The sequence below is a fragment of the Humulus lupulus genome, chromosome 8, assembly GCF_963169125.1.
Source record: "Humulus lupulus chromosome 8, drHumLupu1.1, whole genome shotgun sequence".
Lineage (NCBI taxonomy): Eukaryota > Viridiplantae > Streptophyta > Magnoliopsida > Rosales > Cannabaceae > Humulus > Humulus lupulus.
In genome coordinates, this window is record NC_084800.1 from 57172308 (window position 1) to 57244396 (window position 72089).

At 40.8% G+C, this 72089-nt stretch overlaps 4 protein-coding genes across 4 annotated transcripts; 1 reads left to right on the forward strand and 3 right to left on the reverse strand.

Annotated features, from left to right (window-relative positions):
- Window positions 1-18917: 18917 nt before the first annotated feature.
- On the reverse strand, window positions 18918-22844 carry LOC133795435 (uncharacterized). The gene is made up of 4 exons (XM_062232886.1): window positions 22579-22844; window positions 21133-22362; window positions 19512-20902; window positions 18918-19435 (listed from the first exon to the last, which is right to left on the reverse strand). Exons 1-4 carry the CDS (start codon window positions 22842-22844, stop codon window positions 18918-18920), a joined length of 3405 nt encoding a protein of 1134 aa, XP_062088870.1.
- Window positions 22845-22969: 125 nt separating this feature from the next.
- On the reverse strand, window positions 22970-24211 carry LOC133795436 (uncharacterized protein At4g02000-like). Its single transcript, XM_062232888.1, has one exon. The coding sequence runs from the start codon at window positions 24209-24211 to the stop codon at window positions 22970-22972; it is 1242 nt and encodes a 413-aa protein (XP_062088872.1).
- Window positions 24212-25488: 1277 nt separating this feature from the next.
- On the reverse strand, window positions 25489-29880 carry LOC133793810 (GDSL esterase/lipase 5-like). Its single transcript, XM_062231082.1, has 5 exons — window positions 29584-29880; window positions 29320-29438; window positions 28940-29170; window positions 28570-28828; window positions 25489-26110 (listed from the first exon to the last, which is right to left on the reverse strand). The coding sequence occupies exons 1-5, from the start codon at window positions 29840-29842 to the stop codon at window positions 25812-25814; spliced, it is 1167 nt and encodes a 388-aa protein (XP_062087066.1). The 5' UTR covers window positions 29843-29880; the 3' UTR covers window positions 25489-25811.
- A 2850-nt stretch (window positions 29881-32730) lies between these two features.
- LOC133793811 (uncharacterized) lies at window positions 32731-33330 on the forward strand. The gene is made up of 2 exons (XM_062231083.1): window positions 32731-32831; window positions 32910-33330. The coding sequence occupies exons 1-2, from the start codon at window positions 32772-32774 to the stop codon at window positions 33249-33251; spliced, it is 402 nt and encodes a 133-aa protein (XP_062087067.1). The 5' UTR covers window positions 32731-32771; the 3' UTR covers window positions 33252-33330.
- Window positions 33331-72089: the final 38759 nt, after the last annotated feature.

Here is a 72089-nt window from a genome sequence, read left to right on the forward strand (position 1 = left end):
AGTTTTCGAAGATCGGGGAACTCACGGACTGAGTCTTGAAAAACTAAAAGACGGTCTCCAGAAGAAAATGGAAGCTCTGGTTTTAGGGTTTCTTGAAAGAGTAATAGCTTGCGTAAAAAGAAAAAGAAGACTTCGGAAAGACTATATATATTTTTTTCCGTGGCATTAAAAGGGAGTAATCATCAGTTCATCTTTTTCGAAGCATCGGGAAGAGTGATAGCCGTCGAAAGGTTACTTGGGAGCTGAAAAGCCGTGATTTGACAATAGTAGGTTACTTTTCCAAGATTGCACGTATTGTTCTAACAGGTATGGTGGGGTAACCGAAGGGTCGTTTCCTTAAAAGTTTATTTATTGCTCGTAATAAATAAACTTGGGGGGCAAATGTTATCCAAAAAACAGGCACAGATGACGTGGCAAATGATTTCTAACATGTGGCTGACACCTGGCAGAACCCTGATCGGCTATCGACCAGTGAGATGCTGCATGTGTAACAATTGAGTTTTCCTACGACCAATCTGGTCGTACACTCCACACATTTAAAGAGAATTTTATAAAGATCTTAGTCAATCCCGAGATTGTCTCTCATGATTTCCTGAGTATCCGATTATTTAGGAAATAATATCTGTAACAAATTATTGTAATCTTCCCTGAGCCTATAAATAGAGAAAAATAGCTCAAGGGAGGGACTTTTGGACTTTTGGCTTGCTAATTATCTGAGATTAGAGCTTTATAAGAGTATTAGAGTTATCAAATTAGAGAGATTGTATTTTCTTCTTCAGAGGTGAGTGAAACTCATTGAACCCTAGTTCTTTGACCACTCATTTGAATCATATATCAATAACAATTCAAGTGGTCGTAGGTCATTACTAGACTTTGGGGCCGTACCACTATATTCTCATGTTCTTTATTGCTTTCGTCATCACATTACTTTCAACATACTTGTCCACATCAAGTATATTTGACTCCGTGTCAGTTGGCCAAAATCAGGGTCAACATGGTGCATGATTATGAATGAATGACAAAGGTCGGGAACGACGAAGGTCGAGAACGGCAAAGGCTGGGAACGACGAAGGCCAAAAACGGTAAAGGCCGGGAACGGCGAAGGCCGGGGACGACAAAGGCCGAGGACGGCGAAGGCCGGGGACGGCAAAGGCTGAGATCGAAATTAAGCACGCTGAGTGTAGTCCACTAGGGCGAGACCCTCTAAGGTTGTCGTATTCACCCGCTCAGCAAAGACCGTGAACCCAGTGCCTAGTAAAGCACCTGGCTCGGCATAGGTCACTATATGTTTAATTTCCTGTCTATTTAAACGATATATCATTGGATAGAATTGTCATATGTTATGTGTTGAGTTTTCTTGTCGGGCCTCGGCTCACGGGTGTTGTATGGTGTAGGTAGGGGCAAGGGAAAAGTCTATCAATCATGAGTTGGTAAGCATGGAGAGGTGTGTACATGTTCGACCTACCTGATTGCCACGGCGGGGGTTGTGTTTGTAGGATATGCTGTAATAGTTGGTTTTGTCGCTTAGGTCGACTGTATCTAAACTTTTGAGTTGTAATACCTTTTTTGAAACAGTATTTTGGGATCCCAATGTATAAATTTTGCAAATTTAAATGAATGTCCATATCTTTTTAACTAATGTTCGTCAAATGAGTCTCTGTTTCAAATTTAATAACACTTTTCAACATAAAACCTCGATTAGCGAGCTAGTGGCAGATTTATAAATCATACGGTAACGACCCTAAGGTAGTATGTCGTTACATCACTAGAGAGAGAGTGAGGGAGAACGTGAGCTAGGAGAGAGAGAGTTTTTAAATTATGAGTTAATAAACTTAGCTACATTAACTTAAGCCAATGGTCCAAATGACCAAAATACCCCCACTCACCTAAATCCCTCTCAAAGCCCCTCAAGGGAAAAACGTCACTTCGACTCCCAGAATATTACTATTCTTCTCAAAGCACGATTCATACTCCAATGAGTTTCAGTGACTCACCAAAATACCCCTTGGCTCACCCCGAGCCAGGTATTAAGCCCCGTTGTGACTAAACTGCTATCTTGCTCAAAAGGACTGACTCTGTGTGTTTAAAATAGTGCAAGACTTGCTAATTAAGTCATTTAAACAAAGTGTGAATTCAATGTCATCAACAGATTAGGAATAAAAGATTTTGGTCACAAACAGGTTATTTTCATTAAAAATGACAGTTTAATACATGGAAACTCAAAACAGGGTTTAGACGTCTTAGTTACAACAAATTCCAAGAGTTACAAATAATTCAAGCCACTCTAATGGCAAAATATACATTTTAGGTTTCCGTCCCTGTACAATTCCTCGACCGTGGCGGCCGAGCAGCTGACAATGTACACCTCGCCCCCTGAGCTCTCCAACTCATGGTTGATTCAGCCTACCCTTGCCTTTACCTGCACCACGTAGCACCCGTGAGCCGAGGGCTAGCAAGAAAGCATGATAACATAGCAAGGTCAACATCATTTATCAAATATCTCACAGTGCACAACCAGGAATTCAGCATTTCATAACATTTATCCAATCAGTGATAAGACACAATAGATTAACAGTATGTCATCCAAGCAGCCAACAAATCATGTTCATAACACAATATTCTCGATCATAATCAACAGTTTATCACATCATCAAATGATATTCAGGGTCAGCGCCCTTAGTCGCACCCTCTATTTAACACACTGTCTTCGGCTCTCTTGGGCCGCCCCCAGTGTAATACTCACTGACTTCGGCCAGCTTAACCGAGCTCAGTGACAAATAAGCTGCCTCAGCTACTAATGGCCGAGCCGTGCCCTGTGCACAAATATTGATTCTGACACTCTTAGGCCGGTTATCGCATGTCCCATGGCATAATAATACCATCTCATGACATGATATTCAAATGTAGGGAGCTCTTAGTCCCATCGTGTCCACATTGTTAATCACATTCACATAACAATACATATAAACATAGGGAACACTTAGTCCCAACCTAGCCACATAATCAGGTGCAGCTTTCTTACCTTTCGATTCGCTAGCTTTGATCACTTGACTCCTTGAGCACGATCCCTCTCGAGCCCTAGCGCTCATGTAATGCCCCAAACCCCAGGGACCGTTACGGTGTGCCTTGTAAACAGTGCTAAACTCGCTAACCGAGTCATTTGGCCAAAATCGTGAACTAAGTATGATTAGCAGTTTAGGGATTAAAAACTTTGGTTAGGGGGTAACTTCTCACTAGAACGTTTAATATATACATTGGGATCCCGAAAATATAATTTCAGAGTTTATTACAGAAAATATTTACAACAGGCCGTTCTAAGCGGCAAAACAGGGTTCAACCCTAGTTCCACTTTAAACCCGGCCGTGGCGGACGAGCAGCTGCATATGTACACGTCATCACTTAAGCTCTCCAACTCAGGGATGGCCCAGCTTCCTCTTGCCTTTACCTACACCACGTAGCACCCGTGAGCCGAAGCCCAGCAAGAAAACACAATACAACATGATATGATATCAACTATAACCATAGTAACCATTTGGAACCAACGGTCCATCCAGATAGGTGACAATAGCCAAAAGTCACAATAATGAGCATCGCTCCTTCTAGCCATGTGACGATAGGGTCACCAGGGCTTAACTGACAAGTGATCCTTTCATAAGTTTGATTAGGACAGGTGCATGGTGAATGGTCACCAACATAACCTTCCTCCCGACCCTAGAGTCGTGCAATGGACAGCGTCCCTTGGCCATGTGACAAACAGTCACCGGGGTCATATACCTTGGCCATAAACATCTGGTCATAGACCAGGCAAGCGCTTATAGTTCTCATTGACCTTCCGGTTGGTCCAGCACTAATACCCCATATGAGTCATTCAATGCCGACCTCGATTAGATCTAATCTTTATTTGGCCCGGCGTTCACAACGCACTGCCACCTCTGACCCTTAGGTCGGTAAAACACGACCAGTGCTCAGCCCGTGGTGAACTTAACTGATAAGTCACAGCTTCACAGACGGATCTGACACCATTGTCGATTCTGACTAATAAGTCAGCGCCATACACAGGTAAGCCATGCCACCAAACATATATCACATGTCCAATATCCATAAACAAGGTATTCAGCATGCTTACTTAACAGATATTAGTACAATTAGGATTATGCATTAACACAGAGGCTCAAGCTCTGAACGATATCACACCCAGTATACAAGCATGTCCTAATCACATGTTTCTTATGCATCATATGCAATATATTCAACAATCCAACATGCACCATTAACAGCCATGCATGTCACGTTTAATAGTCAGCCTACATGCATCAAGAATAGCCATGCATGTCATACATAATAATCAACAGACATGCATCAATAATAACCACGCATGTCATACCCAGTAATCAACCAACATGCATCATAATAGCCATGCATGCCACATATACACAGGGTGCAGTTTTCTTACCTCAGATCCGAGCTAGAATCAATATAAGAACGACCCTTGAGAACGATCAACCTTTAAGCCCTTAGCGGTCACCTAATCATAACCAAATATAGAACACCATCAATAACATGATAACCAATGGTTTCCAAACCAATATCTAGCCTCCAAGAGATCAATCCAAACTAATCCAAGTAGTAGGGACACTCCCGAGGCCCGTAGCTAAGTTCCTGGGGTCAAAACGAGCAAACGGGGTGAAAACAGGGCAAGGGCTGCGGCCCTAGCACCTTGGGCCGCGGCCCCCAGAATTCCAGAGGCAAGCGCCGCGACGCCCCACACAAGGGCCGCGGCGCCCAGCGAAACAGAAAGGCCACCTGCTCACTCGAGCTAGGGCCGCGGCGCCCAACCCAGAACCATTCTCCAACGTGTTTCCAACACTTCAAAGTCCCCAAAAACACACCTAAACATTCCCCAATCATCAAAGCAAAGTTCCCAAGCTTCCCAATACCTCAAAACCCTCAAAACCCAAGGTTCAAACAAACCGAAAACTCAACGATTCACAAAATCAATTCAAAGCTTAGAAACTCGAAATAACTCAAAACTTAAACTTCAATTACCTTTTATTGGGTTGTTTTCCATCAAATCCTTCGGCTAAGAAGCTTCTATTCATTCCTAGGATCGCTATGCCTCGACCCTCGCTTGATTCCGACTCCTAGAACTCAAGATATCTTCGAAAACGCTCAAACGGTAAAACGGACCGTCTTTGAGAGAGAACGAGAGGTTTCTAACGTACGTTCTTATCTGACAAGCTACTTCAAGCTTAAGTAACCTTAAATAAAACCTAGTGCTCGGGGTCCCGAAAACACCCCCGGGGATACTATAGTCAAAACTTCCAGAATTCCATCCTGATCTCAAATACTCCCAATCCATTACCAAATAACCATTTCTATTACCCCGAAATTGACCCCGTTATGACAAAACCGCTAATCCATTATATATGACCGTCTCATGTCGAATAGCTCGAATATATCTCCATAATAATAAAATCTCACTCACAAATTACATTATGCACCCAATTTACAAATATGCCCTCAACAGGCCAAATTACCAAAATACCCTCACAATAATAAATTCTCCCATATGCATGAATTTACCATCATATAATAATATAATTCATGTAAATATGCATATAATCATTAAATACTATAATAAATCAATTATGGCCCTCCCGGCCTCCTAATCAAGGTCCTAAACCTTATTAGGAAATTTGGGGCATTACAGCTCACCTAAACACAATCATAGGCCAAAGTCATCGCCAAACCTCAAGTCCAAAACCTAGCCTCGGGACCAATCCCGAGCCCCTGGGAAGTTCTAGTTCCACCAAACAAGGTGGTGGAACCAAACCCCAAACCCTTGGTCAAAAACCCTTGCAAATAACCCTAAAATCCCTTTTTGAAAACAGGGCAGCGCTAGAGCGCTCTTGGGGGGGTGCTACAGTGCTACAAACAGAAGCAAAATCCCCTCAGCATACATGGCCTAGCGCTACAGTGCCCAAAGGCTAGCGCTGTAGCTAGTCACAGACAGGCCAACTCCAAATTTCTCTTCCTGCGATTTCCTCGAACCAAACCCAACCAAAACTTCTCCAAACCTTTGCCAACCTAAAAAAAAACCTTATAAACATACTCCACTCATCCCAAGCACCCCAAAAACTCAAAACCCAATCACATGCATCTCTAATCCCAAAATTCACCATAGCTGTCCCTAAGCTCAGAAACTCAGCAAAACCAGTCAAAACATCAAAGTTAGAGGCTTAGAACCTATACCTCTGATGGAAATTCGACCTCAAGTTGCCTCTAGACTTCCTTAGCCTGCTCCTCCTCAACTCTTGGCTCCAACCTCCCTAGAATTCCCCATCAACTCAGCTTAGATACCTTAGTTAAAACCAAAACCAAAACCAGAACTGAAGAAACTTCAAAGTCTTACCTCAAGTAGATGGCCTATCTTTGCTAAACCCTTGCCAAATCTTCAAGCTTAGCTCAGAAACCTTATGGCTTAGTTGACCTAGCTCTCCTCTGAATTTTTCTCCAAGAAGAATGAAGAGAAATGGTGAGAAAAACCACAAACCGACTCTAGGAAAACTACTTTATTTTCCCTTCCTTTCTTTTCCTTTCTTTTTTTCCTTCGCTTCAGACTTCTGTTACATTCTACCACCTCCACTAACATAAAGCCTCAATAGTATCTATCTTTAAAAAATCCAATTGACCAAAATGCCCTCCCTATTAATTCTAAACCCTTTGGTCCACTTAGGGGCATTTTAGTCATTTCACCCCAATTCCCGCTAACTCCTCGAGTGTCTCTAATATTTACCGCTTACCACGCAATACCTATTTAATCACCAATAATATTCCTCGATATCAGAATAGACTCCAGTATACTCACTAAATTCCCATTTATACCCCCAGGCTCACCCCGAGCCGGGTATAAATCCCCGCCATGACTTTTTGCTAATCTGCTCACTAGGTCGTCTCGAGTCACAAATCACATATATATATATATCCACATAATAATGTGATCTCAACATTAGCTTACCAATATATACACAAGTACGCAATTACGCTCTCAATGAGCCAAATTACCAAAATATCCTCACAGCAGTGTATATAGCCCCATGCATGCCCTTATCATCATATAATAATATGACCCACCTAATCATGCATATAATCATATAACAGCACAGTAAATCAATTATGGCCCTCCCGGCCTCCTAATCAAGGTCCTAAACCTTATTAGGAAAATTTGGGTCGTTACATACCCAATGCAAAATTCAGGGTGTATTCGTTAGTACCCACTCTAATGAGACTGTTAAGTTTTGACTGGGTGTATATGTGTTGCATTTTCATTGGTCCAAGTCATAATTTAAAAACAAAATCATTTCAATTAATTTTAAAATTAAAAAAAAATTTGTAATTTAAAATAAAAAATCATTTAAAGTGATTAAAAAATCTTTTTAATAATAAATTGTATTAATTTTAAATATATTTATAATAATACATTTCAAATAAAAAAAACTTAAAAAATAAAATTACAAAACTATCTCTCTTCTGTAACGTCTCAAATTATTAGGCTTAGGGCCTTGATTAGGGTGCCAGGATGACAATTTATGAGAATTACGTGTATGCGTGATATATATGTGTATGTGTTATCCCTATTTCCTGCCTTGGGCCTAGGACGGTGGTCCAGGCCCACTAGCTGGGCAATTGGATTTGGGTCCAGCCCAGGCCCGCTTGGCAGGGAATGACCGACATCGACGGCCTGAGTGTGGGTCCAGACCCAGACGATGTCCAGGAAGGATGATCCAGGACAATCATCCGGGAGACGTACAGCTGTTCGGGGCTACGATCGAAATGTATGCACACGGTCCCGGAGCCTGGTAAACGATCCGGGCCCTATGGAGACGATCCGAGACTACGGTAAATGAAGAGGGACAGAGGTAAACAAACCCGGGTCAAGTCCTCAGGGTTGGCAGGGTAAAGCATCCGTGACCCTGAATCCGCCCCATGACGCGTGGGGGTTGTCCCCACTTTTCACCTGCGGACAAGGCCACATCGGGATTGCGCGCTGCTAGTTCAGACCTGTGCTGCCACTACACTGACTGATTTTGCCCCCTGAATCTGCCTCATAACTCGGAATGCCCAGACCAAAAGCCCCATTTTTCCGGGTGAAATATAGGCTTTGGGCTGCCCCAGTGGGCTTTGATCATTTCTTTGTCTTTTATATTTTTATCCTTTGTATTGGGCTTCTGATAGGGAAGCAAGCGGTAGTTATATCCTTGTTGGGCCCGGGTCAGCCCGGCCCAAGCCCAGTGCTCCTGCGAGCCTATAAATACAGGTGATAGAGCACTAGGAAAAAGACCTCTTTTTGGCTTGTATACAGTTACTCTTCTAAAACACATAGAGAAACTCCATTGTTATAGACTTTCCAAGCTCTAATACAACTGTCTCGTGGACTAAGGCTCATTAACGCCCCAACCACGTAAAAACCTTGTTTATATCTTCCAAATCCCTCATCATTAATCTTGCTTAATTTTTATTAATATCATTTTTTAAAATCTCGATAAACAGTATGATTATATGATTACGTGGGTTATATTATAATATGACTATATATGCATGTTTAGGTGTATTAAATATGCATGGGGTTCGTTTCTTATTAGAAGGGAAATTTTCGTAATTTGACCCGTTATGGGTATATTTGGAATATATGTGCATATATGTCATATGTGTGTGAGACCACATTATTATGTGGATATATTTGGGTTACTCGACATGAGGCGATCCTAGGGAGAAAGTTAGCGGGAAAGTCACAACGGGACCTAATACCCGACTTGGGGTGAGTCAAGGGGTATTTAGCACAATACTAGGATATCAGGTAATGGGAGTAAAGGCTTGAGGATATATTTGGAGTTAAGGAGAGCAGGAGGGAATTCCGGGAGTTTTAACCATTTTGCTCTTGGGGACGTTTTTTGGACCCCGGGCCTCGGGATTTGCTTAAGGTTACTTAAAGTCTAAGTAAACCTCACAAACATAAAAGAACTCTCAGCAAGCATTTACCCTCACGTTACAATCTCTCTCTCTCTCTCTCTCTCTCTCTCTCTCTCTCTTGTGGCTTGAGGAAATTCTTTGGGATTTGAGGAATAAATGTTGAATCAAGGGGAATCGAGACAAGTTTACGCTTAGGTTTGCTTGGGAAGGAACTTAGCATCGCTTAGGGCAGCTAAGGTAATGAATTCTAGCTTTAATTCCCTGAATTTTCTCTGGTTTTAGTTAAGTTTTAGAGTTTAGAAACTTAGTTTTGAATTTTGAGATTTGAGGAGGTTTTTGGCCAAGTTTTGCATGGGTTTTGATGATAATGGATTACTGAATCGTTTGGGAACTTTGTTTTTGAGATAGGTTTATGGAAGGATTTGGATTTAGAAAAACAGAGGAAAAACAGAGTTTGCAGGTCGAGTCGCGACCCTATTATTGGGGAGCCACGACTCTCTTGAACGAAGGAGAAGCAAAAGGCATTTAGGGCTTTTAAGCCGCGGCGCTTGCTAGGGCGCACCGCGACGTTGGTGTAGGCAAGGAAGAGGCTCGGGTCTCTGACTTGAGCGAGTCGCGGTTCAAATGGTTGGGGGTCGCGACACTTAAGGGATTTTGGGCCTTGGGGAGGTTTTGAGTGCAGGAACTCAAACCTAAGGGCTCGGGATCGATCTTACTACCCGATTTAGTAGGATTCGATGTCTCAGAGGCTAGGACTCGGTCTGGAAGCCTTTATTTACTCATGTTTTACAGGATTCTATAATTGGTTGTGACTAGGTTATCACTAGGGGCTTGAAACAAGGATCATACTCAAGGGTTGTTCTTAATATACACTATACTCGGACCTGAGGTAAGAAACTTGCACCTGGTTTGTGTTTAGGGCTCAACTCGACTATAGTACAAAATTACTGTTATGCTGGGAATGTTTCATTTAACATATTGAATGTGTTGTGTTTTCCTATGTTATGCAATAACTGTTGAGTTGTATATCTGATTGGGAAAGCTTAGCTTATAAGTTGAAGGTCTATCTATGTTATCTGATGAAGTTCTTGGCTTAATAGTCAAGGGTACAATCTATTTTAAAGGGGATAAACTAATCAGTCGGATGTTGGAACTCGACTTATCAATCGAATATTAAGACTCGACTTATCAATCAAAGGGTAAGACTCGGCTTATCAGTCGACGGTTAAAGGCACGACTTATCAGTCAGAGATTGAAAGACTCAACTTATTAGTTAAAGGTTAAAGGACTCGGCTTATGAGTCGAGAGTTTAAAGATTCAGCTTAGAAGTCAAGGGCGGTAATAGCGTGTTGAACGCTAGCCGATAGGGTTATGCCGACTCGGAAGCAAGATACACGCTTTAGAGGAGGAACTCTATCTCATCTTTGAGATGATTACACTCATTCGTGTCATGACCATAGTCTCCATGGAAGCGACATAATTTGTTCATATCTCTTTTACTCATCTCCTTCTTGATTGGTGGGGGTTTCCGGTAAGGGACCTCCTGATGACTGGCTAAATAGATCTCCGCCCGGGTCGCCGAAAGAGTGGTGTAGTTGGTGAATCGAGGTTCATACTTCGTTGGCTTGTCATTTGATCCCGACTTAGCCTTTTTCTCATTGCGGCGGTCAGACCCGTTATTCCCACGTTTCTTACCACCACCTTGATCATTTCCGCCATCCTTGGGGGTATCACCTGATCCACTCGGTTTGTTCAACCCATTCTCTCCCTTCTCAATAGCATCATCCAACTTCATGTACTTATCTGCCCGGTCTAAAAACTGCTGTAAAGTTGAAATTGGATGGCGATGGATGCTGTCCCACAAAGGACTTCGATAGATAATGCCGAAAGAGATTTCCACCATCTTCCCCTCATCTCCAACCGCAGTAGCTCGGTTAGCTTCTTTCGTGAACCTTTGAATGTAGTTCTTGAGGGACTCATCTTTACCCTGCCTAATATCCACCAAGTGGTTGGCATAAACAGGAGGGGTTCGGGCAGTAATAAACTGCCTACAAAACTCCTTCCTAAAACTCTCCCAAGAGGTGATGGAGTCTGGTTTGAATTTCCAGTACCACTCCTGGGCAGTGTCTGACAATGTGGTGGGGAAGACTCTGCAACGGTAGTCATCACTCACCCCGAGCAGCTCCATCTGATCTTCAAACTTCTTAACGTGTCTTACTGGGTCTGCCTTTTCTGTATAAACTGGCAGTACCGGTGCTTTATATTTCTTTGGTGGTTGAGCTGCTCTAATTCGAGCACAAAAAGGGCTGCCACTTTTGTGGTCTACCAGATCAATCACAGCTGGTTGTTTTGACAAACTCTGGACTGCTGCTGTCAAAGCATCAAGTTGGGCTTGGATGCCTGGGGCCACTGCTGGGGACTCACTCTTGGGACCGCCTGGTCGGGCACTCCTATCCGGCAAACCATCATCGAGTATTTCTACTCGACTGGTAGGACGGATTGGCTCTTGGCCTTCGACCGGGACGGTCCTCCTTCTATCATCAATGACGTCCCTCAGGTCCTTCTGAGCAGTGTTCTTTCCCAACCGGTCGAACACCGTACTCCGAGTCTTCTCGGAAGGTCTGCTGGGTGGAGCGTGCTCCTTGCCATTGCGCTGGTTGGGATGCCGTGGTGGCTTTCCTGTTTGAGCTAGTCGATCCTCTCATCCTCGTTGATTATTATTCTTCTCCTTCGACTGGTTGGTGTGATGACTGTCAGCCTCATCACGTCCATGCCCATCTTTGAAGTGGGAAGTCTCATTGCCACGAGGAGCTCTATTGTGCTCCTGCTCGGAAGGTGTTTTCTTACTGCCTAACTTATGACTCCCTGACCTGGAAGTCTCTGACCGGTGACTCTTTGAGGGGGTTTTGGAGTTCCCCCTTTGAGTTGAGGCAGTGCGTGATCGGACTCCATCCTTGTAATGCCCCGAATTCCCCGATGAGTTTAACGGCATGAATAGTAGGCCGGGAGGGCCATACTTGCTTAATTATGTTATTAATCGATTAAATGCATGTATATGTTGATTATATTATGATATGATGTGAAATGCATGCATATGAGTCCATATTTACAATTACAGGGGTATGATGATAATTTGGCCCGTTGAGGGTAATTTGTGTATTTGGGTGCATAACTTGATTTGTGAATGAGATTCTATTATTATGGAGATATATTCGAGCTAAGCAACATGAGACGGTTATTTTTAGTGGATTAGTGGTTTTACCATAATGGGGTCAATTTTGGGGTAATAAAAATGTTCATTTGATGATAAATTGGGAATATTTGAGATCAGGGTGAAATTTCGGAGGTTTTGACAATAATGTCCCCGGGGGTGTTTTCGGGACCCCGAGCATTAGGTTTTATTTTAGGTTACTTAAGGTTGAAGTAGCTTATCAGATAGAACATACGATAGAAAACCTTCTGTTCTCCCTTTTCAAAGTTCGTTTTACCGTTTAAGCCTTTTTGACGAAATCTTGAGTTCTAGGAGTCGGAATCGAGTGAGGATCGAGGCATAGCGATCCTAGGGAAGATTAGAAGCTTCTTAACCGAAGGATTCGACGGAAAACAACCCAATTGAAGGTAATCGAAGTTTAAGTTTTGAGTTTTTTTCGAGTTTCTAAGCTTTGAATTGATTTTGTGAATTGTTGAGTTTTCGGTTCATTCGAGCCTTGGGTTTTGAGGGTTTTGATGCATGGGGAAGCTTGGGAACTTTGTCTTGATGATTGGGGAATGTTTAGGGATGATTTTGGAGGCTTTGGAGTGTTAGAAACGCGGTTGGGAATGGCCCAGGGTGGAGTTCCGCGGCCCTGTTCTTGAGGCGCCGCGGCCCTTCTTTGAAGAAGTAGGTGGAGGCCTTGTGCCTGCTGGGCGCCGCGGCCCTAGCCTCTGGGAACCCTGGGGGCCGCGGCCCAAGGTGCCAGGGCCGCAGCCCTTGCCCTGTTTTCGCCCCGTTTGCTCGTTTTGACCCCGGAAACCTAGTTTTAGGCCTCGGGAGTGTCCTTGCTACTTGGATTAGTTGGGATTGATATCTTGGAGGTTAGATGATGGTTTGAGACCCTTGATTATCTTGATTATTAATGGTATCCCAAATGTGTTGTGATTAGGTAACCGCTAAAGGACTAAAAGCTAAACCGTTCTCAAAGGTTGTTCTTTTGCTCATTCTAGCTCGAATCAAAGGTAAGAAAACTGCACTCAAAGTGTGACATGCATGGATATTTGTGAGGCATGTTGATTATATAAATATGGACATGGATTGAATACAGAATCGACAAAAGTGTTAGTATCAGCTGTGAGGCTGTGACTTATTTGTCAGGCTCGGCAGTGTTACTGGACACAGGTCAGGAAGCGCTGACTTACTTGTCAAAACGGCCTTAGCGTGGTTCACGCAAGCCAACAGAGATTAGATCTAATCAATTACTAGCATTGAATGACTCAAGGAGCATTAATGCCTGACCGACCCTGAGGGTCAATGAATAAACAGAGCTTGAAGGCTAGTGGCTTACCTATCAGCCACTCTCTTGCTAGAAAACAGAGCTTGAAGGCTAGTGGCTTACCCATCAGCCACTCTTCCGCTACAAAACAGAGCTTGGAGGCTGGTGGCTTACTTAGCAGCCACTCTCAAAAGAGAGCTTGGAGGCTAGTGGCTTATGTAACAGCCACTCTCCCGCTTAAATCATGTGATGTTCATTTGCTTGTTGAAAGCTTTATGTTCAGTATGATTATAATGATAATCATTTGATAATGTTATGAAAAGTATTATGTTTTCTTGCTGGGCTTTGGCTCATGGGTGCTATGTGGTGCAGGTAAAGGGAAAGAAAAGCTCACCTAGCCTTGAGTGGGGAGCTGATGTGGTGTTGTGTACATATGCGGCCGCTTGACCACCACGGCCAAGGCGTTCTCAGAGGAACTAGGGGGTTTACCCTATTTTTGCCGCTTAGGTCGGCGGGATTATAAATTTCAAACACTAGTGACCATTTTGTACTGAGAACTGGCTTGTAAATGTTTTGTTTAGCACTGCAGAGCGGTTTGTAATAAAATCTCCATTTCCTTTTTATTGGTTTTGTACCTTAACCTGTTAATTACACTTAGAGCACGTTTTTGACCAAAGGACTCAGGTAACGAGTCAAATTTCCGGTCCACCGTTCACCGTAACTGTTCTGGGGTAGCCAGGGCGTTACAATCCTCCTCATGACCAGGTGGGTTATCACCACCCCTGCCTGGTCTATCAGTTTTCTTACGACCAGCTTCTGTGGTCCTTGCCTCTGGAATGGCTGCCACTCCAGGTGCCGTCTGGGCATTGGCTCGGGTTAGTTGCGTAGCTGCCTCCAGAGCGAGTGCAGCTTCGCGATGTCGCCTGTCGACCTCCTCCTGCTGTCGACGGATCTCCTCACTCTTAGTGTCCATCTCCCATTTCTGCTGCTCGAATGCGACATTCTGCCTAGCCATTTCCTCAGCAAACGCCTCCTGCTTGGTGTTGAACTGAGCCATCTCCTCCTGGAATGCGCTCATGGCCTCCTGGAGCTCTTCAACTTCTCGAGCTACATCCTCGAGCACGACTCTAGGCTCAGTTTCACGATCTTGAACGCTGGGACCTTCTGATCTAGCATGCTCCTTAAAGGAACTCGTCTTCTTGGAGGCTGCAGTGGTGTTCTTAGGCGCCATATTTCTTCAGGGACTGTCTGTTTGTAATGCCCCGGATTCCCCATTATGGTTAACGGCTGGATTAGTAGGCCGGGAGGGCCATAATTGTTTAAGTATGCCATTTAATGTGTTTATGCATGTTTATGAGAATTATATTATAATATAATGTTAATTGTATGCATGTCGGTGATATATGTTGAGACCACATTATGATGTGGGTTTGTTCGAGCTATTCGACATGAGACGATCATGAGATGTAAGTGTTCGGTTTAGTCATAACGGGTTTAAGTTCGGGGCTCGGGGTGAGTCTCGGGGTCATTATGAGGACTAGAGCATTACCGGGAATTAAAGGGTAATGGGATAAGGATTATCGGTGTTTGAGGTTATTGAGAATAGCGGGAATTGGAGGGTGTTAATTGTGATTAATGAAATAGGTGCGAAAGGACGGTTTCGCCCTTGGTGGCTATTAAGGTTTTATTTTAGACCTAAGGGTATTTAGGTATTTTTACCTTAAGAGATATATATCAGCCATTGGGGCTGTAGAAGAGTAACAAAAAACTGAGTTTTTCCTCCTTCTCTCCCGATAGATTTTCTTCCTCTTTTCTCTTTGGATTTTCGAGCTCAGTTTGAGGAATCGAGCCAAGGAACCAAGCTTAGCCAAGCTAGGGTTACGCTCCACCATTGAAGAGGGTGTGTTGCCAAGATTAAGGTGAGTTTCTAGCCACTAGAACTCTTGGTTTTGCTCTGTTTTCTTAGTTAAGTTTCAGCTGGTTTTTGGGTTGGAAACTTGGGAATTGGTTGGAGTTTTGGCTAGGGTTCTTGGGGTTGTGGTCCCTAGGACATGTGGGGATGGTTTTTGGGTTCATTTGGCACCAAAAATGGGATTTGGAAGCATTGGAATCGAGTTAGAATTGAGGAAGTCGAAGAAGGAAGTTTCAGGGGTGGTGCTGTCTGGGGGTAGCGCTACAGCGCCCATCAGAGGGCGCTATAGCGCTACACAGGGCTCAGTTGGGCGGTTTGTGATTCTGTTTTGAGCGCTGGGGCGCTAGAAGGGCAGCGCTGTAGCGCTACCCTGTTCCTTCAAAACCCTGTTTTGGGTGTTTTTAAGGGTTTTTGACTTGGGGTTTCAATCTTTAAGGCCCGGGATCGAATCTACTCACTGTGTGGGCGTGTTTTGAGGTCTCGAGAGTGGGGTTTAGGTTAAGACCCTATCTTTGGTAATTTTCATTAATTGGAGGTTGTTTTGGTTATGACTAGGTGACCGTTAAAGGATTAAGGATCGATTGTTCTCAAGGGTCGTTCTTGTTCTAATTCTCACTCGAACCGGAGGTAAGAAAACTGCACCCTGTGTATATGAGACATGCATGGTTACTATTGATGCATGTCGGTTGATTATTATGTAAGACATGCATGGTTACTATGGTACATGTCGGTTGATTATTATGTATGACATGCATGGCGATTATGATGCATGTTGGTTGATTAATGAATATGAGACATGTGTGGCTACTCTTGATGCACGTTGGTTGACTATTAAACGTGACATGCATGGCTGTTACTGGTGCATGTTGGATTGTTGGATATGTTGCATATGATGCATGAGAAACATGTGATTAGGACATGCTTTGTATACTGGGTATGATACTGTTCAGAGCTTGAGTCTCTGTGGTTGTGCATGGTCCTAATTGTACTGGTATCTGTTTAGCAAGCATGCTAAATACCTTGTTTATGGATATTGGACATGTGATATATGTTTGGTGGCATGGCTTACCTGTGTATGGCGCTGACTTATTAGTCAGAATCGACAATGGTGTCAGATCCGTCTGTGAAGCTGTGACTTATTAGTTAAGTTCACCACGGCCTGAGCACTGGTCGTGTTTTACCGACCCAAGGGTCAGAGGTGGCAGTGCGTTGTGAACGCCAGGCCAAATAAAGATTGGATCCAATCAAGGTCGGCATTGAATGACTCATATGGGGTATTAATGCTGGACCGACCGGAAGGTCAATGAGAACTATAAGCGCTTGCTTGGTCTACGACCAAATGTTTATGGCCAAGGTATATGACCCCGGTGACTGTTTGTCACATGGCCAAGGGACGCTGTCCGTTGCACGACTCTAGGGTCGGGAGGAAGGTTATGTTGGTGACCATTCACCATGCACCTGTCCTAGTCAAACTTATGAAAGGATCACTTGTCAGTTGAGCCCTGGTGACCCTATCGTCACATGGCTAGAAGGAGCGATGCTCATTATTGTGACTTTTGGCTATTGTCACCTATTTGCTTGGACTGATAGTCCTGAATGGTTATTATGATCGTTGTTGAGACTATGCCACGCTTTATTGTGTTTTCTTGCTGGGCTTTGGCTCACGGGTGCTACGTGGTGCAGGTAAAGGCAAGAGGAAGCTGGACCATCCTTGAGTTGGAGGGTTTAGGTGATGATGTGTACATATGCAGCTGCTCGTCCGCCACGGCCGAGGTTTAAAGTGGAACTAGGGTTGAACCCTGTTTTGCCGCTTAGAACGGCCTGTTGTAAATATCTTCTATAATAAACTCTGAAACTTTATTTTCGGGATCCCAATGTATAAATTAAACGTTCTAGTGAAACGTTACATCTTAACCAAAGTTTTTAATCCCTAAACCGCTAATCATACTTAGTTCACGATTTTGGCCAAATGACTCGGTTAGCGAGTTTAACATTGTTTACAAGGCACACCGTAACGGTCCCTGGGGTTTGGGGCGTTACACTGTTCTTCTCTTCAGGCTCTCAATGAAAGCACCAAAATGTTGGCTGTGTTTTTAGCCAACGACGTGAGAATGTCAAAAACGATGAACCTTCAAGAGAAGTTAAACGACACAGACAGTTTAATCAAGAAAAGTAAATAACACAAGAGATTTTATAGTGGTTCAGCCCCGATCAGTCGGTAATAGCCTAATCCACTTAGAGATTTTATTAATTTATCCACACTCAAGATCAGATGAACCAGTGTCAACTGAGTTTCTTCAGTGTAAATAGGAATACAAAAAGGGTTTCTCTCTCAAGAAAAACGCACTTTCTCTCTCTAGAACTCATACCAAATCTTAAATTGCCAAAAAGTTCTTTTCTGATCTCATTAACCCTCTATTTATAGGCTTGGGATCCTAAACTGATATCCCTCTAGAATCGGGATATTCTTTTATTTATATTATATTTAAATTACACAAAATATTCAAAATACAACAGATTCCTCAATTTGAGTGAGGAATGAGAGATTCCCGCGGTGCCCAGACCGATTCTTGCTGAAGCCGTTTCTGGGAATTTGACGTAGTCTGGTCCATTTGTTTGGTGAATATCGTCTTCTGGTCGGACATATGCATGCTGGACACCTGCATACGGACCATACCCCTTACTCTCCTTGGACCAAGATCCGACCACACCCTCCTTGGTTCTCCTCGGACTAAGGTCCGAACACATGTATTGGGGCTCCTCGGACTAGGGTCCGAGCCACTCCTTCCTTTGCCCTCCTCAGACTAAGGTCTGAGCCACACTTCTTGTGGCCTCTCCTCGGACTAAGGTCTGAGCCAACCACCTGGCTTCTCCTCGGACTAGGGTTCGAGCCAACCACTTGGCCTCTCCTCGGACTAGGGTCCGAGCCACATCTTAAGGGTACTCCTCGGACCAAGGTCCGAGCCACACTTGCATGGGGCTTCTCCTTGGATCATGGTCCGACCCAATGACTTGTGGCCTCTCCTCGGACTAGAGTCCGAGCCAATGACTTGGGGCATCTTCTCGAACTAGGGTCCGAGCCAATGACATGTGGCATCTCCTCGGACTAGGGTCCGAGCCAATGACTTGGACTCCTCAGGTGCATTTGGCTTGGTTATGACATCTCTCAATCAGTCCAAACTTTTCACTGATGCATTGGTTTACTGCTAAGCCAGATCACCCAACTAATCCATGCCACATGTCAATTTTATTGCCACATCATCATTTTCAAATTTTTGGATAACATTGATGATATTTTATTTTAATTTTTTTAAATGAATTCTAAATAATTTGAAAATTTAATATGATTTTTAATTTAATTTTTTAATATCAAAACAAATTATTTGAAGAAAAATTATTAATTTAGACCAATCATATACTACCATATATGTATTTACATGACACTTAACATAAAAGTTAACATAAGGTACCTAGGTTGCAACAAAATATTGACGTAATATAATTTAACTGCAAAAAAATATATTTAAGTACCACAGAATATTTTTTTTTGACACAAAGAGAAAGCTTTATTCATAGCAAATATCCTGTAACAACAAAGCTGAAAGGTCAGACGGAGCTTCTAAAGCCCTCATCTTACGTTCAGAGGGGTAACAAGTAGATCTAGCAAGAGAGTGAGCTACATTGTTAGCTGAACGCTTAATGAACTTAACATTAACAACTCTTGGTTTAATAGAAGCAAGCAGACTTTTACAAACATCAATGATACGACCAAAGTATGAACTACGATGAGAAGGACTACGCAATGCTTGCACAACCAGTAGACAATCGGACTCAAGAGTCACCTTCTGCCATCCCGAGTCCTTGATCCAGCTGAGCGCCTCCTTGATGGCAATAGCTTCGGCCAACTCAGGAGTGACATTGCCCCTTCTGCACTGGAAAATGGCTTCAACCCACTGACCATGATGATTACGAGCCACACAGGAAAAACTATAACACCCTTTAGATACAAAGAGTCCAGCATCTGTGTTAACTTTAAGGCATCCTTCTTCTGGGGGAATCCAATCTGCATTACCGTCATCTTGGTCTACCCAGGCAAGAGTCAGATCAAAAATGTTTATCTTGGGCTTGTTTCCATTGACTAAGAACTGATTTCGCCATACCAATAACCTCTTCCATAGTCATCCCTTTTTGTTTCCACACCAAATCATTCCTATTCTTCCAGAGAGCCCAAGAAACCATAGCAAAAAGCACGCGATTTTCTTCAGACCACTCTTCAAAAGTAGACTCAATGAACTCAGCAAAAGAACCCAGTCTCCGAGAATCAAATCTGAAGCCAATATTATCCCAGCAGACAGATGAGAAGGAACAAGTAACAAGCACGTGCATTGTCAATTCATAGATCAGATTACACAATGGGCAGAGGGGATTGAGAGGAACATGCTTTGTAGAAAGATTGACTTTGGTGGGGAGGATATCACGCGAAGCTTGCCATAGGAAAGATCTGACCTTGGGCGACACTTTTAGATGCCAAAGTTTATGCCAGAAACCTGAGTTATCAGATGTAGAGGAAATGTTTTTGGATAACTGAATCTGAGAATACGCAGACTTTACAGAATACATACCCATTTTATCAAATCTCCAGGACCACCGATCAGACTCCTCTCCATTGAGCGGAATACCCAGTATAAGATCAGCGTCCCGTGCATTAAAAAGATCCAACACCAACTCCTCATCCCAAGCAGCTTGACCAGGAATCATAAGGGAGTCCACCGATTGGTTCACCAGAGTTGGATGAGACGATTGAACGAGGGGGTCTTCCAGACAAGGAAGCCACGGGTCTGCTAAAATGGACACTGTATTACCCGATCCTACACATACAGAAGTCCCCTGTTGAATAATTGATTGTGCTTCCAAAAGGCTTCGCCAAATGTAACTGGGGTTATTACCCAATTTGGCATTCAAGAAGGAACCAAGGGGATAATAACGCGTCTTGTACAACCTACTCACCAAAGATTCTGGGCTAGTAAGAAGCCTCCAACACTGTTTTCCGAGGAGAGAAATATTAAAATCATACAAATTACGAAAACCCAATCCACCCATAGACTTAGGGATACACAGCCTCTCCCAACTCAGCCAATGAATTCCCCTTTTTTTCTTTGATGATGACTTCCACCAAAAATTGCTCATTGTCTTCTGTAAATCGTTTGAAATCTCCTTCGGCAGCAAGAATACATTCATGGCATAATTAGGCAGGGCCTGTGCCACAGTTTTTAATAAAATCTCCTTTCCAGCCCTTGATAGAAACTTATTCTCCCACCCAAGAACTCGATGTTGAATACGGTCGTTTAGATATCCCAAAAGAGAGGATTTCTTGCGACCTAGTAAACTTGGCAATCCCAAATACGTTGTGTTATCATCAGCCTCATGAATGTCCAGCTCTCCACAAACTTCATCACGAACCCTTGCCTCCGTATTTCTACTAAAGAATATCGACGATTTTTCGCAATTAATTTTCTGACCAGAGGCTTTCTCAACGCTTGCTCCAAATCCGCTTTACAAAAAATATAACTGTCATCTGCGAAAAAAATGTGTGAAATAATGGGTGCCCCACGAGATACCTTGATACCTTTAAGCAGATTTCTTCTCTCATAATCCCTAAGTAATGCAGAGAATCCCTCAGTACATATAATGAATAAATAAGAAGATAGAGGATCGCCCTGTCGTAAGCCTCTCTCTGGGACTATGTTACCAAACACCTTACCACCATGCGAAATTTGGTACCTCGCAGTCGAGACACAAACCATAAAGAGTCTGATCAACTTATCTGAAAAACCCATCCGTCGCAAGACAGCCTGCAAGTAGGACCACTCTACCCGATCATATGCCTTGCTCATATCCAACTTGAGCGCCATATAACCTTGCTTCCCCTTGGTCTTCCTTTTCATGAAATGCATAATTTCATAAGAAATCATGACATTATCTGTGATCAATCTTCCTGGAATAAAAGCAGACTGCGATTCTGAAATAACAGAGTCAATAACACATTTCATTCTATTAGCAAGGACTTTAGAAGCAATTTTATATAGGACATTACACAACGATATAGGGTGAAGGTCTCCCATAGTCACAGGACATTTCTTCTTTGGAACTAAGACAATATTCGTAAATGTAAGCCCCTCATCAAACACTTCTTTGTCCCAAAAGTCACGTACCAAACGAACAACATCACCGCCAACAACATCCCAATATCTTTGGTAAAAGCCCGGAGTCATACCATCCGGGCCTGGAGATTTATCTGGATGCATAGAAAACAAAGCCCTTTTCACCTCATCTTCCATAATCGGTTGCAACATCATATCATTTTGTTCAATTGATATGGACCGATTAATGCAGTTAATAGCAAACTCCCAATCTGAGGCCGAAGACTGAAAGAGCTGCTGAAAGTAATCTACCATGACCTCCTGAAGCCCATGGTCCCAATCCACAAATATTCCTGTACTATTACGAAGACTTTCTATCTGGTTGGCCCGCTTTCTAGATCTGGAAGCCGCATGGAAAAATTTGGAATTGTTGTCACCTTCTTTGAGCCATAGCATCTTAGATCTCTGCCTCCAAAAGACCTCCTTCTGAGTGAGGATTTCGAAGAGCTTGTTGTTCTCTTCATTCAGCAAACGGCAAGAGTTGGCATCAGTATTCATTTTGAGAAGCTTGATTCTCCACTGACATTCGTTAATACGCTTTTGGAAAGACCCTGTAATATCCTTGCCCCAGACCGCCAGCTCCCTTGCACAAATATCAAGCTTCGAAAGGAGAGGTACAGCCGAATGAGAGTGCCAAACATCTTCCACCATTTTTCTACACATTGGTTCGCGTAACCAGGCATTCTCAAAGCGAAAATGGCGAATAGTGGGCATTCTACGAACTGCTGTAGGGGAGAGAAGTATAGGGCAGTGGTCGGACGTAGTGACTTCGAGATTTGACAGAGAAGCTTGGGGGAAAAGATTCAACCAACTAGTGGACACCAATGCACGATCTAACCTTATTTCAATGAAGGTTGAAGAACCTCTGCCTCTTTCCCAAGTGAAGGGATATCCACGCAGCTCCAAATCAATCAAGTCCCCCTATCTAACTGCATTTTGAAAACCAGAAATCAGCCAGGAGGGATAGGGGCAACCCCCTCTTTTATCTTGATGGCTTAAGGTATTGTTCATATCGCCAATGACGCACCAGGGAGTGGAAGAATGATCGGCCAGAGTTTCTAACAATCTCCAGGTATTGTGTCTTCTAGCTCTGTTAGGTTCCCCATATAGACCTGTAATACGATATTCAGGAAGACCACGTGAAGAGAGGAGCAGGTCAATATGAGAATGGCTGAATGAAAGAAGTTGGGCCTCTTCTTGATGCCTCCAAAGAAAGGCAAGCCCACCACTTTGCCCAATAGAGTCCACAACAATTAATCCCTCAAAGCCCAAGCTCCTTTTTATGCTATCCATTTTATCTTTTTTACATAATATTTCACACAAAAATATAAAGTTGGGTTTCTTCTGGAGAACAAGCTCCTTAAGGAATTGAACGTTCCACGGGGTCCCAAGCCCACGACAATTCCAACTTAAAATGCTCATGATTCTTGGCGGGACCGTGAAACGGGCCCTGCCGTAATGAAGTTTTTTGGGCTGCCATCCGAATTAGAATATAATGCCATGGGCTCATCTCCATCTGATTCAGGATTTACTTGAATTTCCTGGCCCACTTGAACACTAGGGCCCAACTCAGGATTTTCCCTTCTTTTCTTTGTTTCTATAACCAACGAGCCATTAAAATCCACTCCATATTGATTGCATGAATCTTCCCCATTATTAGAGGAATTAGTGGACGGTTGACCATGGTTGAAAACTGGCCCATAACTACCCATTAACTCCACCCCACGATTCATGGGAAGGATCTGGTTGCAGTGATTCAACGAAGGAGGATCTGGATTGTGCGTGATACCCTCCCTTGCGCCGGTGAAGCTTGAAGTCAGGTCTATGGGCGGCCGCACCTCTGGTTGTGGTGCCTCATCCTCTTTCCAGCTACTCCTCAGCCATTGTTGTCCTATGAGTTTGTTCTGACGACGGAAAGGAGCCCTCATCCACTCGCCATATGGATGAACTATGTCTTCCTCTGGCATTTCAAACCGCTTTGGGCAAAACTTGTCAGAATGACCAATCTTCCCACAGATAAAACAAAAGGTCGGAACATTCTCATACTTGAAAGTGACCCAGATCCACTCATTATTCCCTTTACGGAGTCGCATTCTTCTCTTGAGCGGACTGTTCAGATCAACAGAGATACGAATACGCATATAATCACGCCATACTCCCATAAAGTTCTTAGGGCAAGATTCCTTAAACTTACCAATAAAACCACCAATCGCCTCTAGGATTCTGGATGACATAAAACCCGTTGGCAGCTCGAATACTTGAACCCAAAGATCAAGAGAGTTCAAAGAAATCAGGCGGGGGTTATAATCACTCTCCATACGGGCAATCACAAGAGCCTTCCGGTTGAAAAACCATGGGCTTCCGTCAATGACACGCTTGATGTCTATTTCATGAAAAAACTGGAATAAAAACCTGTTTGTGTCGAGTTCCTTCATGTACACTCCCTTCCCCGGTTTCCAAATGGCAGCAAGTGTTTGCTGCATTGACGGGAAATCCACAGATCCTGTGGCAATGAAACGACCAACCAAACTCAATCTCCAGTTAAATTCGCACTCATTCTCTGTTGCGAGATCACCCTCCTGGATAGCCAATTCACTTTCATCCTCCTCCGCCAAATTGATCTCGAACAACTGTTCTGGCTGAAAACTAGATGATGCCATGCGGACCTTCTTCACAGTGACAGACGACTTGAGCAGAAATTTATGGGACAAAAGACAAAGATAATACTAGTAACGAGAGAACCATGACAATAGTCAAGACAAGTAGATATATAGATTAAGTTAAATAAAACAAAAAGAAGGAATTATTTGGAGACTTGTAGAAACCGATGAATCCTACTTATTTTAATTTAATAAGTATTAAGAAATATCGATAATCAATCATGGAGTGTCACTTTATATGTCCAAATAGCAACACAAGTACCACAGAATATAAAATTTAAATATTTTTGTCACAAATACCCCTATTAATTTTATAATAAGATCAACAACATGTATAGTCTTGTTTCTTAAACTCGTAGAAATTTTCATCCTCGTTTAACACATGGAAAATAATATAATTGTTGGTCTTAAACAACAAGAAAAAATTGACCCATATGATGATATGCTTAACTTTAGTGTTATATATAATTAATTAATGTCAAGCTCACTATGCGAACTTATTTTGGTTGAATATATATGACCACCCAACTAGTTTTTGCCACCTATTATAAAAAGTGGGATGCTTCATTTCCGTGTGAGATAGTGATAACTTGGTTGCTCTGACCAACCATCTCCCACTTAGACGGCCAATAATGATCAATGTTAGGTTAAAATTAATTCTATTTCTGATAATTTATTACCCTTAAAATGAAAATGAATTTTTTTTTGATATTTTTAAAATAATTTTTATCTTGTATAAATTTTGGGTGTTCCTGACTTTACTTAATAAAGATATTTTAGAAATTATCAATTATATTAAATTATCCAATTTTAAGTTCTCAAGAAAAGAAAAAGACAAGTTTTTCCTGTGAAGGGTCAAATGTTCCAATTGAATATCAATTTATAAGCGAATATACTCTTGATGATGAACTAAATAGAAATAGAAAAATGAAATTGTATTTTTATTGATTTTATTGTTATTTAAATTTAAGTTTGACTTGAGTTTTTTGATTATGAATATTTTGGTCTTATATGTCCTAATTTTGATCATATTGCATTTTCTAGATTGAATTGGCCTTTCTTTTTATTCTCTATAAAACAAATAAGGAAAATGACATTTGATGTCAGGTTTTTATGACAATTAATTAAAATAATGTAGAAAAATTGTATGACTTTCATTATTTGATTTTTTTATTTTAGAAAAAAATATGGAATTATTTTATTCATATTTCCAAAAACCTTAACGTCTTACTCTAATTACGTCCATAAATAATTGAAAATCACAAGGGGTTTATATATTATAAACAGTACAACATAAGTTGTCAATTTTTAATCTCACAAATTATTGCGTACGAACCCTAACAGGTTGACATATTCCTGAATAAAACAAACACCTCACAGACAGCTTGGACACAGATACAAACCCTAATTGTTTATTCGACTCAAAACATAACTTGTGCCTCTCAACAACTAAGCACATGTCCAAACCCACATGTCATTTGATCATGGAAACTAAGCAAAAACCACCCAAAAATTCCAAATTGCATAATAGCCTTCGTAGAGAAGGGATGACCAAATTCAAAGTCGTATTATCATTATTATTATGCACTAAAAAAAAAGTTCAAGTAATTTTGATATAATTATCGTTATGATCGTCAACGATATCTGCTATTTTGAGTTGGGCCTGGTCGAAGAAGAGGTCTTGGAGATTATATGGGCCGACAGAGGAAGTGGGCCCATTCCAGAGAGCCATAGCCAATTGGTGGTGGATTTTCTCGGTTGCATGGACAGAATCCCACCACACGTAATAATCAACGTTGGGACATAAGTGGTACTCTGTGATGTTCTTTCTGCCTCCGCAGCTATAGATGCCTCCGTATGGTCCGGTTCCACAACAAGCCTTTACTCCGTCCTTGAAACCTTCATGGTCAAGGCTTCAATCATTAGTATTATATAAATATGAAACTCGAGAGAGATGAATCTATCTATCTATATTCATGTCACAACTAACTAACCACCAGTGATATGATATCACATATATGAATACTATAAATATGCAATTGGCTACAATATTTATAATAACCACGTGATTAACTTTTGCCAAATAATAATAATAAATAATTGTTTTTATATGTACTTACCTTTTTTGTATTGTAACTTGTGTATATACACTAGGAAAAGTAACATGTATTTCAAGATTAATTTTAAAATTATAAATATTGTATATAATTTTAATAAAAATTAATTAATTATTATTTTTAAATATATATAATAAAATAAATTATAATTCTATAGTATATGTAAATATTTATATCAATAATCTACATATATGATATCTAAACACAACATTGACATAGATATATATTTACATGACTAGATGACATATATATAAAATACAATAATATTTAAAACGAAATTAATAACAGAAACACAATAAAAATAGAAAAAGTCATAGTGTAGCCAGTATTATATATGCATAAACTATTTTTAGTTTCTAATGCATCTCACAATATCCTTTGGTGAATTTGATGAAGAAAAATAGTTTCATTCACTTGATAAAAAATAAACTATCTCATAAATTTATAAGATAAAAAATAATATATATATGCCTATATTAATTTTAAATAAATATGATTTAATTATTTAAATTATCATAAAATATCTTAAAAAATATTATATTTTAATTAATTAATTAATTAATTTTTGTTTAAGTTTATGTTTCTTTTAGATTTTGAATTCGGCAGTAATAACAAAAGATTATATATATTATATGTTTAATATAATATTAAGTTTAAGTTTAATTAAATTTTATTTAAGCTATTAAATATATGGTTTTATTATTTTTAAATAGTTATCATTCTAAAATATCTAAAAAAAATATCTTATTTTAATTTGTTTAATTATTTAATTTTATTTAAGTTTAAGTTATGTTTACAATCTACACTTAAATATAAGAATATTCCGTTAAAGTTAACAGAAAAAAAATAAAAAACTGTTAAAACTAAGAATTTCTATTATCTACACACTTTTTATATAGAAGAGATATATGAGAAAATAATTTGATAGTTGAATATTATATAATAATAGTAGTAGATAATTATGTGGTATTGGAATTTTTTTTTTATTAGCTTGGCAATATAATTGAAATTTATTAAGGCCCAATGATAAAGTAGATTATATAGAATGGAGGAGTATTTTTGTATTAATACTAGGGTTTACACTTTTTTAGACTTGTGTTTTGACTTATTATCTGTTTAAACTTTGTGTTTTGACAAATTAATTTTTGGACTCTGTATTTGTAAAATAGTTCAAATAGGCCCTAAAACCTAATTTTGATAAACCAAAAATTGAATATAATAACACAGTTCTTAGACAGAATGACTGTATTTTTGTTCTGAATTGTTAGTTTAATGAGTTATTTGTGATTTTAGTTCAAAAAAATTTGATCAAAATCGGGTTTAGGGGCCTATTTGAACTATTTTAGAAAATACAGAATCTAAAAAGTAATTTGTCAAAACACATGATCCAAATAGATAATGAACCAAAACCCATGATCTAAAAAGGCATAAACTCTTAGTACTATTTGGTATAGATGAAAAGATATGTTCAAAATCCTCTAATGGTGGGAACTATAAGTATAAAGAATGTAAATTTTATTGTTAATCAAATGATCACTCTATTTTTTATCAAGTGAATAATCTCTTAAAAGTCGCTAGTTTGTAAAAAAAATTATTACCAACGTTTAAAACTAATCTGATCTCTTCTCTACAAAAAACTATTTATTCCAAAACACATACATCTAATAGTTCCATGATCACCCTAAACATTCTCTAAGAACGATTGTATGTGTACTACACTTCTAAGATTGATCTCACTTAGGAATCTAAAGTTAAAACCTTATATTACATATTTTATTTAAAAAGAATGTTTTCTAGCAAAACTTTTAATACTATATCTCTCGATATTAAAATAATAAAAATATCAATTTGGCTCCGGTAATTTTTCTAAATATGTAATTGGTTATTGTGTTTTGTTAAATTACAATTCAGATTTTGTGTCTTACAAAATAGATCAAAATATAATATTATATATCATATTTTGTTTAAAATATTTTCAAATATAATTTTTTATTCTCAGCTACTCAATCTTTTTTTTGATTCTCTGAACCCGATAATTGATCTTATAAATAAAAATATTTTGACAAAAATCGAGTTTAAGATATAATTTTGATCCATTTTATAAAATACAAAGTCCAAATTATTATTTAAAAAAATAAAAAATCCAATTACATATTAAAAAAAACACTCTAGCCAAAATAATAACCACCAAGGAAGTTCAAGAAATATATTATAGACTCTGTGTATTTATATAAATAATACCGTATTTGGTGGGTTGATTGATTCTATCGTAGAGCCAATCATAGAAATTAGAGTTGCTATACTTAAACCCATTGAGCATGTACTCCAGATTTGTGAGCACAGATCCTAGGGCGTTGTTATGTGCCGAAGCAAGAGCAGAAGCCTCTTCAAAGCAACCGCCTTCACTTGCTTTTGGGCTCAGAGCTCTAAAAATTGGTAAGCAACCAAGAGGACTCAAGCTCAGAAACCCAAATTTCCTACCTCCTTTCTGGTACAACACCTAAACCAAACCAAACCAAACAAAAAACGACATCCAAATTCAACATAAACCTGTCGTTGGACGATGCAAACGACAATATATCAAATCATTATATATAATATATGTACCTACCTGAACTGCCTGAGTCAAGTTCCCAATGACCATGCTCACGTATTGCTCAGGGTTATAACGTTCTCGTGTCATGGGATTACCTAAATAACCTGCCATGTAGTCATTACTTCCGATACTAATAAAATAAACTGCTTCCTTTATCTTTTTTTTTGCTTCTTCTTCTCCCAACTTCTCAACCAACCACTTTTCCACCTTTTCGAAACTTTTCAACTGTGTTGGAAGATCAATTGCCTTTTCAAAAACACACAATTAAAACGAATATGTCAAATTGTTACACTTTACAGTATAGCTAGAGAGCCTTTATTATTGTGGGAATTTAATTTAAATTTAAGAAATAATTAATGCTCTCTTTTTTTTTCCTTAGATAAGAGATTACTTACTAATCCTTGATTGGTTTCAGGGAGAACACCAGCTCCGCCAGAGGCAAAATTAACACCGTTGATGTAATCAGTAGAGGGTTGTAAAAATGGAGGAATAATTGGTAGCTTTGCATATTGAGCTGCATCATCATGGTAAAATTTCATGTTAATTACCATTATATTATTTAAGTTTATTTTGGCTATACATGTATTACAAATACTAAAATGAATATATAAACATAAGATTATACATACATATTTCAATGTTATAAATATTACAAGTACCTATATAATCCACAATGATACGACCATCGCAGAATCGTCCGGTTGGCGTTTGGAAAAATCCATTTTGTCCGTACGGCTCGTAATTTGCTTGATTCTCAGCGATGGTTTTGATATAATTATTGTTGCCAGAATCTACTGTTGAATCTCCGAAAATGAACAACGAACTACAAAACACACCGTATCCTAATGTGGAAAGTACAACAAAAACACTGATTATTAATTTATCTAAGCTAAAGTAATAACTACTTAACTTTGCCATTTCGGATGAATACTACATATTGCTAAAGCAAATTATGATATATATATATAATTATAAATCTGGCCTTTTTTTGAAACACATACAACAAATCTGAACTTTGGACCAACGGTTTATACAATGTGACGGCACTTTTTATTTGGTATTACTATATTTAATATGAGAGTGTTGATGATGGAGACCTTAAGGTGTCAAAACACCATATGAGTTGACATCATATAATTAGTGAGTGATATCTCATAATTATGTATGGTATAATGGGGCGGTGAGGCGGGGCGGGGCCCCGACTTGACGGGGTATCTTTGCCCCGATTAAAACAGGGTGGAGCCCCGTCCCGCCCCGCTATTAATTCAAACGGAGCGGGGCTGCCCTGCCTCGAAAACTTTTTTTTCTTCTATACTCTAACCCAATTCTTTCATGCTACTTATATACATAGTATGTAAAATTATCATTTTATATGTGGTTTAGAATATTCTTAATTCTATATAGACTAGAAAGAATTATAAATATTGAAAAATATGTTTTATATAATTCATCATTATTCTTGTATTTATTTTGTAAATTTTAAAATAAAAAACAAAATATAATATTTGATGATGTAGTTGATACGGAGTGTGAAATATAAAGATTACAATAAAAAATAATATTTAGATTTAGAGAAAATTCTAAAAGTATAATTTAATATTTCTAAAAAAAAATAGGGCAAGGAGCACTATAAAAAAAAACGCTCTGTACCGAGAACATATTACCGAGAACACGTTCTCGGTATAGATAATTCAGACTACCGCCTTTTTTACGCGGTTTTTTCATTTTAGTTTCTGTACCGAGGACCCTATACCGAGAACATGTTCTCGGTATAGGGTCTTTATAATCTTCATCTTCCCCAAACAGAGAGCTCATTTTTCTGAAACGGAAAAAACCCCAAAACCGTTTTCTCCGCCCCCCATTTCTGTTTTCCTGGATTTCGGCCCCCACAAAGTTTGGTTTTTGTCAAAGTTTACATTCCAAAGAAGATTTAAGTGGATATAAGGTCTATTGAGGTAGTTATTTACAAATATTTCAGTTTTTTTTTTTGTATAAGTTTATAAATTTTTTTTCAGTTTTGGGTTTTTATAATGAGATTTTTGTGGTATTTTTTTCAGGATTTGCATTGTATACCAGCGGTTTTAGAGGTATTTCACATTTCCTTTGTAGTTTTTTGGTTTTATTTATATTTTTTGCATAAATATATTTAGGGTTTTATTTATAATTTGTTTAATATTGTTAATATATTGTTATTTGTTATATTATATATATAATTTCTGATTATGTAATTAAAATAGGTAAAAATAATAATCTGTGATGAAAATTAGTTAAAAATTTAGTGATATCTAATTTAGAGGAAATAATATATTGTGTAGTATTTTTGTAAAATACATATATAGTTTTAAGATTTAGTTAGTTTAATCATATGATAAATAATTAATTTATTAGTATGAAATTTTATTAATTTAATAATTTATTTTTTAGGTATATAATTTGACTTTTAGTTATAAATATATGTTTATATGAAAATTTAATATTTGATTGTTTGTTTTTTAGATTGGGTTAAATAATTTTAGTTTTAGATTATTAGATTTGGTTAATAAATTTTGATTATTTGAGTGAGTTTTGTTTATTTAATTTGAATTTTGTTGTTGTTGTTAATTTTTTTATTCTTAGTGTTGATGAATATTGATGCTTTGTTTTTGTTGTTAATTTTTAGTAGAATTATGATATTTTAAATAAAAAATTGAATAATTAATAAAATTTAGAGTAATAATTATAAATTATATAGTCATTTATAATGTATTTGTATTGCTTTGTGTATGTTCTGCGACTGGATATTTTTTTATGTATTATTTGCAGGTTTTTAAATTTTGGGATATTTGAAAATACAGCCGTTATGCTGCCCAATTTTTTTTAGAATTAAAAATACTCAATAAAATTTATAATTTAAGAAATAGTGAATTGATAAGTTGTATAATATATTTTTAATCATGATTAAATTAAATTAACAATAACATTATGCAACCAAATTTTAATAAAAATAAACATTAATCCTGAAATTTTATTTAAATAAGTAATAAATTTTAAAGTAATTCTAACGATTTATTCATTTTATATATATATATATTTATGAAATTGTATAATGATATTTTGTAATTTTTGTTTGAAGGTTGGGTATTCGGTTTTTGTTGGACTAAAGAGATTGCTAGCAAGATATTGAAGGCATTGGTAAGTTTTTTTTTAATTTTTCTGTATTTTTTTAATTTTTTTTCCATTTTTGAATAATTTATGTTTTTTTATATAAATAATATAATATTAATTTTAATAAAAATATGAAATTATTATATTAGATAGAATGTATTTATTTTTAGGTTTTCAAAATATGTATTAGTAAAAATGATATTAGGAATTGGAAAATTGTTATATGATTGATTAGTATTTTTTTTAAAATAATTTCTATGTTGTTTTGGTGAATTTTATGTCTATTAAACATATTAGTAAACATATTTAATATTTTTTTAGAATTGTAAAATTTAGAGATATTGTGAATAAATTTTAATAAAAATAAACATTAATTAAATAATTTAAGTAATAATTAAATCCTAAAGTAAATAAATAAATTTTAAACAAATCTTAGAAATTTTGTTTAAATTAATCAACATTACTAACGATAACTTTTTGCAGAAACGTTCTGTGGTCAATAAGGAAAATAGAAGGAAACTAAAAGAGCTTAGCTATGGAGGTTCTCAGTCAATCCCAGCCTTACGCTATAAAAAAGTTAGTTAATTAATTATTTTTTAGTTTATATTTCTTATTTACGTTTAATTATTAATTTTATAAAAATATATGTACGTGACAGCGCAATTTAGAGACTGGGCAACTTGAGTCCATCCCGGATAGCTGGATGGATACTCACCATAAATCAGGCACAGGGTGGGTGACAGAGACAGCCAAAAATACTTGGGTACGTTAAGTTTTTTTAAACATTTTTCAAATTTTTAATTGTTTCAAAATTTTAATTACATTATACATTGTATCACAGGAGGAATTGCGTGCATACCGCGACACACAGCAGACACAGGCAACTGATACTGAGAGTTCCACACCAGTTTCGAGTGCGCCTGAAGATGAAGACATATCTTTGGTACAAAATGTCTTCGGAAAACGACGGGGCCACCAGAAAGGATATGGACGTATCCTTAACATAAGGGACCGAACTCCATTTGATTTTCGTCCTTCACAAACTAGAGATGAAGAGTTGTCTGAGATGAGAGAGCGTCTTCGACAGTTAGAGGAGCATGTCCGGACTCATTGTATCACCCCGGGATCTCAATCTGCCCCACCACCACCCGATGATCCCGATGTTGGAGCACCGACTCAGTAGGACTTATGTATGAATTTTATTACAATTGACTATTACATTATCATGTTTAAGACAAGTCTTTATTTTGATTTAGCGAATATACTCTTATGTTTTTATTTATATCTTTAATATAAATGTTTTAATTTTATTCTATTTTTTTATATTTAATTCAAAATAAATAAATAAATAAGGGAATAACAAATATAAAAAAAAATTGGGGACAAGTCTATACCGAGGACATTGTCCTCGGTATATACCACCAAGATGTCGGTATATACCAGAACGATGAGAAATTGGGGTTTGTTGTACCGAGGACATTTGCCACTTTCTACCGAGGACATTATCCTCGGTAAAACTTATATCGAGAACATTTTTAATGTCGTCGGTAGACGTTTTGTTTTACCAACGCGGCTGTACCGACAACTTTATACCGACGACATTATCTCGGTAAAAGATATACCGAGGACATTTGGGCTTATACCGAGGACATTTGTTCTCGGTATAGGCCCTGATTTTTGTAGTGGAGACCAGCCCAGATTAAGAAGGGGCGGGGTGACCCGTCCCGCTCCAAGAAACTAATCGGGGCAGGCCTATCTACTCATAATATTTATTAAATTCAAATGTGTGAGACTCCATATTGAATTGCACCAATAATAACAAGTCAACTTCTTGTGGTGTTGGACACCAATAATTTACCTTAGCAATTCCCTTAAATATTGAGAACTTTTATTGATAGGAGAATCTATTGATGAGAAAAATGACAAACTTCAACCCTGCTCTCAAAATTCTCTTTAGTAGCCGTTGAAGCACCATTAGCAAATTCACAAGAATTAAAATAAAAAAATCAAAATTAATAGCCACCATCAACATAATAAATATATGAATAGAAAAATAATAATTAAACATATATTACTTTGTCTCAAATAATGTAAAGTATTTATAGTTGTACATAAAATTCTTGTGTTAAATTTATGAGAAATGTTAGTGTTTGGTTGGACATGAAAATGTTACAATTTATTATTTTTATACACGGTTTGTTACATTTATATAACTAGAATTTAAAATATTTACAAAAATATTGATATCATGTCACCACCATATATCAAATCCAAAATAATCACTATTATAGGTTAAATTTTTGTTTTTGAATTTTTGAAACACAAAAAAGAAAATAAAATTTTATTTTTGTTTCTTTATTTTTAAAAAATGAAAATATGTTTGGCAACTATTTTTTTAAAAAAAAAACAAAAAACAATAAACGTGTTTGATAACTTTTATTTTTATTTTTTGTTTAACAATATAAGGTATTGATTTGAAGAAGAGAAGAAAAAAATGAAATTTTTTTAAAAAAATTTTGAAAGTGAAAATTTTTTATTTTCAAAATTTAATAAATTTTAATTAAAATTTTAAAAAATAATAAATAAAAATAGAGTTGTCAAACACATTTTATGTTTAATTTTCAAATTTCTAATTAATTAAATAAAAAATTATTTTTTTAAGTGTTACTAAACAACCCCATAATTAGAAAAAATAGGAAAATCTTGCTTCCCAAAATTTTATGTTATTTTGAGATTTAAAAAAGCTACTTTTTAGTAGTGTATGATATTAATAAGATACAAATTGGTTACCATTTCATAAAAAATATTTTTTTTTATAAACTAAAAAACTTCACTTTAAGAAAACATTATCTCATATATATTTTGATTACCTACTTTGATTAGTCACCTTTAAAACAATAATTTCATTTTTAGGTTATGATGTGTTATCTTGATGTTTAAGATACATTTACATTTTTTTTGTAGCAATATTTACGTTACCTTCAAACATATTTATGAAACTACTGAATTTACAATAAAGTATTAAATTTTACCATATAGCTTATTAGCAAAATTAGTATAATTAATTTTGTTAGTAATGCAATTGATTCTATGATGTTTAAGATATCATTTGGTTTCCTTATGAGTTTTTTTTTTAGATCTATCAAAATTGGTTTCCTTACTAATAAGGCTTAAGGGCCTTGATTAGTGTGCCGGGAGGGCATAATTGGAAGTTATGTGAATTACTGGTGAAAATGCATGATACAATGATTATATGGATATGTGGAATGCATGTTTATGAGTATGAGATAAGCATGTGAGCCCCCTTTAGCTTGTAAGGACATAATTGTAATTTTGGCCCGTTAGGGCATAAATGTGATTATTTATGATAAACTGTTGAGACCACATTATTATGTGGATATATCTGCAGCATACGGCACGAGGCGATCTTAGGGGGCAAGTTAGTGGGAAAGTCACAACATTTATCTGAGTTATTAAGTTATGAAAATAAATAATTTGAGATACATTTGAGGTTAGGAAGCTTAGGATGGAATACTGGGAAAAATTACCATTTTGCCCTCAGGGACGTTTTTGGTACCCCGAGCCTTGGGATTAACTTAAGAGGCTTAAGTGGGATAAGACAAATGTAAGAAATATTTAGAAGCCTGCCTGAAACCGACTCTCTCTCTCTTTCCTCTCAAGGAGTTTCTCAAGCTAACTATTGGAACCAAGGGATTTTTGGGTTGGGTTCACAAGAATTGGAGATTAGCTCAGTATTTGCTGGTGGATTCAAGCAGAGTTTGAGGTAAGATTTGGATTCTAATTTTAGCATTCACTACAAGAAATCTGACATTTACCTACTTATATTTATTTGTAGGTAAAAATGAGTTTTACTGTAATGCCTCAAATTTCCTAATAAGGTTTAGAACTTTGATTAGGAGGCCGGGAGGGCCATAATTGATTTATTATGATATTTAATGATCATATGCATGTTAATGTGAATTATATTATTATATGATGATAAATGCATGCGTATGGGAGTATTTAAAATGATAAGGACATTTTGGTAATTTGGCCTGTTGAGGGCATATTTGTAAATTGGGTGCATATTGTAATATGTGAATGAGATCTCATTATTATGGAGATATATTCGAGCTATGCGGCATGAGACGGTCATATATAATGGATTAGCGGTTTTGTCATAACGGGGTCAATTTTGGGGTAATAGAAATGTTATTTGGTGATAGATTGGGAATATTTGAGATCAGGGTGAAATTCTGGAAGTTTTGACTATAGTGTCCCCGGGGGTGTTTTCGGGACCCCGAGCACTAGGTTTTATTTGAGGTTACTTAAGCTTGAAGTAGCTTGACAGATAAGAACGTACGTTAGAAACTTCTCGTTCTCTCTCAAAACAGTCCGTTTTACCATTTGAGCCTTTTTGAGGAAATCTTGAGTTCTAGGAGTCGGAATCAAGCGAGGGTCGAGGCATAGCGATCCTAGGAAAGATTAAAAGCTTCTTAACCGAAGGATTTGACGAGAAACAACCCAATCGAAGGTAATCTAAGTTTGAAGTTTTAAGTTTTTACAGTTTTAAAGCTTAGAATTGGACTTTGTTGATTGTTGAGTTTTTGGTCAGTTTGAGCTTTGGGTTTTGAGGGTTTTGGAGTATTGGGAAGCTTGGGAACTTTGATTTGATGATTGGGGAATGTTTGGGTATGTTTTTGGAGGATTTGGAGTGTTTAAAACACGTTTGGGAATGGCCCAGGGTTGGGGGCCGCGGCCCTGTTCTTGTGCGCCGCGGCCCTAGTTCGAAGAAGCAGGTGTCAGGAATTTGTCTTCGCTGCGGCCCTTGCCTCAGAGAACCCTGGGGGCCGCGGCCCAAAGTGCTAGGGCCGCAGCCCTTGTCCTGTTTTCGCCCCGTTTGCTCGTTTTGACCCCGGGAACTTAGTTATGGGCCTCGGGAGTGTCCCTACTACTTGGATTAGTTTGGATTGATCTCTTGGGGGCTAGATATTGGTGTGGAACCTTTGATTATCATGTTATTAATGGTGTTCCATAAATGGTTATGATTAGGTGACCGCTAAGGACTTAAAGGTTGATCGTTCTCAAGGATCGTTCTTATATTGGTACTAGCTCGAATCTGAGGTAAGAAAACTGCACCCTGTGTATATGTGACATGCATGGCTATTATGGATGCATGTTGATTGATTATTGAGCATGACATGCATGGCTATTATGATGCATGTTGATTGGCTGTTGAGTATGACATGCATGGCTATGATTGATGCATGTTGGATGTTGGATGTGAATATTGTTAACGTAATGAATGCTTGGAAGTTTTGCCCCTCTGCATATGAATATTATTGAGGCATGCTGGTTGGTTAAGTGTGATGCATGTGATGCATGAGAAACATGTGATGAGGGCATGCCGTGAATGATGTATATGAGATTGGTCAGAGCTTGAGTCTCTGAGTTTGTGCATGATTATAATTATGCCAGCAACTGTTAAGTAAGCATGCTGAATGCCCTATTCTTGGTTAATTGGCATATGATACACATTGATAGCATTGCTTACCTGTGCATGGTACTGACTTATTAGTCAGGTTTGACAAGGGTGCTAGTATCAACTGTGAAGTTGTGGCTTATTAGTCAGGTTCAGCAGTGGTACTGGGCACTGGTCACGTTGAGCTGACTTATTAGTCAGGACGGCCTTAGCGTGTATCACGCAAGCCAACAAAGATTAGATCTAATCGACCACTAGTATTGAATGACTCAAGGAGCATTAATGCCTGACCGACCCAGAGGGTCGATGAACAAATAGAGCTTGGAGGCTAGTGGCTTACTTAGCAGCCACTCTCCCGCTAGAATCATGTGATGTGCACCCATTGGTTTGAAAGCTTTATGTTCAGTGTGATTATAATGATAATCATTTGATAATATATGTGAAAAGTATTATGTTTTCTTGCTGGGCTTCGGCTCACGGGTGCTATGTGGTGCAGGTAAAGGCAAGAGGAAGCTAGACCATCCTTGAGTTGGAGGGCTTAGGTGATGACGTGTACATATGCAGCTGCTCGCCCGTCACGGCCGAGGTTTAAAGTGGAACTAGGGTTGAACCCTGTTTTGCCGCTTAGAACGGCCTGTTGTAAATTTTTTCTGTAATAAACTCTGAATTGTATTTTCGGGATCCCAATGTATATGTTAAACGTTCTAGTGAAACGTTATATCTTAACCAAAATGTTTAATCCCTAAACCGCTAATCATACTTAGATCACGATTTTGGCCAAATGACTCGATTAGTGAGTTTAGCACTATTTACAAGGCACACCGTAACGGTCCCAGGAGTTGGGGCGTTACATTTACCTACCAATGGTAAGAACTATTCGTAGGTAAATATTGCAAAATATATAAACTATTTCAGATTTATTTTTCGCTACCAATAAACTTGGTAGGTAAAGAGTTTTACCTACATATATATTGGAGGGAAAATTTTCAGCTTTTGGAGCTTATTTTTCCCTCCAATTTTATTTTAATTTTTAAAATTTTATTAAAATTAATGCTCATGGGTCATCAACATTATCCTAGTGTATGCCCATACTTATTTTATAATTTACACATCATTTTATCAATATATATAATATAATAAAATCATAAATAAAGTTATTATTTAATATAAATATATACTTATAATAACCTAAACACTAACATATCTCTCAATCTCAAATCATCTTCTATCTTCCAAACACTCAGTCGCCTCTCTCTTCTCTGAGCACCGCCTCTCTCTTCTCTCTTCTCTGAGCACCGCCTCTCCTCTCTTCTCCGAGCACCGCCTCCACCATTAGACCATGGCTGAGCATAGCCGAGACCCTTCATCTCCATGGTTGAACCCAGAGGCCTTCTTCTCCGTTGTTGAACTGAGATACCTTCACCTTTTTTCTTGAACCCAGGCGCCTTATTTCTGTTATTGAACCCAAACGCCTTCTTCATTGTTCTTGAATCGAGATACCGCTCATCTTCATTCTTGAACCCAGACGCCTTCATCTATGGTCTTGAACTCAGGCGCCTCTTCTCTGATCTTGAACCCAAACTGCCGCCGTTCGATCTAAGCCACCGCGTCCATGACTAAGCCTCTATTGTGTGTTGTATGAGCTTGTAACCTTTGTTCTCTGTAAGCGATCTTTGATCTTGAGGCCCTTTGTTCTTTTTGCTTTTTTTGAAAAGTAATTTTTTTTCTTCTGTTTATTGTTTAGAATATGTGTAGTTAGTAATATCTGTTTTGGATTGCTTGGTTTGGATTGAGGATTTTGGATTGCTTGGAGGCATTGAGGGTTTTGGATTGCTTGGAGGCTATGAATTTTTCGGACTGGCTGGTGGATTTGAGGTTTTCGGATTGAGGTATTTTGTATGATCACAATGACTAAATCCCCAATAATCTAAAGGATTAGTGATGTTTCATTAATCTGAGGCATATTTTTTCCATGTGTTGTGTACTGCCATGTGTTTGAAATTTTGGTTTTCGAATTGCATAATATATTGTTTATATATTTATGATATTGATAGATTTAGAGTTAGGAATTTTATGTTTATACTCTGTTTTGTTTATTGATATATTTTTGGATTTGAGATTTTTAGATTATTTTTTTATGTTGATATTAGGTTTAGATTTAGATTTTTTTTTTCAATGTTTATTTTGCAGTGTCTTATACTGCTTTGTTTTGTATATTGCCATGTTTATACTAAAAAAACAAAAGAATTTTTTGTGCATGGCATTTTTGCAAGTTATTTCCTTAGAAAAAAATATATTTTTTGAAAATGTATAGATAAAGTATCGATCATTTTTTGTTGCTCTGGTTTGTTGTGTTTAGTTCTGTATTGTTTCAGATTTGGGTCATCATATTTATGTATTCTGATTTATTTTTAGGAAATCTTTTGTGATGTGTTTGTAATCTAAAATATAAATGATTATTTGGTTAGTCACACTGAAACTTTGGTTTGTAATCATTCAAACTTGTATGATTTGAATCTTTCTAACTTGTATAACTATTAGTAGTTTTTCTGAGTTGGAAGTTAGTCACACCGAAACAGAAGCTTAAAGTTTATGCAAACAAACTAATAATTTGTATTATGTTTCATATTGATATTAAGAAAAGGCTCGAATTCGGTTTAATTTTGTTGTAGTTATCTTATATCGATCTCATATAGTTTCTTACTATTATGTGTTTATCTTCTTTGTTCCATTTAAAGTTTGTTAGTTGGTATTTTGAGTTTAGTTATTGTGAGATTTATACGAGTTTGAATATGACTTGTCAATCTGTTTTAGTATTATTTATGATATATTTTGAAAAGCTTTATATTATGTTGTTTTGAAATATCTTTAGTTTGTATCTATTTGAAGAGTCTTTCTAATAATAAACAATGTGTATATAAACATGTTTTGAATCTGATTTTTAGCTTGTTGGTTGGTATTATGAGGATAAGTGTAAGATATTTGTGTGTCTGGTCTATTTTTTAATCGCTTTGGAGTATGGTTTATGATCTATTTTGAAGATTTATGTGTTTTTTTAAGATATTTTGCCAATGATATTTGAATAATAAGTATGATTAGTTTATGTTGGTGATTATGAGACTTGGTGTGCTCATGTATTTTTAATATATGTTGCTAACCAAGTATTGTGAATGCCCATAAAAATTCATATTACTTTCTTTTGTCTGAAATCCTTATGATGATTAAATTTGGGGATATTTTATGAATTGAATTTTGTAACACCCTTGGCCTCTAGCTCTCTCCATTTATTGAGCCAATCTGCCTATTCAGCCATCGCCACTGCTCAATCCAAAGCTGCTTGTCATCTGTTCTCAGGCTATGAGTTATATTTTCCTATTTTGTTTTTGTCTAAGGTCATAGATTGGTTTTGTCTTAGTTCATGATCTTGTTTGTTTAGTATGTTTTTTATATGCTCTTTGATTTTATTGTGCGATTAAATTTACTTCTGGTGGCTTTAAGAGTTAATTTCAGATTCGTGGCTTTATGAGTTTTGGATTGTTGGCTTGGTGGCTTTGAGATAACTTTGTATGATTTATGTTGATTAAATCCCTAATAATCTGAAGGGTTTATGATGATTGATTGTTCTGAGGCAATTTTTTTTATGCTCTGTTTGAGGTAATTTTTTATAATCTGTATCGATCGTTTTTTGTTGCTCTGGTTTGTTGTGTTTAGTTTTACATTTTGGCTTTGGATATTTCTTGTATTTCTGGTTTGGATTCTATTTTTGAATTTGTATCGATTTGAAATATAGAGGTCACTAAATCAATTTGAAACTGAGATTTTTGAGTCTTGCTTGTTTATCTGCAAAAATGTTCAAAATGTTTGTCACACTCATTTAGTCTATCATTGTTTCTGAACACTTGATTTATAGGTGTGGATTTTTAAGCATGATTTCTAATTTTGGATGCTTGTAAATAATTCATATAAACTCATTTGTTTTATCACATGAATTCTAGTTTTCGATGCCTATTGCCTAATAAATGTAGTTTTGAATGTTGACTTATATTTTTTTTTTCTGATTTGGATCATTATGTTACTTTGATTTTTTTTTGCCTGTGATGTTGAAGAATGATTAAACTTATTTTATGTTGGTGATTATGGGACTTGATGTGCTCATATATTTTGTTTTTTAATATATGTTGGTATATCAAGTGTCAAAAATGCCCATAATAATAAGTCATGTTTTCTGAAATCCTTGTGATGATTAAATTGGGGAAAATTATTGTGTTGAAATTAATTATATAATCTTCCTATTGTCGCCAACCTGAACCCCACCTCCAGCCATCGTCGGTGTCCACCTCCCAAAGCCATCATCGACATTCACAAGTTCAGTTAGAGAAAAAGGAGCCTCTCGTGCAATAATCCAAAAGTGAAGAATAAGAAGAATATCAATAAAATGACATTATTGAGTTTGTAATGACTTGTAATGGACTTGTTGATATTTTTTTTATGAAATGTTATTAGTTTAACACTCATCGATAAGCAATGAATATTTTATAATATATATTTGTTTATTTTATTATTAATGTTAAATAATTTATTTGAAAAACAATGTTAAATATTTTTTAAATTAATTACTTTAATTTATTATTTATATTAATTTAATTTAAATATATAATTAAAACAACCTACCTAAAAATCTTTACTTACCAATAAAAATAAGTGTAGGTAAAAATAGGTATACCACAACATGCTACGTGGACCAATCATTTAGTGCCACATAACTGATAAAAATAGGATATTGTTTGACACGTGGAGCAACCACAAGATGCCAAGTGGCGGTATTGACGTATGCCACGTGTATGCTACTATGGAAACCATGTCAGCAGACACGTCATCTCATGACTCATCAATTGATTTATAACTTAGTGGGGTCCACTGATTCTTTTACCTACCAGTATTAATAAGTGTAGGTAAAGGCTCTTTCCCCACTAACCTTTACCTACCAATCTCTACCAATTCAATATTGGTAGGTAAACCATATTACCCACCATTAGGCTAGTTTTACCTACACTTACAATTGGTAGGTAAAGACCCCATTTTCTTGTAGTGTAAGCTCTAAGTTTTAAGGGTTTTTAGGTCTTTGATTGTAATGACCCACTACTCTAGACTTTTGGGCCATTAACGAAACTATACATACAAAACCTTAATAGAACTTACATTTGCGAAAATACCATAATTTTATTAAGTAACTTGTAAAAATAAGAGTTACTTACAAAATATCAAGAAGGATATGGGATCCCATTGTCTTTAAAAACAAAACATGATTTAAAATGAAAGGAATTACATAAGAAGTGCGGAAAATACATGTAAAACCATAAAAAGTAAAACAAGACTTCATCCTCGAGAAATCAAACTCTCGACTCCTTGACTCCATTCACCATCGATACACATTCTCTAAGCGTCCACGAATCTTACCGCCTCTAAAGCTATTTTCCTGCACATAAAACAAAAGGAATAAGCCTAATGCCCAGCAAGGAAAATCTAACACATAGTCATAAACATAAATTTCATAATAAACATAAAGACATATCATAACACTTATTACATACACTTATTATAATGGCCATTATTACTTGGGGTCCCATAGACTAAACAAGTCATATGCCCATTAGATTAGTGGGGTCCTACTAGCTAAGCAAGTCATATGCCCATAATCTATTTGGGGCTTGTTAGTCATATGGGTCATATGCCCAAGCCTACAACATACATATCATAACATAAGAAAACATAAGATAACATATAATAAGCATATAACATATAAATTCTATCCTATTTTCCTTACCAAAGTTACCGGGATATGCGGACAGTGCTGGGACTTTGGAACACTCCTAATAATCATTATGAAAAAGAGTGAGTCTAATGAAGAAAAAGAGATGAAAAGGAATGGGAAGACTAAACCATTGAGACACATACTTACCAAAACTTATGTGCTCAAGAACTTAGATTTCCTAACCAAAATGAAGTTTAAGGTTAGAGGCTGAGTAGAAGATTATGAGAACTTAAATGAACAAATACATAATTGAACTAGAGTTTTGGGTTACCTTGAAGACTTGTAAGGCCAATCTACACCTCAAACTGAAATACTTTAAAACCTTACTTCCCAAAGTGTTTGATAAGCTTATGATGTTCAAGCTTATGATTCCCAAACCCAGGTGTTTATACTCTCACACTCACTTAGCACTTGCAGCTTCTGAACTTAGAGCAAAAGGTGAATAATGGCTGGGTACTAGGTCTTATTTATAGAGTTTAGGAATGAAAGGATCTTGATTTTACTTGAATAAAAATAATAGCTTTTTAGGTGAAAATAATTTGAATAATCGTTCAGCAGAGGCTGAAGACTCGTTCAAAAGATGCTGGACTTATCAAGAGGTTGAATGGCTGAAAGGAAAAAGAATTCAAAAATTTTCAAAAATTACTGAAGGAGGCGATATATCGCCCCCTGTAGGCGATATATTGCCTGGGCCAGTATGCCCGAGGCTGTCGTGCATCGTCTCGTGTTTTCCGTATCTATGTGCTGCGATATATCGCCCCCTATAGCTGCGATATATCGGCACACGCTGATTATTTAAACACAAAATTACACATTTTTAGCTAAGTTTGAATGGAGTAAACAGCCTTGACTAAGCCCTCAACGTATTCAAAGCTGCTGACTGACCTTATAGCATTCAAATTTTACTCCTTATTAAATTTAATCCTCAAAATACTTAATCCATAATCACCCATTCATAACATGTGTTTAAAATCCTATTGGTTGTTATCTAAACCTTATAGTATAATAAATATTATCCTTAATATCAGTCATATAATTAAACCTTAGGTTAACATTAATATTCTTAAACTATAGGTTAAACTTAGAAAATCTACAAGTACTACTATGAGTGTCCAAATAATTCCCGGTCTGAACCAAAAATCCACAGTTACAAAGATAATACTATAAATACTATAATACTACTATCTAACTAGCTAAGTAAAGTTCTTGGACTCTACAATTCTCCCCTACTAAAAAGAATTTCGTCCTCGAAATTTACTTACCAAATAACTTCGGATACCGGCCTTGCCTCTCGTTCAGAACTATTACTCCATAGGACTTTGACTATAGGAAAGCTCTTGGACTGTAACTGCTTCATCCCTCTATCTAGGATGCTAACCGGTCGTTCCTCGTAACTCAAGTCTTTCTGGAGTGCTATCGTATCGTACTTGAGGGCGTGAGATGGGTCTGACACATATTTGCGTAACATCGAGATGTGGAATACGTTGTGACTATCGGCTAGTGCTGGCGGTAGGGCTTGTCTATACGCAACTGGTCCCACTTTGTCCAATATCTAAAAAGGACCTATGAATCGGGGACTAAGTTTGCCTTTCTTCCCAAACCGCTTGACACATTTCATAGGAGATATCTTCAGAAAGACTTGATCTCCAACTAGGAACTCCACATCGCGTTGCTTGGTATCCGCATAGCTTTTCTGACGGCTTTGAGCAGCAAGCATACGCTGTCTAATAAGCGCTACTGCTTCTTGAGCTTGTCTAACAGCTTCGGACCCTAGAAGCTGCCTTTCTCCTACCTCGTCCCAGTGCAACGGTGATCGGCACCTTCTTCCATATAGCAACTCATAAGGTGCCATCCCGATTGTTGACTGGTAGTTGTTGTTGTACTAGAACTCGATCAGTGGTAAGTACTTGTTCCACGATCCTCCGAAATCAAGTATACACGCGTGTAGCATATCCTCTAAAATTTGAATCGTACGCTCGGACTGCCTATCTGTTTGAGGATGGAAAGCTGTACTAAGACTTAACTTAGTACCCATGGCTTGCTGTAAGCTTCTCCAAAATCTTGACGTAAACATCGATCCTCTATCTGACACTATCGTCTTGGGGATTCCATGCAATCGTACAATCTCCTGGATGTAGATGTCTGCATATTGGTCTGCCGTGTATGAAGTCTTAACAGGCAGGAAATGAGCCGACTTGGTTAGTCTATCTATTACTATCCAAGCGGAATCATGCTGCTTATTCGTCTTTGGCAGACCCGTCACGAAGTCCATGGCTATGTCGTCCCACTTCCATTCCGGTACGCTAAGCGGTTGTAATAAGCCTGCAGGGCGCTGATGCTCCGCTTTCACTTGCTGGCATACCAGACACTTAGATACATACTCTGCTATGTCCTTCTTCATCCCTGGCCACCAATAGATTGCCTTGATGTCGTGAGTCATCTTGGTAGACCCCGGATGAACTGAGTACGGGGTGCTGTGCGCTTCTTCTAGGATCGTCTTCTTAATACTTTGATCATTCGGTACGCATACCCGATCCTTATATCTCAATAAGCCTTGGCTAGATATTGAGAAATCTGTAGTCTTGCCTTCTCTGACTGCATCCATGTGTGCTGCTAGTGTGTCGTCATGTCCCTGACCAATTCGTATATCCTCTAACAAATTCGATTGGATAGACAAATTAGCCAGCTTGCCTACAACCACTTCTATTCCGGCACTGATAAGCTCCTGCTGTAGCGGCTTTTCTATTCCGGATAAGGCTGCTAAGTTCCCATAGCTTTTCCTACTAAGCGCATCGGCAACCACGTTCGCCTTTCCCGGGTGGTATAGGATTTCGCAGTCGTAATCCTTGACTAACTCCAACCACCTGCGCTGCCTCATGTTAAGCTCCTTCTGAGTAAAGAAGTACTTTAAAATTTTGTGGTCCGTATAAATCTCGCACCGTTCTCCATAAAGATAGTGGCGCCAGATTTTTAACGCAAAGACCACCGCTGCCAACTCCATATCGTGAGTTGGATAGCGCTGTTCGTACTCCTTTAGCTGTCGTGAGGCGTAGGCTATCACCTTGTCATTTTACATCAGCACGCATCCCAATCCTAGCTTTGATGCATCGCAGTAGACAACGAACTTATCATTGGGTGTCGGTACACTGAGTACTGGTGTTTGAGCAAAGCTTATTCTTAAGCAACTGGAAGCTTTCTTCACACTTATCGTTCCAGTTAAACTTTTGTTGCTTCCGGGTCAGGTTGGTGAGCGGAGTGGCTATCTTAGAAAAGCCCTCTACAAACTTCCTATAATAACCTGCTAGCCCTAGGAAGCTTCTTACTTCAGATGCGTTCTTTGGCCTGGGCCAATCCTTCACGGCCTCGACCTTTGATGGATCTACTGCAACTCCGTCTTTCGATATGATGTGCCCGAGGAACGCCACTTGCGAAAGCCAAAATTCGCATTTCTTGAACTTGGCGTAGAGTTGATGCTCCTTCAATCGCGTCAAAATCATTCTCAATTGTTCCTCGTGCTCTACTTCATCCTTGGAGTATATTAAAATGTCGTCGATGAACACAACGACGAATTTATCCAAGTAGTCTTTGAAGACCCTATTCATTAAGTCCATAAACGCGGTTGGTGCGTTAGTAAGACCAAAAGACATAACCAAGAACTCGTAATGTCCATAGCGAGTCCTAAAGGCTGTCTTAGGAATGTCTTCTCCCTTTACCTTAAGCTGATGATACCCGGACCGTAGATCGATCTTCGAGAATACCATCGCGCCTCGGAGTTGATCGAACAAATCGTCGATCCGAGGTAGCGGGTACTTGTTCTTAACCGTTACTTTATTCAGCTCATGATAGTCTATGCACATCTGCATACTTCTGTCCTTCTTCTTCACGAATAGTACCGGAGATCCCCATGGTGAATGGCTTGGCCTAATAAAACCCAAGTCTAGGAGTTCTTGTAGCTGCGTCTTTAACTCCTTGAGTTCCGTAGGTGCCATCCGGTATGGTGCCTTAGAGATAGGCTCGGTGCCTGGTACTAACTCTATCGTGAAGTCTATTTCTCGAGTTGGCGGCAATCCTGGCAAGTCATCGGGAAATACCTCTGGAAATTCTTGTATAACCCGAACATCTCCAACCTTAAGCGGCGTCTCCCTTTCCACATTCGTGATGTTAGCTAGGAACGCTTGACATCCTTTCTCCATCATTCTCTGAGCTTTGAGAGATGACACTAACGGGGTGCGCAATCCTGAAGCTTGTCCCATGAAGCATAGTCTCTGGTCGTCGGGAGTCTCGAACATCACCTTCTTGCGTTTACATTCGATCGTTGCGCCATGCCGTGCTAGCCAATCCATGCCTAGTATTACGTCGAAGCCCTTGATCACTAGCTCTATCAGGTCTCCTTCTAGTTCTATGTCCTCAATCTTGATCGGTACGCCTCGTACTATTCGTGATGATAGAACTACTTTGCCCGAAGGCAACTCGGTTACAAACCTAGTTCTAAATCTTTCACTAGGTTTGTCTAGTTTTTCTATCATTCCTAACGAGATATACGAATGAGTGGCTCCCGAATCAAACGATACTAGAACATATACTATTGAGGATAGGATCTGACCTGTAAATGCTTGTTACTAGCATGGGTTCCTCCTTACTTACATTAGCCTGCAACCTTTCTACTTCTATTGCCGTTTCTAGAACATTGGCATATGTAGTGTTTCCCGGGTTTGCTAGCTTAACCCCTAATTCCATCTTTGGTCTAAGTCCTCTAATGAACTTGGTCATCCTCATAAAATTGGTTGGAATCATCTCCTCTGTGAACTTTGCTAAGCGGTCAAACTGACGAGCATACTCTTCTACCATTAGCGATGACTGCCGAAGTGTAATACTTCTTGTGGAACAGCTCCACAAATCTTGTCCATATCATGGTGGCGACATTGTTAGTCTGCTGAACTAAGTCCCACCATATTCTGGCATCCTTCTTGAGTAATGATGAGACGCAGGATATGCGGTCTGCATTACTGAGATTCATGTGCGTAAGAATCGGCTCCACATTCCTTAGCCACTCTTCTGCCTTAATGGGGTCTGTAGTCCCTTCGAAGTTTGGAGCGTGCTGCTTGCGGAACCTCTCATACACTGGCTCCATGTGCTGTACTGGATACGTCGCGTAATTCGTCATAGGCCATCCCCCATATGGACCAACTTGTTGGGGTGCTGGGGCCATCCCCCATACGGCGCGTAATTAAAGGTAAGAAACTGCACCCGGTTATGTGATTATGTTGGGACTAAGAGTTCCCTTTGCTTGTATATAATGTCATAGATGGTATTATGCCATGGGGACATGTGATAAACGACCTAAGAGTGCCGGAATCAATATTTGCGCACAGGACGCGGCTCGGCCACTGGTAGCTGAGGACTGCTTAATAATCACTGAGCTCGGTTTAAGCGGACCGGAGTTAGTGGGTTGAACACTGGGCTTGGCCTAAGTGAGCCAAAGATAGTGGATTAAACAGAGGGTGCAGCCTAAGAGCGTCGACCCTAATTATTGTATGACGTGTGTACTGTTGTTAACTTGATGTATATGATATGATGAATATTTGGATGTCAGGTCATTGGCTTATTGACTGCTATCCTTGATTAAGTGAATGATATGGCTTGAAGGATAATTGATTAATATCTTGTAAATCACTTGGTTATACTTTGTGAACTATTTGGTTATCGATATTGATTGTGCTATGATGTTATAGTTTTCTTGCTGGGTCTTGGCTCACGGGTGTTACGTGGTGCAGGTAAAGGTAAGGGTAAGATGAATCGACCATGAGTTGAAGAGCTCTGGGGGCGAGATGTACATTGTCAGCTGCTCGGCTGCCATGGTCGAGGGATTTTATAGGGACGGAAACCTAAAATGTGTATTTTTCCATTAGAGTGGCTTTGATTATTTATAACATTTGAAAATCTTGTAAATATATCATTTAAACCCTGTTTTGGGATCCCATGTACCAAACATTTATTTTAATGGAAATTATTCGTTTATAACCAAAATCTTTTAAACTTAATCTGTTTTTGTCTTTAGATTCACATTTTACTTAAATGACTTGGTTTGCAAGTCTTGCACTATTTTAAATACACAGTGTAACGATCTTGGTTATCTAGGGCGTTACAACTTGGTATCAGAGTGGTCTAGTTTTAAGGGTTCCTGAAGATAGGCTGGACATGTACACTCACCGCTAAAGACAAGCTCGACTCAGGGTTTTGTAATTGAGTATATGAGATTATATGCTTAAGTTCTTGATTGAAATATGAATGTATTATATTGTATGATTATAGGTGTTATCCCCATTTCTTCCCGGGTGTCTTGGTCCACCATTTAAGCTCGTGGGCTGCCCGGTTTGGAGTTAAGGCCCAGATCAGGCCCATTTGGCGAGAGGAGAATGGATGCTTGCAACCCAAGTCTGGGCAAGGCCAAAAGAGCGTCTGGGAGTTCGGACTGGGACCTCCGCCAGGGGCAGGAGGTATGGTCCCGGGACCGCTCCCCCAACGCCCCGAGGCGCGGCAGAGAAGGATGCGGCTCGGGAAACCAAGATTGAAGCCAGGATCGCTGTGGATAGTCCTGGACCCTGGTAAATGGTCCAGGGTCCTAATAGATGGTCCAAGACCTTGGTGAACGGAGGGGGGCGTGGGTAAATGAACCTGGGTCGGTTGTCCGAGGTTGGCGAGGTAGAGTGCCCAAGATACTGACATCGTCCCATGAAGCGTGGGGGTTGTCCCCACGCTTAAACCTACAGAGGAGGCTGCCTCGGGATTGCGTGTCATTGGTTCAGAATTATGCCGCCACAACTCTGACCGATCTTGTCCCCCAAATCTTCCTCGTAGTCCAGAGAACCCAGACTGAAACTCTAGTTTGTCTCATGCTTTAGAATAAGATATTGTTTGGTTTGGCCCAATGAGCTTAGTTTATTGTGCGCTTCTTATGTTAATCCTTTGTATTGGGCTCCCATTTAAGAAGCCAATGATATTTACGCCCTTATTGGGCCTAGGTCAGCCCGGCCCAAGCCCAGTGCACTCTTGTGCCTATAAATACGGGTAACGGTGCACTGGGGAGGGGAGAGAGACTTGAAATATAACAGTTACTCTGCAAAAACTTGTACAAAAACTCCATTGTTAAAGGTTCTATAAGCTCTAATACAATTTCCTCATGGACTAAGGCTTATTAACGCCCTAACCATGTAAAAACCTTGTCTTTATTCCATAAATCCTTTCTTCTAAGCTCTCTAATATTCTATTATTAAGGTTTTCAAAAAACTCGGTAAACATTTTGGTACTTTCATTGAGAGCCTGAGAAAGCTAGAGTTGATCTTGAACATTGGCGATGATGGTGAACACAAGACACACCACCTTCGACCCTACTAATCAAGGGCAGGGCAAGCCACTGCCCAACCAGCCTCTTCCTAAGGGTCAGTCTGAAGACGCACCTCATTAGATGTCCCAGCCTAACGAGTCGCAAACCTACGAAGGCGGGGCAGAATATGAGGAAGATTACTATGAGGAAGAGGAGTGAAATGAGGGGGAATACCATGATCTCGAAGCTGAGGATCCCGCGATCCCTGAAGAAGTAGACCCCAATCAGGAGGACCTGGAGGTGACTAAACTGAGACAGCAGGTCCTAGACCAAAAGGCCAGGATTTCCGAGCAAAATGAGGCCACTCAACAGATGCAAGAGTCCCTCCAAGCCCTGCAAGCTTTCATAGCTGCCCAAGGTTTAGCGGCTAGCCCTCCAGTCATTCCGCCTCCAGGCCCGCTCCGCAGGCTAGGAATAGTGCGCCTGGAGAAGCAAGGCCGATTCCCGTTCCAGGGCAAGATCCCGGACAGGATCCGGTTAACCCGGCCCAGGAGAAAGGGAAGGCCAAGGCAAACCCCCAAAAGGAAGTCCCTCCTATCCAGAAGACTAGGACCCGTCCCCGGTCGCTCCCTAGGAAAGAGAACGTGCGCCCCGTCCTAAGACAGGGCCACCCAATCAATCTGCGAGGGACGCGTCTGCAGGGTACCAGGCCCCGGCCCGCCCCAGGGCGGACCGGACAGGAACGGTCTTTCCACCCAAGCACTTTCGTGAACCAACGCAACCGGGAGCGCCAGCAGAACGACGAGCTAAACACCCCCAGTTCCGGGGATGATACATCTCGGGTAGACCTACGCGATGGGCTGAATGCTCGAAAGGAGCGAACCTGCAAAGAAAAGATTCACCACCGAGATGGCGATTTGAGAAACAATCTCAACGACAGAAGGAACGAGAGAGTTCCCCTGGAGGATGGTACGGCCAAACAGTTCATGGAACAGCTGGCTGCCTTAAAGAAAGTCACGGACCGCTTGGTCCGCAAGCAGGAAGGAGCCGACACTGATTTTGGCGAGGAAGACAAGGAGCCCTACGCCAGGCACATCCTGGATGTGGTGCTCCCCAAAGGATTCAAAATGCTGAGCTTGCCCACCTATACTGGGAACACCGACCCCAGAGACCATCTGTCGCACTATAATCGTTTGATGAACGTAGCCCACGTCTGGGACAACGTCAAGTGTCTCTATTTCTCGATTACTCTAGGCGGACCTGCTGAAGAGTGGTGGAAGAGGCTTAAGCCGGGATCCATCCAATCCTGGTCCAGACTACAGTCGGCCTTCTGCAAACAGTTTGTGGCCGCCATGAGGATGGACATGCAGATCAGCGCCCTCGCCAAAATCAAGAAGCTCCCCACAAAGACGTTAAGGGCCTACATCTAGCGCTTCATCGAGGAAGCCTCAAAGACCAAGGTGGACGATGGGCAGCTCCTGGTGGCCCTGCAATTCGGGATTCGGGCCGGATCTCCCCTCTGGGACGACATGTAGCGCAGCAAGGCAGCTACCCTCGAGGAGTTCATAAGAAGGGCCCAAGGCTTCATTAACTGGGAGGAGGCCCAAATCCAAGCATTCGAGTGGCAGCCGGCACCTCAGCTAGGTGCCCAAACATTTCTGGGATACGGAATGCAGTACCTAGCCCAGTAGTTCGTCACTCCCTCGATTGCGCCAGGGTCGGCATCCGCACAAGGAATGACCTTTGCTGCACCTGGGTGTATGGCCCTGCCTTTTCAGGGTACACCCCGGCCCAATCTACCCCTTATTTCGGATACGAAGTCATGCCAGTTGGGTACAACGCTTCTCCCGTCGGAGCCCCACCGTCCCAGGTGGGGGGAACCGAAGCGAGTGTGAATCCCTCCTGGGGAAAGCATGGTAAAGTGTGAATGTACCTGGTAGCAATAAAATTTGGTAGCTAAATGCATGGTATTGTGGATTAATGTTTATTATGCTTTATGTGTGCATGATTATTGTGGTTATTTGGACCTGGTCGTGGCTTGGTTCGGAGTGTGAACCTTAGGGCTGAGGGGTTTAGTCAGTAAAGGCGGATGAATTCAAGTTGTTTGCACCCAGAATGGTTAAGTGGACTTGGTGTTGTTATAAAGGGGGTTGCAGATGATAGTTGGGGTTAGAAACCTCCTTCTGCCCCTGAAAGTCACAGCAGATGTTCGCTGGTATGTGAGTAAGCTGAGGGGTCTAATGGTAGAGACTAGATGGAAGAATAGCCGACTTTTCTAGAGAAAGAGCTGCTTTATATGTCTTTACAGTGGGGTTATCAGTGTTGGTTTAATATGAGGATATAGACAGATAATAGTACTATATGGAAGGCTTAAAATGCATTATCCTCTGGTTTTGAGGAAAGTTCGAATTTGCTTAAGAATTGGTCAGCAGATGGGCAAAGCTAATTCCATCCTTGGCTATGAAAGTGAGAGGTCGTGACTAAGGAGTTGCGCTAAGTATTTGTGGCAGAAGGATGCTCGAAAATGGTACTCAGACCGAGATATTGGCATGATGGGTTGAGAGGAACTTAGATGGTGATTTGATAAAAGAGGTTATGAAGATATAGTTTGAATTGCGAGGACTAATAGGTTTATAAGCCTGATTTGGAATGGTAAGGTAACCAAAATGTAGGTCAATGAGTTTTGTGAGTTGGATAATCCATTTTGGAAATTTATACAGGTGGATGTAGTTAGAAATGATGACCCATTTAGGGATTAAACTCTGGAATGGTCCAGAGCATCAGGGTCGCTCCAGTGTATGAGATTTTCATATGTATTTAGGCAGTAGGGGGGCCATGTTATTTGAGATATATGGAGTGAGGTATAGAGCGTGAATGTCGTAGGGCAAGATGTGCAAATGACAGTATTTCCATTGGTGGAATTTAGTAAGGACAGATTCTCGGTAATCGAAGCAGAAAAACCCTAGACAGTTCTATGGTTCTTGGTTTTGGCAGAAGGGGTCTGGTTTTCAAGATAGCCGTCAGGGTAGTGATGGGATCTAGTGAGGTTATTTAGTATGCACCAGAGGCAAGAGACGTCACCTGAGAAGACGCCAGGTGCAGGAACGACTTCTACATGGAATGATTCGATATGTTAGGGTGAATTACCCAAGATTAAAGAATGGACGACTGGAATGCCTTGTTACATTCGAAGCCCAAGGCTAGTTCCTTGAAGATGACCAGTTGACTGGATAGTTCATGTTTTGGTTGTATAACGAGCTGGAAGAATTCGATGTTGAGCATTTCCCAGGAAAGGTTCAGACATAGAGTATACGCCTCAAGGATAGTATACGAGGGATTTGAGATATTAGTACTTGTGAGGAGGAATTAGAAACTTATAGAAGAGGAATTGGAATACAAGTAATTAAGAGATTCGTAGTGAGAGTAATAGAGCTTGTCATATGGGAGTCTTGACATGAGTCAGAGTGAGAGTTAATTTGTTAAGAGATAACCATGGATTGTAGGGGGTATCACTTGGAGTATTTTAATTGGACTGAATGGAAGCTAAGCTTATCAGTAGGGATTCAAATGGGTATGTAAGGGGTGATTGGGTATGTTTCAGAACTGAGCTACGGATAGGTTCGGTATCAGGGACATTATGGAAGATGGAAATGGTTTGACAGAAAGAAATACTGGTGCAGTTGAAGAAGTTTTGACTTCGGGATGGATCAGACAGAGCGTCGTACCATGGGAATCGTTGACATCGTCTGTTAAGGATGAAGAGTTTAAATGTCCAGCTGCAAGACAGGACAATGTCTCCAAGAATTGATCTTCGATCTGGTTATTACCAGTTGAGGATCAAGGAAAGAGACATTTCAGGAATTACTACTTGTACCAGGTAGGGTGTGATGGATTAGTAACAAAAGGGTTCTTAGCTGATTTTAGCTTCAGCAACGCAGGTAAGTTCTACAAGAGGAAAACATAGGAACAATGTGAATAAGTTACCTTCAGGTTTATTGGCGATATGTTGGATTACTCTCCAGTTGGAAGTGGAATGCGAATGACTACTACGCTGATGATGTTAATACTAAAGAAGCATGGTCACAGGTAAGTCTTCAGGAAGTGTCAGTTTCGATCTCGCCAGTGGTATTTAGGATAATGCTACAAGAAGAGAAGGGGTCAGGTATGAGGAGATTTGTTCTGAAGCCACGGAGAAGCTACTGAAGAACGTATGAATGATAGAGAGCACAACAAGGCCAGTAAACACGTCGTCTACTACATAAGTATCTTCGAAGGCAACCACACCAGAAAATAGAATGGCAGTAAACTTGAAGTTAGATTGAATGGATAATGTCGGATCAGATGTTCAGAAGACTGAGTGAGAATTGATTAGCAGTTGGTGATGTAGGAATATGCGTGTTATGGATGAATACGGAAGGGTAACATGAAGGACCTAATTTTGATAAGACATGAAACTATGTGTGGTACATCACAGGCTGAGACGCGCCCATGCACAGACTGACAAGAGGATTGTTCGAGCCTTGCGGGAGGTGAAAGAATGGGAACGTGGCTGATATACATGGAATGTAAAGTTGGCGGTGAATGCATAGCGTAGGGTATTTGAGGGTTTGGTCATTTGTAAGGAAGATAACCTTGAGACTAAGATTTAATGAAACATAATGGATGGATGGTTGATGTTAGAAATCCTCGACTGTACGAGGAGGAGATTTAATTGGAGACAGACCTCTTACTTGGAAGATGTGTGTTAGTTAAGTAGAACGCCACGGACTACAGCGGAACGAACAAGGTAACGATTGAGATTGGTATAGCTTTAGTGAGTGGAGATGAACAGATATACATCCCTTTGGACAATGGAATCCAGAGTGATGATTTTGTGGGGACGGGGAAGAACCCTATTAATGTAATACGAGTTAAGGTACATGTAACGCCCTGGTTACCCCAAAACAATTACGGTGAATGGTAAACCAGAAATTTGACCCGCTACCCGAGTCATTTGGTTAAAAACGTGATCTAAGTGTTATTATTAGGTTAAGGTGGAAAATCAATAAAAAGGAAAGGATGTGTTTTATTTAATGCATAAAACTGTTCATGGGCCCACAAGAACATTTATAAGTTATTTACAACTCAAAATGGTCATTACAGTTTCAAAATTACAAACCCGCCGACCTAAGCGGCAAAAATAGGGTAAACCCCCTAGCTCCTCTGAGAACTCCTTGGTCGTGGTGGTCAAGCGGTCGTACATGTACACATCACCACCTAAGCTCTCCACTCAAGGTTGGGTGAGCTTTTCTTTCCCTTTACCTGCACCACATAGCACCCATGAGCCAAGGCCCAGCAAGAAAACACAATGAAGCATGATATAATATCAGCAATGATCATAATAATTATTCAGGACCATCAGTCCAAACAAATAGGTGACAATTGCAAAAGTCACTAAATTGGGTCTAGCTCCCTTTAGCCTTGTGATGATAGGGTCACCGGGGCTTGATAGATAAGTGAACTTTTATCAAATCGAACAGGATAGGTGCATGGTGACTAGTCACCAACATAACCTTCCTCATGACCATAGGGCCATAACCTTGGAACAGCGTTCCCTAGCCATGTGACAAACAATCACCTGGGCCTTATGCCCTGGCTCTCAGTAACTAGTCTTAGACTAGTCAAGCGTTTATAAGTTTGTCGACCTTAGGTTCGGTCCAGCATTAATGCCTTAGAGCCATTCAACGCTGATATCGATTAGATCTAATCTTCATTCGGCCCTGCGTTCAGGATGCTTAATCCGGTTCTGACTCTTAGGTCAGTGTCCCTGACTAGTCAGTGCCATATACAAGTAAAAAATATTCACTAGCATTTAATATGCAATCCATGTCCGCATTTATCAATCAACATGCCTCAATAACAATCACGCATGTCATATATACACAAGGTGCAGTTTTCTTACCTCTGGTTCGAGTGAAAATTAATATAAGAATGACCCTTGAGAACGATCAGTCTTTTAATTCCTTAACGGTCACCTGGTCATAACCAAGATATAGGATTCATCAATGAAAATGAATAACAAAGGGTCCCAAACCAAAACCTAGCCTCCGAGACATCAAATCCTACTAAACCGGGTAGTAGGATCAATCCCGAGGCCTAAGGCTTGAATCCCCAAGCTAAAAACTCATTTATGGCCAAAAATACCCTTATGGGCTGCGACCCTCCCTAGCCGCGCCGCAGCTCGCCCCACAAACAGAGGCAGCCCTTCCCAGAAATCAGCACGGGCCGCGGCTCACCATAGCCATGCCGCAACTCATTACGCAAAACAACAAGGAACCAGATTTTCTCCCCTGCGTTTTCCCTCGAAACTAACCCTTCAAACCAATCCCAAACATCAACCTAACACCCAATTTAACCCCTAAACTTCATCTACAACTCACCCTCATCAAAAGCCAAGCTAAACACCAACCAAACTTCCATTAATTCCAACTAACCACAAAGAAATCACAAGCTGAAAACTTAAACCAAAACAGAGAAAAACCAGAAACTAATGGCTGAAACTCACCTCAAACTTGAGATTAAACCCCCTTCAATGGATGTACCAACTCTATAAACTCAACTCCTTGATTTCCTAGCTTGATTCCTCAATTTGGGCTCAAAAACTCCAAAGGAAGACAATGAGAAGGTGATGTACGGGAAGGAGAAATGAGGGCTCTGTTTTTGTTCTGTTCTTTTACAGCCAACCAAAGTCTTATATAAACCCAAGCCAAATGACCTTAATGCCCCTAGGTCATTTAAAGTTTCTAAAGTCTCCCCAAGGGTAAAATTGGTATTTCCCACCTATCTCGTTAATCATAGTTAACGCTTTCCAATTCCCGCTAATCTCAATATTTCCAAATACCAAATATTCTTATCCCGTTACCCTCTAATTCCCGGTAACGCTCTATTCACCAAAACAACCCGAGACTCACCCCGAGCCCCGAGCTTAAGTCTGTTATGACCAAACCGATAATTTATATTTAAAGATCGTCTCATGTCGAATAACTCGATCCAATCCACATTATAATATGGCCTCACAATATATCATTGAAATGCAAAAAAATATACAATTATGCCCTCAACGGGCCAAATTACCAAAATACCCCTGTAAACAAATGTGGACTCACGTGCATGCATTTAACATCATATTATAATATAATTCTCATAAACATGCATATATTCATTTAATGGCATAATTAAACAAGTATGGCCCTCCCGGCCTACTATTCCCGCCATTAAACACATCGGAGAATTCGGGGCATTACAGTACAAGGATCGGATGAGTGGTCCAATGGAAATTTGGCATGGAGAGGAGAATTCTAAATGATATCATGTATATTGTACTGGGAGGTTTAAGTGGGTGACAAAATTTAATATGCTTGAATATTAGAAGGTAAAGTGACATGGTGGTGGATCATAGGAATGGACCACATTGGATTATAAGTGTAACGCTCTGGTTACACCAGAACAATTACGGTGAACAGTGGACCGGAAATTTGACCCGCTACCCGAGTCCTTTGGTCAAAAACGTGCTCTAAGTGTAATTAACAGGTTAAGGTGAAAAACTACTAAAAAGGAAATGGATATTTTCATTACAAACTGCTCTGCAGAGCTAATCAAACCATTTACAAGTTGTTCTCAGTACAAAATGGTCATTACTGTTTCAAATTTACAATCCCGCTGACCTAAGCGGCAAAATAGGGTAAACCCCCTAGTTCCTCTGAGAACGCCTTGGCCGTGGTGGTTAAGCGGCCGCATATGTACACATCACCACCTAAGCTCTCCACTCAAGGCTGGGTGAGCTTTTCTTTCCCTTTACCTGCACCACATAGCACCCATGAGCCAAGGCCCTGCAAGTAAACACAATAAAGCATGATATAATATCAACAATGATCGTAATAATCATTTAGGACCATCAGTCCAAACAAATAGGTGACAGTCGCAACAGTCACAAAAGTGGGTACAACCCCCTCTAGCCATGTGACATTAGGATCACTCGGGCTTAACTGATAAGTGAACCTTTCATAAGTTTGAACAGGATAGGTGTATGGTGACTGGTCACCAACATAACCCTCCTCATGACTTTAAGCCATAACCCTGGAACAGCGTTCCCTAGCCATGTGACAAACAGTCACCGGGGCCATATGCCCTGGCTCTGAATAACTGGTCTTAGACCAGACAAGCGCTTATAAGTTCATCGACCTTAGGGTCGATCCAGCGTTAATGCCTTAGAGCCATTCAACACTGATATCGATTAGATCTAATCTTCATTTGGCTCGGCGTTCATGACGCTATGCCATTTCTGACTCTTTAGGTCAGTGTCCCTGACTAGTCAGTACATATACAAGTATTCAACATTCGCTAACATTCAATAGGCAATCCATGTCCACATTTATCAATCAACATGCCTCAATAATAATCACGCATGTCATATATACACAGGGTGCAGTTTTCTTACCTCAGATTCGAGCTAGAAAGATTAAAAGAACGACTCGTGAGAACGATCAACCTTTAGTCCTTTAGCAGTCACCTAATCATAACCAAACACGGGACATCATCAATAATAATAATCAACATAGGTTTCCACACCAATATCTAGCCTCCGGAAGATCAATCCCAACTAATCCAAGTAGTAGGAACACTCCCGAGGCCTATACCTAAGTTCCCGGGGTCAAAACGAGCAAACGAGGTGAAAACAGGGCAAGGGCTGCGGCCCTGGCACCTTGGGACGCGGCCCCCAGAGTTTCCTGAAGCAAGGGCCGCAGTTCCCTCCATCAAGGGCCGCGGCGCCCAGCAGGTACAACACATCCACCTACTTCTTCAAAGCAGGGCCGCGGCACCCCAAGAACAAGGTCGCGGCCACCAACTCTGGGCCATTCCCAAACGTATTTTTAACACTCCAAAGCCTCCAAAATCATACCTAAACACTCCTCACTCATCAAAACAAAGTTCCCAAGCTTCCCAAAACTCCAAAACCCTCAAAACCCAAGGTTCAAACCTACCAAAAACTCAACAATTCACAAAGTCCAATTCAAAGCTTAGAAACTCTAAAAACTCAAAACTTTAAACTTAGATTTCCTTTGATTGGGTTGTTTTCCGTCAAATAATTCGGTTAAGAAGCTTCTAATCTTTCCTAGGATCGCTATGCCTCGATCCTCGCTTGTTTCCGACTCCTAGAACTCGAGATTTCTTCGAAGAGGCTTAAACGGTAAAACGAACTATCGAAAGGGAGAACGAGAGGTTTTCTAATCGTACGTTCTATCTGACAGCTACTTCAAGCTTAAGTAACCTCAAACAAAACCTAATGCTCGGGGTCCCGAAATTACCCCCGAGGACATTATAGTCAAAACCTCTGAAATTTCACCCTGATCTCAAATATTCCCAATTTATCATCAAATAAACATTTCTACTACCCCAAAATTGACCCCGTTATGACAAAACTGCTAACCCATTATATATGACTGTCTCATGTCGAATAGCTCGAATATATCTCCATAATAATGGAATCTCATTCACAAATCAAGTTATGCACCCAAATACACATATTCACCCTTAATGGGCCAAATTATCAAAATAGCATAATTATTCAAATGTGGACCCACATGCACGCATATAACATCATATCATAATATAATTCACATATACATGCATAACATCATTTAATGGCATAATTAAACAAGTATGGCCCTCCCGGCCTACTAATCCCGCCATTAAACCATACCGGAAAATTCGGGGCACTACAATAAGTAAGGTGATTAGACAAGGAAGGTTATAACTCAGTAGAATGAGTTAATGTAGTTTGGTTCATGTGAACTGGTAATGGGGTAGAGCATTGATAATGCTGAGTTGAAACCCTATAGTTTTCCAAGTGTTGGAAAAAAACTAGAGAACGAAGACAATAGAGTGGGAACCTGGAGTTAGTGGTTGATTGTAGATGGAATGGTAATCTGAAGACTTAACGGTTATTTTAAGAGATTATGCATTGAATGTACAGATATTTGAGATATTAAGGAAAGTATAATCCTTGATGAAATAGTCACTCTGATGAATGCTAGAGTACAACTAAGGTGACATGACATTGGACATGTTAAGATAAAAAGCAATGAGTATTGTTCTAAGTAAAGAAATGAAAAGTAGTGGATACTACGGTTCAGTATTAGTTCAGGGGAAAATCAAAGAGGTTGTTGGAATTCTTAAAGCATAAGTGTTGACGCGGTTCTTCGGCAACAGGTAATTAAGGAAAAAGAGAAAGGGATTAGTGCCTAGGTTGAACCGAAATAAATGAATGATCTTAGAAATGAAATGGTGACTCCGGATACATTTTTTTGAGTGGTTCAAAGGTTAAAATCCTTCTACTCCACTAGTCAGTATTATTGCTATATACTGGATATTTGATTACAGGGTCTTTCTTACAATTGAGCATCCAACCCCTATTAACTCCCAAGGTTTCCATATTTATAGAAGAAGGCACCTGGGAGTTGGTAAGAAGGTCATCCCGTGACCTTCTTACCTATCATGTCAACTCTGTGACATTCATGATTAATTCCTAAACCTGACACATAAGTGTGGTCAAATCAATAGGTAAGGAGATAATGGGCCGCACGGCCCAACCCAGTCGTGGGTGTCTGAATACGCACGTTTTTGCTGCGTGTCCGAGAAGTCAGGGATATATCAAACACGTGATGTCTGATATATGCACATTTACCTTGCGTGGTTGACTTTATAAGGGGTCTCAGCCTCCAACTCCAGCTCGCGCCTCGAGCTGGGTGCCTCCCTCGACCTGCGGTCCTCAGAGTCCAGACTCAGTCCTTAGGCAATCTTGGCGAACCTTTAGGTTACCCCGAGATAAGGGGGTAGGACCTTACGACAACAACTCCGGACCTGGGAATGTCTGCCTGACAATCATGATCAGGCCGTACCTCAGCTCGCTAATCAGCCCGTGGGAAAATCAAGGCGTACATCTGCCCCCCAAGCCCCTGCTCGTGGCACACGATGTCGTGTAAGGCCACAGTAGGGGCTTTTAGGCTTCCCCATGAACTCTTCCCATTCCACACTTTACGCAGGCGCCTAATACATGGAGCATTGTGGTTGGTGACGATACGTCTTCCGAGAACCACATTTAATGGCCTAGCCTATACCCAGCCGTCGTTTCGTATATCGAGTGGAGGGCCTTGGATCCCACATCAGGGCAATCCAACGACCCTCTTCACATGACCCTTCACGCATATAAAAGGGGTGGCCACCCTACGCATGGGCCACCCTTTCATTCGAAATTCTCTCAGAAACTCTCTTCTTCTTCTCTCTTCATCTCAGAAGAAAAACCCTCTTCTTTCCTTCGGTCACCCTCAGCATTGAAGAAGCTCAGGCGTAAGGATTCCTTCAAAGCTTTGGAAACAAATACTCCAACGAAGACCCAACCTAGGCGACTGCTACACCCACTTTGTAACAACCCAAATTCGCTAATAAGGCTTAAGGGCCTTGATTAGTGTGCCTGGAGGGCATAATGGGATTTTGTGTGTGACTTTATTGAGTTTAATGCATGATTATGATTTAATGCATGTTATATGACTATTGGATTATTTGAGATGCATGACTATGTGAATTAGTATGCATGTAGACCTGATTGTCTTAGAATGAGCATAATTGTAATTTGGTCATTTTGGGCATGACTGTGTTGATATCTGTGATCTGTGACTCGAGACGATCCTAGAATGAGCGGGTTAGCGGGAAAGTCAAAGCAGGGATCTATACCCGGCTTGGGTTAAGCCTAGGGAGTTTAAATGAGAGTTTGGAAAATATATGGAAGTTAATCTTGTTGATGAGGAATGTATAATTGGTGATTAATCAGGTGTTGGGTAGCGAGCGGGAATTATTAGGAACACTTGAGGAATTAGTGGGAATTTGGGTAATATGACTAAAATGTCCCTTTATGGGCAAAAAGGTTTAGATTTATTAGGGAGGGCATTTTGGTCTTTAGGCTTGTTAGAGATAAGTTAAAGGGAGCTTTATACTTAGTGGATTTTGTAGAAAAAGAGTCATGAGGCTGAAAAAAAGAAAGAAAGAAGGAAGAGAAAGAAAAAGAGAGAAAAGCTGAAGGGTTTTGTTCCAAAAGAATCGGTTTGCGGCTCTCCCACCATTTCCCTTCATTTTTCTTGGAGCTAAGCTCAGTGGTGAGCTAGGGTGAGCTGAGCATCAAAGATCCTAGGCTAGACTTGAGGATTGGCAAGGGATTAGCAAGATCACATCAGAAATTTGAGGTAAGTTCTTGGAGATTTCAATTTTAGGGCTTGACTGGTTTGAGTTGTGTATTTGAGCTAAATAGATGGGATTTTTGGGGAAATCAGGTCAAGGTTGTAAAGGAGCAAGCTAAGGAGGTCTAGGGTTTAACTCAAAGTCGAATTTCCATCCACAGTATGATTTATAAGACCTTATCTTTGTTGTTTGAATGAATTTCTGGTTTTTGGGTTCATTATGGTGGATCTTGAGTTTTGGGTTGCTTGAGCTTGGGTTATGAGTTCTTGGGATGCTTGGGATGAGTGTGAGGTGTTGATAAGTTTGTTTTTGGGCTTGGGAAAGATTTGGACAAGTTTGGGGTTGAAATGGTAGAAGGAAATCGCAGGAAGCGATTTTGGGTATTGCTGGTTTGCAACTAGCGCTACAGCGCTAGTCAATGGGCGCTGTAGCGCTAGCCCCTGTTTCTGGGGGGTGTGGTTCTACTTGTAGCGCTACAGCGCACTCTTTAGAGCGCTGTAGCGCTGCACTGTTCACAGAAGGAGATTTTTGGGTTTTTGTTGAAGGATTTTGACCTAGGGTTCGGGGCTCGATTCCACCACTTTGTTTTGGGGATCTAGGACTTCCCGGGGGCTCGGGATTGGTCCTGAGGCTAGATTTTGGACTTGAGGTTTGGTGATGACTTTGACTTATGGATTTTGTTTAGGTGACCGCTAGGGCTCGAGTAGGATCGTGCTCAAGGAGTCAGGTGATCAAGGCTATCGAATTGAAAGGTAAGAAAACCGTAACACCCGAGATCAGGGCATGGGCCAACAGCGCTATTGCGGGGCATGGCCCTAGATTGTATTATGTGCAAATGTACAACCTTGAATGAGTTATTATATGTTGAATGTTGAACGATTATTTCGAAATGTACTATATGTGTGATTATAATGAAATGAACGGCTAAGGCCGAGAGCAGTGAAGGCCGAGAACGGCCTTGGGGCCGGAAGTAATACTTAGCACATGGGATGCTTATAGCCAGGGTGGGACCCAAGGGATACATGAGTTATCCTTACGGTAAGGACCGAGACTCCAGGCGTGGGTAAGGCCTCTGGGGCGACATGGCCGTGCTTGTCCAGTCTGATGGTTTTCCTATTTATCAGTGGATTATGTGTCAGCTATATGCTATGCATATGTTATATACTATATGGGTTTTCTTGCTGGGCTTCGGCTCACGGGTGCTCTGTGTGGCAGGTAAAAGCAAGGAGTCAGTCAACCGGCCATGAGTATGGAGAGCGTGGGGGCGGTGCGTACATGTTCGGCTTGCCCGACTGCTTTGGTTGGGGGCATTTTGTATATGGCTATATTAACTTATTCTTTTGATAGTTAACCTGGTGTAAACCTTATTTTTGGGATCCCAGATGTTTGATACTTAATGCTTTCAATGAAACTAAACATTTTCAAAGAGTACAGCCTTAAATTCTGGTTTAGTCACACTTTTGGTTTTAGAAACCACGAAGAGTCAGTCAAAAGCACGATTTCTATTTTAAACTCACTAAGTAATGGCTCTAAGGTAGTAGGGCGTTACACACTTTCTAGCCAAACACTCCGTAAGTCTCCTGACTGTGCAGGTTTTGAAAATATTTTTCACTGTAGCTTAGGTAAATATTTACTGTAGCCGAATGCAAGGGTTTACTGGTTTTTGTGGGTAAGGAGGGTGAAAGCCTTTTAGGTTAGGGTATTTTTTTGCAGTAGGAAATCGCTTAGGAGTATGGTTTACAGGATGCCTTTTCTGGGGAGAATTTCTGGGCAGGATTTTTAGTATTTTGGGTGCAAAACCAGGTAGCTTAGGGGACACACTTCACAGGCGGTTTTGCCTTTCATGCCTATTTGAACTTTCCCCCCAAGGCAAAATTTTAACCTGACCCTCTTGACACACGAATTCCGAGTAATCAGGGATCTATTGGGAGCACAGGCGCGTGTTCATAGAACCGTGTGGTCTCACTCTCCACGGGCTGGGCTTACCTCAGCTCGTGCAAAGAACATTTGATTTTTCCTCATGCCCAGATCGCCTTTTCTGAAATCTTTTCTTTTGTTCGCTAGGCCCAGATGGCACCGAAGAAGAATGCTCGAAAAAAGACCGCGGGTAGCTCGGCCTCCCAGCAAGACAAAGGAAAAGTGGCGATGCCTGAATCTCCAATCCCCAACTTTGGGCTCGCGGTGGAGCAGGAGCTCGAGGTGGCTCCTGACGCGTTCTTTGAGGCGGAGATGATCGTCTCAAAGATTACCGACCAGACGAAGGTCAACAAAATCTTCCTCTCCCACAACATCGGGCTAGGGAGAGCATCAGTGATTGCCCGACCTCCCGTGGAGGGCGAGCGGAGCTGCGCACCGCTGGACGAGGCCTTCGCGGCCTGGAGCGACGAGCACTTCAAGGCGGGGGTCTTCCTCCCGCTCGATCAGTACTTTGCTAACTTCCTCAATTATGTGAAGTTGGCCCCCTTCCAGCTCCCCCCCCAACTCTTATCGGCTGTTGGCGGGGTTAAGGTATTTATTTTTGAAACAAGAGTGGGAGGTCCCCACTCCTGCAGACATTTTGTACTTTTTCTGCCTCAAGGCCAGCCCGGATCATCGAGGTTGAGGCGACGGGTTCTATTACTTAACCCGATTCCCCAACACGGCTGCGGTCATCGAGTTTCCCAGCCACCCCAACGACTTTAAAGATCAATTCTTTATGTCGACAAGGTTCGGGAACTGCGAACTCCACTACTTCAATCGTCCTCGTAAGTGCTTTTCATCCTTAGCTCGTAAGTTAAGTATCATTTAGCTCCTCCTGTATCCTTTTCTGACTTAGATTAATCCTGCAGCTATCTTCGCGAGGACAGAGAAATCTGTGACCCTCAGGGCCCAGTGCGAGAGACTGGCGGGCTTGCCCCCCAGCGAGAAGGATTATCGCGTGCTCGTAACAGACGAGACGATGGTGGCCTGAAAATTGATTTTCCCAAATCAGACTTTAAACTTAAGGAGGCCCCGGGGGCTTCCCCCAGCCCGCGACACCAGACCTACCATCGTGGAGGAGGTCGCGGGGGACGAAGATGAGGAGGACGAGGATGACGAAGTTCCCCTCGTGCGGAACAGGAAGCGGGCGTTGGAGGTCGCCCAGAGGACGGACGAGGAGGGGATCCGGTCCGGAGCAGCCGCGGGTCCTTTTGGCCAAGGTAACCCTTATATGTTTAGGAATTTAGATAGGGCCATTGCCGACCCCCAGCAAGCTAGGTTCAATCCCAAACAGATCGTCCAACGTCACCGAAGGGATCCGGACCTGGATACAACCCTGCTCCACTGTGTCGACCAGCTCGTACTGGATTACCAAGATAGCCGACCTAGGGGTACCGTAGTCGTAGATAACACCCTAGCCTTTAGGTCGATCCTATTTAAGGAGTATGGGACCAATTTTCGATCATGGCCATCACTCCGGAGGGGTGCCGTAGCTCCGGGGTTAGGCAATTTGTAGAGGAATCTAGTCCGGAACCAGAGTCAGATCCAGAACTTGCGCCAGCTCGGGAGATAATCGACCTAGATTCTCTCGCGGAAGCTCCGGAGCCGATGGTCGTAACCATAGGTTCTTCTAGCTCGTGGGGTAGGATCCCTTTTAGTATACATATACTTGATTTTCTCCTTTTTTTCCCCTTTTGTTTTTGTTTCTATAAGACTGCTAACTTTGGTGTTAATTAATTCTTCGTTTTGACAGAAGAGATGTCTCAGCCCGAAGAGAGTCCGCGAGGTGCGTTCTCCGGGGGGAACCCCTTAGCAGGGGCCTCTGGGCCAAAAATGAAGAAGCTCCGGACGTTGAAAAAAGCTGCCGGAACCCCCACTAAGTCTCTTGCGAAGGAGAAGGAGCAGCCCCCCGCTGCTCAGGTCGCGGGAACTAATCCTCCTACTGCTGGGGGGAGCAACATCCCCCCACCCCCTCCGCGATCTCCGACCATCGCCCGGGACGCGAGAACGGAGCTTGAGGCTTCGGCGATTGTACCCTCCGAGGTACGCATCCCAGTCAACCCTCAAGACCTGGAAAAGATTCCAGAGGCCTTCCGGGGAACAGTGTATGAGTCGGCGAACTACGCCGTCAGCCACATATACAAGTTCAACAAGAAGGAGCTCCGGGCCATCGAAACCAGGAGCCCGGTGGGTGTGATGGAGTCTTCACTGGGCATGGCCCCTCACCTTACCCTTTATTGGTTTTTTTTTAATTATTATTATCCTGCCTTGCCCTGTTTTTCCCTTCTCTTATTTTTTTTTTCTTCTAAGGCATGTGTCTCTCCGTTTTCGCAGGGCGTCCTTGCCCTTCATCGGAGCATCAACAGGACCAAAACTCAGCTCGAGGAGATGAGGAACGAGCACCAGACGGCCGTGGCCACCCACCAGGCTTCTCTGTAGGCGGCTAACGATGCCTTGGCGGCATCGCAGGCCGAGCTGGAAGGGACTCGCCCGAAGCTTCAAGAGCTCGAGATCGCCCTCGCCACTGCGCGGGCAGATCTAGATGCCGCGAAGGCGGAGGCCAAGGCTGAGCTAGAGACCGAGCGGGCAACTTCAGAGGTCGCCATGGAAGACATGTTCTACCAAGATTAGGCTTATAACCAGGATGTCGACTTCTCCTTCTTGGCAGCGAACATCTGGGAGCGCTTGCTGGTGAAGTTCCAAGCTCGCCTCGATAAAGAAGCGCCCTTCGAGGCCGGGGAAGGCTCCGGCGCAGCCGAGCAGGGCGAGACGGCGACCTCCAAGGGGTCACCTGGCGGAGCTTAGGGCCTTCCTCTCTCATGCCTTTTCCTTCAATATTTTTATTATTATTATTTTTTTTTGTGTAACCTTTGCATGAGGTGCTTCCACCTCGAGACAATTTAACTCAATTTTACTGTTAATTGATTTACTTCCCTTTGCCTCTACGCATTTTAGTTACAATTTTGAAAAACTTAGTTCGCGTTAATTTTTACCTATATCTCGCGCTCTTTAAGAAGAACAACGATCAATAGATTTGAATCAACTTCTAAGTTTTATGACCTGGTTATATCCACAAACTTAATTTGAAAACTTAGTTCGTGTCAATTTTTATCAATATCTCGAGCCCTTTAAGAACAACGATCAATCGATATGAATCAACTTCTAAGTTTTATGACCTGGTTATATCCAGGAACTTAATTTGAAAACTTAGTTTGTGTCAATTTTTATCAATATCTCGGGCTCTTTAAGAAGAACAACGATCAATAGATATGAATCAACTTCTAAGTTTTATGACCTGGTTATATCCAGGAACTTAATTTGAAAACTTAGTTTGTGTCAATTTTTATCAATATCTCGAGTTCTTTAAGAAGAACAACGATCAATAGATATGAATCAACTTCTAAGTTTTATGACCTGGTTAAATCCAGGATAGGACTTAGTTCGCATTAATCCTTACCAATATCTCGTGTTTTTTAAGAAAAACAACGATCAATCGATATGAATCAACTTCTAAGTCATTAAGGCGACCTGGTTATATCCAGGTACCATATGCCCCCCAAGTAACTAAGAAAGGGTCTTTCGTGGTTACTTTAGATTACACTTGAAAAACATGTACAAACATAAACAAAAAGTTGATTCTCATTGCGTAATACATGAAAAATGGCCTTTCAGGCCTTACAAGTGAATCATTGATAATATTTCTTCAAATGGATGGCGTTCCAAGTCCGTGGGACTGCCCCTCCATCAAGATGAGCTAACTTATAAGTTCCCTCCTTAGTGACCTCGATGACTTGATATGGTCCTTCCCAGTTCGGTCCCAAGACTCCATCTTTGGGGTATTTACTGGCCAAGAAAACTCTCCTGAGGACCAGGTCGCCAACGCTAAAGGCGCGATTCTTGACTTTTGAGTTGAAACAATGAGTGATTTTTTGTTAATAATGTGCGAGCTGGAGCTGCGAATCTTCTCGCCTTTCATCAATCAAGTCTAGGGAAGTGCAAAGTAGCTCGTGGTTGTGATCCTGGTCGTATGACTGGACCCTATGCGAAAGTACCTTAATCTCCACAGGGAGGACTGCTTCACTCCCGAAGGTCAAGGAAAAAGGAGTATGACCCGTAGGAGTCCGATGCGAGGTCCGGTATGCCCAAAGAACCTGGGGGAGCTGTTCTGGCCAGACCCCCTTCGCTTCATCTAGTCTCTTCTTTAGGCTCGCTTTGAGAGTCTTGTTGACAGCCTCGACCTGGCCGTTCGCCTGAGGGTAGGCCACGGAGGAGAAACTTTTCACAATTCCGTACCTTTCACAAAATTCGGTAAACAAGTCGCTGTCGAACTGAGTCCCATTGTCGGAGACAATCTTCTTGGGCAGCCCGAATCGGCAGATAATGTTCTTAACCATGAAGTCAAGAACTTTTTTGGAAGTTATCGTTGCCAGAGGTTCCGCTTCAGCCCACTTCGTAAAGTAGTCGATGGCCACCACGGCGTAACGGACCCCGCCTTTTCTAGTAGGGAGGGCGCCAACCAAGTCGATCCCCCAAACTGCAAACGGCCATGGGGAGGAGATCATCTTCAGCTCGACTGGGGGAGCTCGGGCAACGGTGGTGAATCGCTGGCACTTGTCGCACTTCCTCACGTATGAGATTGAGTCTTTAGACAGAGTTGGCCAGTAATAACCTTGCCTCAGGACCTTCAAGGCTAAGCTTTGCCCCCCAGTGTGATCTCTGCAAAAACCCTCACGCACTTCCTGCAGGATGGCCTTTGCTTCGCCTGGCAGAACACATCGTAGGAGAGGTAGGGAGTGCCCACGTCGGTATAACACCCCATCTACCACAGTGTACCTAGGAGCTTGATACAGAACTCGTCGCGCATCATTACGCCCTTCAGGTAGCTTTCCCTCGACGAAATACTCAAGGATGGGAGTCATCCAGGTTGGCCTAGCATCAATCATCTCGACCTCCGCCCTGGCTTCCTCGATACTTGGTTTCTCCAAGAATTCTACTGGCACTAGCCCCAAGGTCTCCGTCTCCCCAGAGGTGGCGAGCTTGGCGAGAGCGTCTGCGTTAGCGTTCTGCTCCAGAGGTATCTGCTCGATCGAGCCCCGCCCAAATGCGGACAGCTCAACCTTTACCCTTGCTAGATAGGCAGCCATCTTGGGCCCTCGTGCTTGATATTCACCCAGAACCTGGTTTACCACGAGCTGGGAGTCACTGAAGCACTGGACGGAGTTCGCCTTCAGCTCCTGAGCTATCCTTAGCCCGGCCAGCAAAGCTTCGTATTCGGCCTCGTTGTTGGAGGCCTTAAACCCGAACCTCAGAGCCGAGTGGAATCTGTGTCCGTCAGGGGATATCAAAATGATCCCAGCTCCGAAGCCGTTCCCGTTAGACGAACCATCCATGAATATCTTCCACGATGCCTAGGCCAAGGCGACCTGGGGCGAGTCTTTTGCAGGATCCTCCTAGAATCCTGTGCACTCGGCTACAAAATCGGCCAGGGCTTGACTCTTTATAGAAGTTCGCAGAGTGTACAGAATCTCAAACTGGTTGAGCTCGATTGCCTACTTTAACAAACGTCCCGATGCTTCAAGTTTTTGCAAAACCTGCCTTAAAGGCTGATCGGTCATGACGTGTATCGAATGGGACTGGAAATACGGCCTGAGCTTTCGCGAGGCCGTGATAAGGCAGAACGCCAATTTCTCCATCAACGGGTACCGGGATTCGGCTCCGAGAAGTCTCTTGCTGATGTAGTAGACTGGCTTCTGAATTCGGTCTTTTTCCCGGACCAATACGGCACTGGCTGCATCCTCCATGACAGCCAGGTAGAGAAAAAGAGGCTCTCCTGCTTTTGGTTTGGATAGTACGGGTGGCTCGGCCAGATGTGATTTCAGGTCGAGGAAAGCGCTTTCACACTCTTCTGTCCACTCGAACTTCTTATTTCCTCGGAGCAGGTTGTAGAATGGAAAACACTTATCGGTAGACTTGGAAATAAACCGATTGAGGGCTGCCACTCTTCCGTCAAGCCTTGGACATCTTTGCGCGACCTAGGTGAGGGAAGCTCGAGCAGTGATCTGATCTTGTCGAGGTTTGCCTCGATTCCCCGGGTATTGACGATGAAACCCAGGAATTTTCCCGATGCGACTCCAAAAGTGCGCTTCTGTGGGTTTAGCCTCATGCCATACTCCCGTAGTATTTTGAAGCATTCCTTCAGGTCGGAAACATGGTTATCGGCAGCCTTTGACTTGACTAGCATGTCATCGACGTACACTTCCATGTTTTTTCCGATCTGGCCTGTGAACATTCTATTCTCCAACCTTTGATACGTAGCTCCGGCATTCTTCAGCCCGAAGGGCATGACCTTATAACAATAAACGTTAGTTGGGGTCATGAAACTGGTGTGCTCCTGATTCGCCGGATTCATGGCGATCTGATTGTAGCCCGAGTACGCGTCCATAAATGACATGAGCTCGTGCCCTGCCGTGGCATCTACCAACTGGTCAATCCTTGGCAGGGGAAAACAATCCTTGGGGCAGGTTTTATTCAGGTCGGAGAAGTCTATGCAGGTCCACCATTTTCCGTTGGGCTTTGGGACCAGCACGGGGTTGGCGACCCATATTGGAAACTTGGCTTCACGGATAAAGGCACATTTTTTGAGCCAGGCTACCTCTTCCTCCAAGGCTTCAACCCGAGTTGTTCCTAGGCATCTCTGCTTCTGGGACTTCGCAGGAACGCTTTTATCCAGATGAAGTGTATGCATGATGACACTCGGGATGATTTCCACCATGTCCTCATGCGACCACGCAAACACATCCAGGTTATCGCGCAGAAAACTGACCAGCTCCGACTTCCTCTCGCTGCAGAGGTTTTTTCCGAGCTTGACCATCCGTGATGGATTCTGCAGATCAATGTTTACTTCCTCAAGCTCCTCAATAGCTTGGAGCTCGGATCTGTCCTCGCCTATTCGGGGGTCAATATCCTCACTCAAGACGATATTATCCCCTTCGGCGCTTTGAGGTTTTTCAATCTCAGGACCAACCAAGGGGTCCCGAGATTCCTCTTCACCACTTTGGATGGCCATTGCCAGCTGCCCGAGTTTAGATTTTCCCTTCATGGAAATGCTGTAGCATTCCCTGGCAGCGAGCTGATCGCCATGGACAGTACAAATTCCCGTGGAAGTAGGGAATTT

Coding starts and splice junctions, on each gene's coding strand:
- LOC133795435 (XM_062232886.1), bottom strand. CDS start 22,844: ATGGATAGCATAAAAAGGAGCTTGGGCTTTGAGGGATTAATTGTTGTG. Junction 20,903..21,132: donor GTTTGTGTCTCGACTGCGAG/GTACCAAATTTC, acceptor TTTTTTGTAAAG/CGGATTTGGAGCAAGCGTTG. Junction 19,436..19,511: donor GACTATGGAAGAGGTTATTG/GTATGGCGAAAT, acceptor TTGCCTGGGTAG/ACCAAGATGACGGTAATGCA.
- LOC133795436 (XM_062232888.1), bottom strand. CDS start 24,211: ATGGCATCATCTAGTTTTCAGCCAGAACAGTTGTTCGAGATCAATTTG.
- LOC133793810 (XM_062231082.1), bottom strand. CDS start 29,842: ATGGCAAAGTTAAGTAGTTATTACTTTAGCTTAGATAAATTAATAATC. Junction 29,171..29,319: donor CTGAAACCAATCAAGGATTA/GTAAGTAATCTC, acceptor GTTTTTGAAAAG/GCAATTGATCTTCCAACACA. Junction 28,829..28,939: donor ACTTGACTCAGGCAGTTCAG/GTAGGTACATAT, acceptor GGTTTGGTTTAG/GTGTTGTACCAGAAAGGAGG.
- LOC133793811 (XM_062231083.1), top strand. CDS start 32,772: ATGGATACTCACCATAAATCAGGCACAGGGTGGGTGACAGAGACAGCC. Junction 32,832..32,909: donor AGACAGCCAAAAATACTTGG/GTACGTTAAGTT, acceptor ATTGTATCACAG/GAGGAATTGCGTGCATACCG.